The sequence below is a fragment of the Papio anubis genome, chromosome 6 (genome assembly GCF_008728515.1).
Source record: "Papio anubis isolate 15944 chromosome 6, Panubis1.0, whole genome shotgun sequence".
NCBI lineage: Eukaryota > Metazoa > Chordata > Mammalia > Primates > Cercopithecidae > Papio > Papio anubis.
In genome coordinates, this window is record NC_044981.1 from 82,653,247 (window position 1) to 82,710,176 (window position 56,930).

At 37.9% G+C, this 56,930-nt stretch overlaps 1 protein-coding gene and 2 pseudogenes across 4 annotated transcripts; 1 reads left to right on the top strand and 2 right to left on the bottom strand.

The window, feature by feature from the left end:
* Nucleotides 1-257: 257 nt before the first annotated feature.
* CFAP206 (cilia and flagella associated protein 206) lies at nt 258-55,100 on the top strand. 4 transcript variants are annotated; one of them, XM_009205628.2, is made up of 13 exons: nt 258-370; nt 2,066-2,174; nt 2,819-2,902; nt 6,040-6,130; nt 7,955-8,143; nt 8,943-9,101; nt 10,479-10,687; nt 18,511-18,630; nt 19,761-19,959; nt 22,165-22,305; nt 25,960-26,153; nt 51,657-51,800; nt 54,666-55,100. In XM_009205628.2, the coding sequence occupies exons 1-13, from the start codon at nt 264-266 to the stop codon at nt 54,894-54,896; spliced, it is 1,977 nt and encodes a 658-aa protein (XP_009203892.2). In that variant the 5' UTR covers nt 258-263; the 3' UTR covers nt 54,897-55,100. The 4 variants fall into 4 exon arrangements, with proteins under 4 accessions (XP_009203892.2, XP_003897929.2, XP_009203894.2 ...); XM_003897880.3 differs by having other exon boundaries at nt 259-370; nt 2,062-2,174; XM_009205630.3 differs by having other exon boundaries at nt 344-407; nt 2,062-2,174.
* Nucleotides 32,485-34,478, bottom strand: LOC103883843 (annotated as a pseudogene).
* Nucleotides 35,773-36,667, bottom strand: LOC103883844 (annotated as a pseudogene).
* Nucleotides 55,101-56,930: the final 1,830 nt, after the last annotated feature.

The window sequence follows — 56,930 nt, forward strand, 5'->3', positions numbered from 1 at the left end:
CCCAGCCTCTCCAACTGGCTCCTCCCTCTCCCCGACCCCGCTTTCAAAGCCGCCCCATCGTTCCCACGCTAGCAAGTTAATGTCCTTATTTACGAGAACTTGTGTTTCACAGTCTTAACCACGGAGGTTAAGATGTCTCTGCCTGGAATTGCTTTGTTTTTAAAGTTTTTCCAGCCCATCTTTCGCGGAAAAGACCCTCAAAGTGGGACCCAGCCCCGCCCCCACCTGGCCCCACCCCCTCTGGTCCGGAGTCTTCCATCTCCATGGTTACGCGGCGGTTGCTGCGAGAGCCCAACTGCCCTGACGGTCGCGGTGAGGGCCCCAGGACAGAAGCAGACAGACACGGCTCCTGCTGTCGATTCCGATCCAGGTCAGCCTACTCGGGGCTCCGCGCCCTTGACCCGGAGGTGTGTCCCGCCAGGCGGCGAGCGTGGGGCAGCTGGCGGAGCCCGAGCGGCTGGAGGACCGCGTCCTTCCTATTCGAGACTTAGCTCTCAGTCTCGATCCTAATTTAGGCTGCGCCGCCGCTGAGCTGGAACAGCGGTCCATTCCCGCCGGAGGCGCCCAGGGCTGCAGGGCGGCCCTCTAGCCACTGCGGGGGTGCCTGAGGCCTTCCGCCTCTGTTCCACTCCACTGGCTACCCCAGAAGCCGGACCTCGGGAGACTTAGTAATTGGTGGGTGGATGCGGGGAAGGTGCTGAGCCGCGTCCCTAGCGACCCGGCAGCGTTGCGCATGCGCACACAGACCCGGAGCGGGACGGACTCTCCCACAGACTGACACTCGCGCATGCGCTGCCTGCGATCCTGGAGTACTGATTCAAAGCTGTTTTAAGCGATTCCCTTATGCCGCGAACTGTTGTAACCACAAAACAGACAGGACTAATTTAGTCCTTACGCCTTTGGAAAGAAGTGAAACAAGTGCCCAAGATCTCACAGCTAGACAGTGGTCGGGTCACGATGGAATCCAAGCAATCTGGTTTCACTGGACAAAATGCCTCGTGCTTCCGTACCCATCCATCGGAAAGCTAATAATGCTGAGGAGTTGGCTTTATCTACCTGATATTGCCTTTGTTATACTCTACATGCCAAGTTCCATTGTGCTCAGTTACTAATATTCAGGAAAATCAGAAAACTCGGTCAAAAGCTGCCACTTTTTCCTTATAGTAAATGGAATTAATAACCAGGAGTTCATTTTTTTCCATGATGCATAACTCTTACGTTTTGGTTTTTGCTTTTGTGTTTTTTATCGACAGTCTGAACTCCATTTTAGATGTGCGGAAAAGATTATTTTAATGATCTGAGCAAGAATTGTTTTCCAAGATTCTAGTACAATTACGAAAGGTTATTTAGTGAATGTGGTGGAATAAGCATTTCCTCTTTCAAGCTGTACTCTTGGGTTTCTCATTAATTTTACCTTCCTCCCCTACAAATACTGCTTAGCCTTTTTTTTTTTTTTTTTTTTTTAGACGCAGTTTCGCTCTTGTTGCCCAGGCTGGAGTGCAATGGCGTGATCTCGGCTCACCGCAACCTCCGCCTCCCGGGTTCAAGCGATTCTCCTGCCTCAGCCTCCAGAGTAGCTGGGATTACAGGCGCCCGCCACCACGCCCGGCTAATTTTGTATTTTAGACGGGGTTTCTCCGTGTTGGTCAGGCTGGTCTCGAACTCCGGACCTCAGCTGATCCGCCTGCCTCGGCCTCCCAAAATGCTGGGATTACAGGCCTGAGGCATCGCGCCCAGCCTGCTTAGCCTTTTTTTTTTTTTTTTTAAATTAAGAATATCATGATAGGAATATATGTTTAGTGACCATAATTTAAATAATTGAAAATGTTAATTATCAGATGTTTCAATTATTTGAAATCCCAATCGTTGTCTGTCTTCAATAAAGTCCTTCATTTTTAAAAATAATGAAAAACAGGAGAGGCCTAGATACTAATAAAAATACTAATAAGCTAATAGATGATATTATGACTCTTTACAAATACAATATTGGAGAAATCAGAAGAGAAAAAAACAAATTTGCATAAACCCACGTTTTTAAAAAAAAATTGTTGTTTTATTTAGCCAGAATGCCTCCAACTCAGGCCGAAAGTGTTATAAGGAGTATTATACGAGAAATAGGACAAGAATGTGCAGCCCATGGAGAGATTGTTTCTGAAACTCTGATTGCTTTTATGGTAAGAAGAAATCTTTTTGTGATTACTACTTTACTAAGAGCTTTTTTAAGATGTGGTGTCCATTTTCCCCTTTAAATTCTGTGAAGCTTTCATAGATGTTTTTCAGCTTAAACATAATGAGATCATCGGACAAGTTAGTGAAAACATTTTAAAAACGTTTATAGAGCATGTGAGTTGTAGATTTACAGAGACTGATTTAGAAGACCTTGATGAGTTTGGAAAACATAAATAATGTTCTCCTGTGTGGGAATTTTTTGGTGTGTATTTTTGTTTGCCGTTGTTAAAAATTACTCATTGCTATGGTTTCTCTGTTCTTGCTTTTGGTTAAGATAACAATACACAATAAAAATACAATAAAATATACCATAGTTTCCCAACTGAAAACCTAGCCATTGCTTTCAACTTATTTCCCCATATAACTTTTCTAGCACCCCATTCAAATTTGATGTTTGTCGCTTCTTTTCTTCAGCCTCTAACAAGGGTACTGATGAGTTCAGTAGTAAGAAAAATAGTTGAAAAACCAACCCCACTGTAATCAGGAGGTAGTTGTTTAAAAAATGGAAACACATTAAACTAATAATATGAAATAAAATTGCTTAATGGATTCTTTCCTACTTAATGGACTTGTTCCTACTTTTTTCCAGGTGAAAGCTGTTGTCCTGGATCCAAGTAATGGCTTTAACATGGATAGAACCCTCATGAAAAGTGATGTGCAGAATCTTGTTAAGGTGATTACCCAACAGTCCTCAAATTTGCAATTACTTATTCTCAGTTGTAAACACAGTATTTGTGTTAGTCATTATTGCCTTCAGCTAAATGAAACAAAAGCCCACAAAATAGTAGTACACATGAGGTATTTTTCTCATAACACAAAGTGTGGAGAGACATAGACCCTTCTTCCTGGCTTCCTGGGGCATGCCATCCTTGCAATATGGTCATCTGATGGTCAAAAGATAGCTACCCTACCTCTAGGTAGAAAGAAGGGGGGAAGGCAAAGGGCAAAATACGTGTGCCAGTTGGGTCTATCACCTTCTCTCCAGAAAATAATAATTTTCCCAGAATCCCTTCCATCTACTTACATTTATTGACCAGAATGATACTGTAAGTGACCTAGGGACATTCACTTCTTTTTTATTTTTTAGATGAATAAATCCCTGCCCCAATCCAAATTGAGGCTCTGTTAGTAAGGAAGGAAGGGCAGGGAAATTGGGCAGGCAGCAGCATCTGCTACAATATTTTAGTGAAACCTTGTTATTAATCTCTTACATTGCAAATATTAACTGGTTTGTCATGCACTGTGAAGTTAAATAGAACTAAATTAATTTGCATTTCTCTAATGCTGAGTGATGTTGAGCATTTTTTTCATGCTTGTTGGCCATTTGTATGTCTTCTTTTGAAAAATGTCTATTCATGGCCTTTGCCCACTTTATAATGGGGTTATTTGTTGTTGTCGAGTTGTTTGAGTTCCTCGTAGATCCTGAATATTAGTCCTTTGTCAGATGCATAGTTTGTACATATTTTCTCCCATTCTGCAGGTTTTCTTTTCACTCTGTTGATTATTCATTTTGATGTGTGGAAGCTTTTTAGTTTATTTAAATCCAATTTGTCTATTTCTGTTGCATTTGCTTTTAAGTAATGAATTCTTTGCATAGGCCAATGTCCAGCCGTAGGTTTTTTTCTGGTATTTTTATAGTTTCAGGTCTTACATTTAAGTCTTTAATCAATCTTGAGTTGTTAATTTTTGTATATGGTGAGACATTGGGATCGGTTTCATTCTTCTACATATGGTAATCCAATTTTCCCAGCACCATTTATTGAATAGGATGTCATTTCTCCAGTGTATGTTTCTGTTGACTTTGTCAAAGATCACCTGACTGCAGGTATGTGGCTTTATGTCTGGATTTTCTATTCTGACAATGAGATACAATCTTACACCAGTTAGAATGTCTTTAAAAAGTCAAAACATAACAGATATTGGGGAGGATGCAGAGAAAAGATGGTATAAAACTTGTTCTTAGCAATAAGGGAAGTGATTATGACAGTCAGAAATGTTATTGGAAAGCTGTGGAAGAGAATCAAGGAAGGGCAGAAAATAAGTTGTTCTCCTTGTCAGGACCCAGGAAGACTTCTCCATTCCCCTCAAGCTCCAACTCAACTACGTTGGAAAGAATCAAGCCAATATACTTTTAATATGACAGGTACATAAACTAACAACGTATAATTCAAGTGACAATATTTTTCTCAACTAAAAATCATGTGGATGAGCTATTTTTTTAAAGTGTGCATTTTAAAACAGTACTTCTCTATGTGGAAGGATCCAGGTGCACAGGCTTCTGCAAAGACACAGTGTCCAGTCCTCAGTCTTGCATTCTCCCCTCCCTCCTCCCAGGAAAGCAGGGCTGGTGCTCAGGGAGACAGGTTGAGAGTGAGCTGCCAAGTGCCTGCCAGCTGCAGTATATTCAGCCTACAGGGTGAGCAGTGAAGGAAGTGGGGGAGGGAGGTGATGAGTAGAGATGAGAGAAGGAAAGAAAAACTGAGGTTGATATTCAATCTAAAGAGGCAAGGCAGAGAAGGGAAATGAGCCATCCATGTGGGGGCTCATGGGAGAAAACAGACCAGGAGAAGAAATAGCAGGGGTAGAACTAGAGAAATTTTGTGAAGAGAGGGGTGGTAGTTACAGCAGCTTTTAAATTTAAATTTTATTTAATTTAATTTTATTTTTTGAGATGGAGTCTCACTCTGTCTCCCAAGCTGGAGTGTAGTGGCACGATCTCGCTTCATTGCCATGTCCACCTCCCAGGTTCTCAAGCAATTCTCCTGTCTCAGCCTCCCGAGTAGCTGGGACTACAGGTGTGCGCCACCACGCCCAGCTAATTTTTGTATTTTTAGTAGAGACGGGGTTTCATCATGTTAACCAGGCTGGTCTCGAACTCCCGACCTCAGGTGATCTGCCCACCTCAGCCTCCCAAAGTGCTGGGATTACAGGTGTGAGCCACCGTGCTGGCTGCAGCAGCTTTTTATAAAATAAACTTAGCAGTGTTGTTCAAGGCACAAATAAATAGTAACGAGGAAATCTAGAAGAGTTTTAGACTGGAATATAAGCTTTGTGGAACATTTACCCACATTTAGACTGCCCAAACTAACCAAAACATCAGGTTTCTTGCCTTCAACTAGACTACTAGCCACCCGGGCATAATAATTATTGGTTAACTCAAGGGAAATGACTTATTGCTTAACAAAAGTTATTGGTAGTAAAGATATGGAATCAACCTAAGTGTCCATCAACAGATGATTGGATAAAGAAAATGTATATACACATACACACAATGGAATACTATGAGCCATAAAAAATGATGAAATCATGTCTTGTGGCAACATGGATGGAACTGGAGGCTACTATCTTAAGTGAAATAACTTAGAAACAGAAAGTAAAATACCACATGTTCTCACTTACAAGTGGGAGCTAAATAATATGTACACAGGGACATAGAGAGTGAAGCAGTAGACATTGGAGACTTGGGAGGGTGAGAGGGGAGTGAGGAATGAGAAATCACTTAATGGGTACAGTGTCCACTATTCAGGTGTTAGCTACCCTAAAAGCCCAGGCTTCACCACTACACACAATATATCCATGTAACAAAATGACACTTGTACCCCCTAAATCTATAAAAATAAAAAAAGTTATTGGTTAAATAAACTATAAAGTCTGAAGTCTTCAAGGAGAAAAAATAATAATAAAAGGGGTTATTGGTGAATAAATATCAGGAACCACTGCTTTTCCCTTTATTTTTGAAAATAACTTTAGGAAATACTTACTTGTCTCAGAAACTATAACTAGAAGTATTCATGGGCTATTCTTTTCTAGCTTTGTATGACTCGGCTATTGGATACTAAAAATCCATCCCTGGACACTATTAAGATGCAAGTCTACTTTGATATGAATTATACAAATCGAGGTAACATATACTACCTATTTTTATACTTAAATTTCGTATTGTATTTCAGCTAAGAAGGGCTTCATTTGGCTGACAATGAATTTAATTGTTTAATCAATTTAACAATTTAATTTTTGGCAACCTTTTGAAATGTTTTTCAACTTTGAGGACTATAACAATGTTAGAAATGCTAAATGAAAAAAAAAACCGTTGGCCTTTGTGAGGGTTAAAAGCGAATTCCAATTATTATGCTCATAATTATTGTTTCCAAGTCTGTTGTCTTTTAACCTTTATGGCACTAATACATAATAATTAGGAATTCGAACAACCAGCCCATTGAAGTTAAAAGTTTTTAATTTGTAGATTTCCCTGTTCCTGGTTTATGTTATTTTTTCATAATAATTACCTAAATTATATAACTATTCAAAAATGAAATGAATGATGGGGAGTTTAGAAAGCTTTTCAATATGTAACTTTTTTTTCTTTTCAGACAGAGTCTTGCTCTGTCACCCAGGCGGGAGTATAGTGGCACGTTCCACAGATCACTACAACCTCTGACTCTCGGGTTGAAGCAATTCTCCCACCTCAACCTCCCGAGTAGCTGGGACTATAGGCGTGTGCCACCTTGCCCAGCTAATTTTTGTATTCTTAGTAGAGACGGGATTTTGCCATGCTGCCCAGGCTGGTGTTGAACTCCAGGCCTAAGCCTGGAGTTCTGTCCGCACCTTGGACTCCCAAAGTGCTGGGATTATGAGTGTGAGCCACCACGCCCAGCTCATTATGTAAATAATTTAATGCATACATCAAACACAAGTTGGAAACAAAAGAAAAAGGAAAATGTAATTCTCTATGGACCGCCTCTGCCCCTGCTGTATAAAACAAATCTATTTCTCTATGGACTACCTCTACCTCTACTATATAGTACAATCATTATTAACAATTTGATGATTTTTCTCTTTATTAGTTTCAGTTATGCTACCTATGTAAAAGTATGTATCTTGCATTTTTGCTTAATAGGGAAATTTTAAAGCAATAAAATAGTCATAGAATTGATAAAATTTAACCTATACATTTTTACATTTGTTATTTAAACATATTTTTAATTTGCAAAGTTCTCAGTTGGTTTTGTGGCAAGAGTATAGGTATAAACTGTGTGTGGTGGATATGTTAATTATTGCCCTTGTAATGGTAATATGGGTTGTCTTACAGAGTCTTTGCAAGAACTGTACTTGCAACAACTCAGTGAACAGTGTCCTGTCAAAGTTAAGCCTATCCCTCAGCATATCACAGGAGGAATGAGGAGGGATACAGTTCTCGATGCAACATCGTATTATCAATAATGCTTTTCAGAGGAAATTTATCTAGAACTGAAATAAAAATACACGTAACCGAAAGGAACATATATACTACATATATATTTCTGCTACTATATACGCTTATGTATAGTATACGACATGTGCTTACATATAGCATAAATATATAATATGTATATATTTATATTTTCATATAGTATTGTATATATGTTGTAGAAATGGCCTTCTTTATTTTCTGCTTAATTGGGAGGTTTTAACCTTTTCTGAAATTTACTGTTTAGTTTGGCTGTTTAAAGTCTTAGGTGTTTTGACAAAGTATTCCATTTAAGTCACTGTCATAAATCTTTCCTACTGGATTTTTGTCTTGAGGCTACTTGCTGGCTACTGTTTTTTATTTCATTACTACAGCTTAAGAAATTGCTTGTTTTCCTGAAGTAGAATTGCCATATCCAATCCCAGTTTTTCTCTAGTTCTTATGTAAGAAGAATTCTAAAAATCAAATATATAGAACATTGTTATTTGGCAATTTTAGTGGAATTTCTTGAAGAACATCACCGGGTCCTAGAGTCTAGATTAGGCTCTGTTACCAGAGAAATTACAGATAACAGAGCATGTGCTAAAGAAGAATTGGAAAGCCTGTACCGGAAGATTATCAGCTATGTGTTACTCCGCTCTGGCCTTGGATCCCCTACAGACATCAAGACTGTCAGAGAGGTAACAGGTAAAAAGTATAACCAATTTCCATTTCATAAGTGAAAATATATGATCATTGTATTTTATAAAATATGTTAAATTAGAGGTGTTAAAAATTGAAGTTTCCTTTTTATCTGAAAAAAAAAAAATCAGCACGAATGAGTTAAAACGTACCCACTCTCCTTTTACACTGTGTGTCCGTTCTGAAACTCAAGTAGCACCTCTAGAAAGTGAAATATTGCTAATTTTCCTAGAGCTGCACATATCTAGGGACCTATTACACCTCATTAGAGAGACATTGATAGTAGGATTGAGGGTACCAGGCTGATTGAGTAAATGGAAAAGCTGGAAAGGGATATTTCATATTGATGAAAAGAATTGAGTCTGTCATTTAAAATGGATGATGGAAAGGGGCACTGTTTATCCTTAGGAAATCTTTGCCCTCTTTCATCCTTCAAAATGAGGAACAGGAAAAATGTCTAGCTCTCCTATGGCCTTCCTCCATAATTATTTTAAAGCATCCATTTTTCAGCTCAGATCCCTAATTAGAAAGCTCGTTTTCATGCCCGTTGCCAAACAGTTACTGCTGGATGCGCTTAATTATTAAAAATGGACATGAGGCAATGGCATAACTCTCAGTAATCCAGCTTTGATGTGTGCTACATTTTATTATGTATTCTGTAACCAGGTATCAGTAATTTAAAGAATCATGTAAGTAACTCAGACTCTTAACTTGCTGCTAAAGAAAAAAACTTATTTAACTTCTGATATCTTTATTCTATCATTTTGTTTTCCTTTTTTTTTTTTTTTTTTCTGGTTTATTTTAGCTGCTCTACAGAGCATTTTTCCTCAGGCTGAGCTTGGGACGTTTCTAACTCTGTCTAAGAAGGACAAAGAACGCCAGCTGAAAGAACTCACCATGATTGTTACTGGAATTCGTTTATTTAACAGAGACTGTGGAAAAGGCGGAGAAGGCATTGATGATTGTAGGTATATCATTAGGTTAATGCTAAAGGTCATGTATGTTTAAAATTTAAGTTGCACAGTGAGGAAAATAATAAACAACACACCAGGGGCATTCTTAAATTTAAGATTTGCATTTTTTAACTGTTTCCTGAAGAATAACTACTGTTTATAATGTATAGTGATTTTTACTTTTGCTGGGGCAAGACTTTACATTTTATGTACCATGAAGCTAGTAGGAGAAAGTGAATCAGTGAAAGCGACGAAGGGCCCTGCTCAAAGCTAACCTCCCTGTTCAGCGGGGCTTTGTGTTCATTACTGCAAGTCAGTAACCAAAAGGGAGTACAATTTAGTTATTTAAAAAATAAAAATCTTCCTGAAAACAGTTCCTGGTGCAGTTAATGGAATGAAAAGATCCACAAAGAGATATTTAAAATCTCTAAATTCGGGGGCATCTGCTTTGTGGTTATATACTTAATGCATTCTTTATAAGTTTGAAAGTACTTATGAAATATTTAATGAAGTATCTACCAGTAGAAGTAACTTCCTTATGAAATTTGGTACTCCTGTATGTCCACCGATAAGGTGTTAGTGTCTTTCACTAAATCGCTAATCTAGAATAAAAGGGTAATTTTTTTCTAGTTTAAAACCTGTTCTAAAAAGTCAAATTTCCATTTTCATAAATGACCCTCCCTTGCTAGACTATTCTGTCATTTTTCACCATCCAGATGAGTTTCTTAACAAACATTCCTTTTTTTTTTTAAATAACTAGAAGACATACAAAAGGAAGGGTCAGTGGCTCTTCTGGAAGCACATGGTTAACAACACATAATACCAAACTCTGCCTATTCTCTAAACTCTTCTATATTTAGTGGCAAAAGCTGACCTACTATAACTGGGTTATTCTGATAATATCTTTTGTTTGAACTTGTTTGTTTTAGGTTTTTTTTTTTTTTTTTTTTTTTTTTTGGGTTTTTTTTTTTTTTTTTTGATTTGTTTGTGATTTGGCGGTCTTGGCTCACTGCAACTTCCCCCTCCCGGGTTCAAGTGATTCTCCTGTGCTGAGATTACAGGCGCGCGGCACCACACCCGCTTAATTTTTGTATTTTTAGTAGACACGGGGTTTCACCATGTTGGCCAGGATGGTCTCAATCTCTTGACCTCATGATCCGCCCGCCTCAGCCTCCCAAGGTGCTGGGATTACAGGCGTGAGCCACCACCCCCAGCCTAGATTCTTTTCTTTATGTGGTCGGAACCATGAAACACATGCCTCATTATTACTAATTTGATTGGGGAAAAAACCCTAACTTAATGCTTAAAATGTAACTACTTTCTAGGCTTCTTCTCCTTAATTGTTTTTAGTCTCCTTTATGACTGCCTTTTTATACTCTTACAAACAGTGCCAGCTGTTCTCCATGTAGCAATCCCAGCCACCATGCAGCATATTGATTACCAGCTTGAGACTGCCCGGAGCCAGGTATACCGCTACACAGCCATCCTTGAGAAGGCAGCCAACGACCCACACATGAGAGCTGAACTTCAGCCATATATGTTAAAAGAAGCGCTCTATAATATACGACAATATGAGGTCTTCCTTCAGATCATTTTGGTGAGTTAAGTTCATAAGATATAGGTATCTTTTTCCGTATAACGCAATCTCTTTATATAAGGCCACATCAGGTAGAACCAGGTCACTAATTAAGGAGACAACCTCAATAACTGCTCGGTTTATATTGCTTTGGTAGGGTTAGGAATCAAAATAGAAATAGAAGAGTTGGGTTTTGATTTTAATGAAAATCTTTTGGTAGAAATTGAATTTGTATTTTTTCATTGGTACTTCATAATATGATTGTTAGCATACTGTAGTTAAACAATGGTGTGTATGTAAGTAATACTATGTTTATTTTAGTTCAGAGCAAGTAGCTAACATTGTTTGGCAGGTGGTTGCCTTTCAAATAATTTTTGTGTAATTATTTGTTCTCACTGTAACTGGTAGAAAGGATTTTTTTTAAAGGTTTTTTGTAGGCCAGGCACAGTGGCTCATGTCTGCAATCTTGGCACTTTGGGAGGCAAAGGTGGGCAGATCGCTTGAGCCCAAGAGTTCAAAACCAGCCCGGCCAACATGGCAAAACGCTGTCTCTACAAAAAGTACGAAAATTAGCCGGGCACCGTGACATGTGCCTGTATTCTCAGCTGCTGAAGAGGCTGAGGTGGGAGGATCACTTGAGCCTGGGGGGCAGAGGTTGCAGTGAGGCCAAGATCACACCACTGCACTCTGGCATGGGTGACAGAGGGAGATCCTGCCCCTGACTCAAAAAAACTTAAAAAAAAAAAAAAATAGAGAGTGGGGTCTTGCTATGTTGCCCAGGCTAGTCTCGAACATCTGGCCTCAAGCAATCCTCCTGCCTCGGCTTCCCAAAGTGCTGGGGTAACAGGCATAAGCCACCACACCTAGCCAGATAAGATTTTTATATCTGGTGTTTCTAGATCTAATGAACAAGCCACACAGTATCCCTAGAGAGTTGGAAAATATGGTAAAGTGGTGGTTATAACCTTTTTAAAAAGTAGCAGTGCCCTTTCTGTCAGATAGAAACTTACTCAGAATCTTACAAATATAAAACAGATATCTACATAAAGGGATTGGAGGACCTTTTCACTAAGGGATATCCCCATGACACTCTAGGGTTGTAAGGAAGACAGTCTGTTAATTACTGCATGATGCCAAGTTATGTTCCCACTCATCACCATTTACTTTTACACAACCTCTGTTTTCCAGTAACTATGAGATTCTCGGTTAATGGAACTGTCTTTTGTATGAGTGAATGCTAATTTCTTGAGGGGTAGAATAGGATGTATTCTGACCACCTCTTCTTTTTAACTTGTATTTTAATGACTTGGTACTACTATTGGATGCACTTGGTCTGTCCTCTCTCCTTACCTAGCTGTCCGGATGACATGACTTCATTCAGACTAGGGGTTGTCCTCACAACTAGCCTATCTAATTGTCTTCAGAAGGAGGATCCTAGCTGGGAGGCTGAGGTTAGAGAACTGCTTGAAGCCAGGAATTCAAGACCAGCCTGGGCAACATTACGAGACCCTGTCTCTACAAAAAATAAAATTAGCCAAGCGTAGTACTAATGGTACTAACTTATAATCCCAGTTACTCAGGAGGCTGAAGTAGGAAAATTGCTTGAGCCCAGGAGTTTGAGGATACAGTAAGCTTTGGCTATGCCACTGCGCTCCAGCTTGAGTAGCCAAGGAAGACCCCATCTCTAAAAAGAATAAATATATAAATAATAATAAAAACCAAGTCACTCTCTTGGGGTAGATATTTCCCTTTACATTACCTTGTGGCTATCAGCCTTATGTTAACTAGTCAGCTACTAAGGGGATTTTTTAATCAGTTTATTTTGAAGTGCATGTGAGTTCACAGGAGTAGAACTTTGCATTCACATTTGTCACCTGCATTCAAAGGCGATACTATAAGAAAGAACCTTGGGAAACTGCCACACAACTGTAAAGATGTTGCAGAAGATGTCATTCATTATATAGAATCTTCTCATAGCTTTCAATCATGAATCCACCAACTGTCTTAAATTCTTATTGGCTTTCTACTTCTCACAGCTAGAGAGGGACAGTGAGTAAAGTGTAGAAGTGATGAGTGTGGGCTTTGCAACCAGACTACATGCATTCTAATCATGACTTTGCCAATTACTAAATCTGTGTCCCTAAGGAAGCTGCTTAACTTCCCTGTGCCTTGGTTTCCATATCTGTAAAATGGGGTTATTCATAGTCTTCACCATGTAAATAAGGCAGCATAGCGCCTGGTGCAAAGGCTCAATAAAGTGATGATGATGTTGTTTATGATTATCATCATCATCGTTAGGGTGTTAGCTGAACAGCTGTGATTTCATTTGTCTAGTGGAACAGCTGAAGAGCTTTTATTTTTCCATACAGTATCTCATTTCCAAGCTCCTTGCTGCTCATGTTGGTGAAAAAGTTAATTTTCTTATCCAAGCGCTCTTTATGGCCATTTTGTGCTGACTTTAGTCAGGATCAGGATGAGTTTTCTTAACTTTCTGATTCTTTGCTCAAAGAGTCTTTTTTGTTTTGTTTTGTTTTTAAACTATTCAATCCTTCCCTATCAGTCTTAGTGACAATTAAGGTTGATTATTATGAAATGGATATTGGTTTAATCAGTATTATCTCTAGATTATAAACTGCATGAATTTAAAATTAGCCAAGATTTTTCCTATATTAAAATCTATGAATATTCTTTTTAAAGTCACATTATTTGAACAGATACTAATTAAAAATTTTAAAGTAGCAGTTTTGATTTTTAAAAATTCTCTCCTCAAAGTTTCAGTTTATGTGAACATTTAAAAAATCCAATATGGGCCGAGTGCGGTGGCTCATGCCTGTAATCCCAGCACTTTGGGAGGCTGAGGCAGGCGGATCACCTGAGGTCAGAAGTTCGAGACCAGCCTGGCCAACATGGTGAAACCCCGTCTCTACTAAAAATACAAAAGTTAGCTGGGCATGGTTGTGGGTGCCTGTAATCCCAGCTACTCAGGAGGCTGAGGCAGGAGAATCGCTTGAACCCAGGAGACAGAGGTTGCAGTGAGCCAAGATTGTGCCACTGCATTCCAGTCTGGGTGACAGAGTGAGACTCTGTCTCAAAAAAAATATATATATATATATACACACACACACACACACACACACACACACACACACACACATATATATATATAGCCTATGTAAGATAGTGAATTATTTTGTTTTGATCAGGCCTTTATCTGCTGCAGTGAACACACGGAAATATTCTAGAAAAGAAAAGGAAGTGATGATCATAGTTTTGCTGACTCTTTATTGAGAGAATAAAATTCCATCCTCCATGGGCTTTTAAAGTGCAAGGCAGACACCAAAGAGAGAAAGCTGCATGATATTGTGCAAGTAAGAGTTGCATTTGACAGCACATTTGTTAAAACCTGTAAGTCAAGATTTTTGTAGAGTTCTTTCCCCTCAAGCTATTTTTGCAGGGCCCATCCACAGACACACAACACAGGGCTTCTTGATTCTCCTTGATAAAGCAAGTAAAAAAATCAGGTGGAATTTGTGCTTGTTTTATTATATTTTATTTCTGTTGTAATAAGAACATTAAACATCAGAGATTCCATTCTAATTTCTGCTTCTATAAGTTTGACTAGACTTGTTGAAAATTGTCCGTGGAAGAAAGTATGAGGAACTTATAAAAAATGTTTAAAAGGTAGGGGGAAGCGGAAGAAGACAAAGAAACATGCTGGGATCACATGCTTTTGCCAAACATTTGAATGTTATGATAAATTTTTTTTAAGTGATAGCATTTTTAGAGGACTAATATTATAATTAAAAACTCTAGATGGGCTGGGTGTGGTGGCTTGCGGGAGGCCGAGGCGGGCGGATCACCTGAGGTCAGGAGTTCGAGACCAGCCTGGCTAACATGGTGAAACCCCATTTCTACTAAAAATACAAAAAATCAGCCAGGCATGGTGGTGGGAGCCTGTAATCCTAACTACTCAGGAGGCTGAGGCAGGAGAATCGCTTGAACCCGGGAGGCAGAGGTTGCAGTAAGCCAGATCGCACCATTGCACTCCAGGTTGGACAACAAGAGTGAAACTCCATCTCAAAAAAAAAAAAAAAAAAGGTCCGGGTGCAGTGGCTCACGCCTGTAATCCCAGCACTTTGGGAGGCTGAGACGGGTTGATCACGAGGTCAGGAGTTCAAGAGCAGCCCGGTCAAGATGGTGAAACCCCATCTCTACTAAAAATACAAAAAATTAGCCAGGTGCGGTGGCAGGCGCCTGTAATCCCAGCTACTTGGGAGCCTGAGGCAGGAGAATCGCTTGAATTCGGAGAGCGAAGGCTGCAGTGAGCCAAGATTGTGCCACTGCACTCCAGCCTGGGCGACAGAGTGAGACTCTGTCTCAAAAAAAAAAACAAAACAAAAAAAAAAAAAAAAAAAAAAAAAAACTCTGGATGATTGTGAATAAATTCTTTTTAGTAAAATGTAAATAATTTCTAGGATATTATTAGAAAAAAGCAAGAAGCTCTGTGTGCCTACTCTGAATGGATCCTGCAAATATAGCTTGGGGGAGGGGTCTACAGTATTTTTTTTTTCTTTTTGAGACAGGGTCTCGCTCTGTCACCCAGGCTGGAGTGCAATGGCGCGATCTCCGCTCACTGCAAGCTCCGCCTCCCGGGTTCATGCCATTCTCCTGCCTCAGCCTCCCAAGTAGCTGGGATTACAGGCGCCCGCCACCATGCCCGGCTAATTTTTTGTATTTTTAGTAGAGATGGGGTTTCACTGTGTTAGCCAGGAAGGTCTCTTATCTCTTGACCTTGTGATCCCCGCCTTGGCCTCCCAAAGTTCTGGGATTACAGGCGTGAGCCACTGCCCCCCGCCCAGCCTTAGAATATTTTCAATTGTAGGTTTTAATAAGTATAGCATGTCAAATGCCACTTTTACTTTGGAGAACGTGTGCAAATGTATTCCTGTTTCTTGTTGCTGTTGCACAAATCTTAAAAGACTTTAAAGACTGCATTTTCATATTGTTTCCTAAAACAAAACTTAACAAGCAAGGGGAAAAAAACTGTATGAGGGTAGACAAGAGACCTGTCCGATGTAATAGATAATAGTGTATGGAAGAATAAAGCAGGAGGAGGAGTAATGCTTAAACAGCAGTATGGGTAAAATTAAAACAGGATACATATTACATTTATGAATAAAATTTGTTAGTTGTAATAAAATGATAATAGCTGATGTTACTCATGAAGTAATTATTTTTGTCATTTAAAAGAGTCTAGAAAGCATTTAATTAGGTTACATATAGATGTCTGAGGATGCAAATGTACTTTTTTCTCTTCAAATAGATGTCATTCTTTTATGCTATACTGATAAACCCACACCACAACCATTTCTGGTGACATCTGGGGCAACACGGTATAATGGTTAAGAGCTGGGCTGTGGGCTCAGATGGTTTGGGATCCACCATGATGCTACCCCTTATTAGCTGCATCTACTTAGACAATTTACTTACCTTACTGTTCTTTGATTTTCTCACTTGTATTTATCCCTTTTCGTATTTGTAAGTATTTAATGTGGTGCTTAGCATATAGTAAGAATAAATGTAATTCTTTCTTTCTTTTTTTTTGGGGGGGGGACAGAGTTTTGCTCTGTTGCCCAAGCTGGAGTGCAGTGGCTCGATCTTGGCTCACTGCAACTTCTGCCTCCTGAGTTCAAGCTGTTCTCCTGCCTCAGCCTCCTGAGTAGCTGGGACTATAGGCACGTGCCACCACGCCAAGCTAATTTTTTGTATTTTTAGTAGAGATGGGGTTTCACCGTGTTAGCCAGGATGGTCTCGATCTCCTGACCTCATGATACACCTGCCTCAGCCTCCCAAAGTGCTGGGATTATAGGCGCGAGCCACCATGCTCGGCCAAATATAATTATTTCAAATTCAGCGTTTAGCAACTTATTTTCAGACCATGATTGTTGTATCAAATATATTGTTTTTCTCTCAATGTGGTAACTTTTAAGATTTTCTGCATTCTTCAATGTGATTTTTTTTGTTTAATTTTTCATACTTTATTCCTTGATTCCTTGTATCAATAGATTAAGAAAGTAAACGTTTCCCAAGTGTTGATTTATAATGTTTGTGTCACACAAAAAGTTCAGTTTCACAAAGAGTAACATTCAGTGATCTATTTGAATGTAATTTTAATCCTTTTCTTAAACTAAAGGCTTTACAATAAGCTAAATACACACAAACCTGTATATCCTGAACTGCAAAAGCAGTTTCCATAGCCATATATATTTTAATCAAGTACACATTTCCACAATGAACAAGTACTTACAAATATGTTAATAGAATATTATCTGAAATGCTTATCCTGTCATCAACTTTTAAAAATATTCTTGCTACTGAAAGCATTTATTCTGAGAAGATTTAATCTGATGTGGGAACATGAGTTCTCCTAAAACTTAACAGACAGTATTTTATAAGCCTCAGAAGGTTTTAAATCAAAAATGCCTTCTAACAAGCATTCACATGAAACTTAGTTTCTTGAAAAATAATCACTCTTGTTATATGAAGAAAAGAATATTAAGACAAATTATCTTTTAAGACAGATAAAAATTCTTACAAAGAACCGTATTTTTCTTTATCATCTCCTTAGAAGGATCACAAACCAGTTCACTACCTTTAATAACCTTTCAGTTTAGTTGTCTAAAAACTTAAGGATACATGAAGCATTTCTTAGTTATCATAAAGTCAAAGATGTCTTTTAGATCTTGCATAATAAATAGCTACAGTATAGCTTACAATGGCACAAATATAGCTAACATATAAATACTACTTCATCCTTTAGATAGTCAAAAGTCAGAAAGAAATAAATGGTTTACAAGGTACTTTAACTTATTATGTGTGATCATTGAAACCCAACAAGTATTTCAAGTATGCTTATTATATAAAGACAGGTGATTAAAGGCTCAAAGATCACCCTAAAATTGAAGGCATGAAAATAAAAGCTAAAAACTTTGTGTTTTTCCATCTTTCATTTACATAGCTTGATATCTATCAGGACCTTACTATAGAAAATATACAGTTAATGTATGTACTTCCCCCAGATGATAATGAAGTTTCAGAAAGTACAAAAGGTGTCAAGATCCATAGTTTGCTTCATCAAATGGTTTTCAGTTCATTTCAGGTCTGCATTCATAGTAATCAAGCCTTTAACCCTAGCAAACTTCCTTGGGTCCCTTCAAATCAAGAAAACAATATTGTAAACTTGTACTCAACCTTGTCTTCCAATTCACAGTGCCTTGTGAGTCATTTCAATGATGAACTCTATGACAGGGTCTTCAAGAATATCCCCTGACTCAGTACAAGGATTCTGGTCATCCCCTAAACCATATGTCATACATCACAGGTGAGGTATCTCTAGCTTGCCAATCTGCAGTGCCCTGCTGGCTCACTCCTAACAGGTTTTTCTCAATGTGATTTTATTAAATCTTGTTATCAACATAATTATCAGAGGAACCCCTAATTAGTTTTATCATTGAGGAATAGGAAAATAACAGCTATACAAAAATGGATACTTGAGGATCCATTTCTCAAGAATGCAATTATACTTAAATCTAAGAATACCTGTATACATTTAAGAAAAATTATATCCATTGTATTTCAAAAGATTCATCCAACTCACAAATATCTTGGAAGCCCCATACATATGCTGATACTGTTCTAGGTGTTGAGGATCTCACGGAGAATAGACTTCCTGCTGTCATTGAGCCTACTTTCGGAAGATGTGGGGAGCAGGTATGGTCTGAAACACATATGATTTTTATACTAGAATTATAAAAATATTAATGCAAATTATATTGTTTTCACAGTCAGATATAATTACTGGTGCTCAAGAAGTGGAAATGATGACAAAACAGTTAGGAGCCCATCTGGAACAACTAAAAATGACCATAAAATCAAAGACAGCAGTCCCGACATCACAAGTCTTTGTAAGTATTTGTCATAAACTTTGACCTTAAGGTGAATTTCCTTTTGAGCCCTATAATATTGGATCACAAGTCATTATAATTATGTTTAATTTCTAAAAATACAATGTTTTATATAAGTTGATCCTGTTCTTTATGGTTACTTTGCCATAATAGTAAATTATAAGTTGGATGAGAGAATTCCCCTACATAAGCAACTGCTACTAAAGGAACTGCAACTGTATAGTATGATAACCATATCAGTATTGGCTGTGACAACAGAAATAATCATAGTACTGTGGTTGAAAATGTATTCATAGTAGCTGGTCAGAAATTGCCTCCAGTACAGACATGATGTAACTCGTGACCTTTCTGAAAAGACAGATAATAATCACTTTGTTTACCAGGCCTGCACTTAAATACTGGTTTTCTGATTATCTGCACCATTTTATGGACAAACCTGGCAAACCTTATCTGGATAAGGAGGTATAAAATGTATGTGCAGTATTTTATTTATTTATTTATTTATTTATTTATTTGAGACAGAGTCTCGCTTTGTTGCCCAGGCTGGAGTGCAGTGGCACGATCTTGGCTCACTGCAAGCTCCACCTCCCGGGTTCACGCCATTCTCCTGCCTCAGCCTCCCAAGTAGCTGGGGTTACAGTTGCCCACCACCATGCCCAGCTAATTTTTGTATTTTTAGTGGAGATGGGGTTTTGCCATGTTGGCCAGGCTGGTTTGAACTCCTGACCTCAGGTGATCTGCCCACCTTGGCCTCCCAAAATGCTGGGATTACAGGCGTGAGCTACTGTGCGTGGCCCTCTTTTTTTTTCTTAAGACATTTTTCCCTTGGTTTTTTGAGATGAAGAGTCCATAAATCTTTCTTAGGTGATCACATGTGTTTGGCTTTTTAAAGTAAACTAACTTTATAATAATCATACTAAAATAAAATGCTTTGAAATAAAATGCAAATTTACTTTCTCATAATTTATGAGTTAAATTTCTATCTAAAGTCTGCTGTCTAAGTTCGTAAGACTTTTGCTTAGGGAGAATTAACTTCTTTACAAATGACAATTGTATTTATCTTAAAGAGTACAGTGATTTATAATTTTATTACACAGTTGCATTTTGAATTTTTTTTTTCTCTGCCTCAGCCTATCTTCATTGCACTTTCTACTCTGTGGACCAGCTTGCAAGACGAAACTATTGTGGTTGGTGTCCTCAGTAATTTATTCACTCATATTCAGCCGTTCCTGGGTGCTCACGAACTTTACTTTCCTGAGAGAGCAATGCAACGTCATCTTAATGGAGCGACTGTGAAAACTGATGTGTGTAGAATGAAAGAGCACATGGGTAATGAAAATCATCCATTATTTCCTCTTCTTTTTAAAATTACCTCTAGAATAAAGTCACTCTTTTGTTCTAAAAATTTCATATCTTTCTGATAAAGCATTAAACATTTTTCTTGATTATAAAGTACTAATGAGGGCCGGGTGTGGTGGCTCATGCCTGTAATCCCAGCACTTTGGGGGGCTGAGGCGGGTGGATCACCTGAGGCCAGGAGTTCGAAACCAACCTGACCAACATGGCAAAACTCTGTCTCTATTAAAAATACAAAAATTAGCCGGGCATGGTGGCGGGCGCTTGTAATCCCAGCTACCCGGGAGGCTGAGGCACAAGAATTGCTTAAACCCAGTGGGGCAGAGGTTGCAGTGAGCCAAGATTGTGCCATTGCACTCCAGCCTGGGTGACAGAGAGAGGCTCCATCTCAGGGAAGAGAAAAAAAAAAAAAGCACTCATGTTCATGAGAGAAAGTGTGGAAAACAGAAAAAATGTAAACTGAATAACTTACTATCCAGCAATAACCATTCCTAGTGTTATCGTTCATGTTTTGGTTAACAATCATTTTTTGTGCAGATGTATTTCTATTGCAGTCCTAGTAATTTTATTATTGATTTGTTGGAGAAAAGAATATTAATCCTTGCTATTTTGTTGCAAATAAAGCTCCATTTCTTTACAATGTTATTTGTTACATATCTACCTCAGATTCAAGTTGAGAATTTACAAACCAATAAATGTTATCCCTGTAAAATTAATTGAGCTTATTTAGGTCCTTTAGAAGATGCATTGATTCTTACAGAAAAACAATCTTTATCAATAAACTTTTAACCATTTTAGACCCTTCTGTCTTAGCTAAAGACAAGTTAACATTTATGAGGAATGCCAAAAAAGAGCCTGGGACTTGAGATGCTGATGTTGCATAAAAAGAGAGTTTTTTCAGAAAATTAATAATTTATGAATTTTCTTTTCAAATTCTACTTTTTAAAGATGAAAAATAAAAATATAGCAGTGATTTCTTAAACTATTAGAATGCATAAAAACTGAAAACTAAATCAGAAACTAAAAAATATCCTTTCAGTTCAAGTTTTTTATTTCTCATTTCATTTCATTAAAGCAGCATATCTAAGCAAATATTAAATGAAATTGAAAAGTTAAAGTAGCTTCAACAGTGGATATTAAGCTAACCATATTGGCAAGACTGTTTACCTGCAGCTTCTTAGATTTAGATGTGTCATTTTCTACCATACGTCAGAACTTTTTATTCACTACAACACTATTAAATTACTGCTCCAGTGAATTGGTCAAGCCAGTGTTCCAAAAGAATTTCATTTACACCTTCCACATACTGTCATTGTTAGAGGCTTTCAGGCATATCAGGAAAAAAGAGAGAGGATTTATTTTCTATAAATTATGCATTTACTTTTAGTGGTAGCCACAAGATCATTTGTGGTGCCTGCTTTTTGGGTTTAGAACCAGGCATAGAAGTGTACATGGGATTGTGAAAGCTAAGAAACTTTGGGAACCATGTTTTATAAATACGTGGTATTATTTGTGTAAAAATTCATTCAGTTTGCTTATCAAATGTAAATAGGTAAGCTAACCAACAGTAGGAAGAATTTTTAAAAATACAAAGAACAAAAATTACACACCTTGTTATCAAAATCAGTTAACATTTTCTTGACTGTCTTTGCTCAGAACCTTCTCTGTTGTTTCAAGAAGCAATAGTCCTAGTTTATAAGCGTCATATTAAACATATGTTGCCACCTAGCATGTTATTAAGAACAACGCTATATTGAATGAGGTCAATGTATCTCTGTCTGGGTCACATAGCAGCTAGTCTATTCTGCTCAACTCCTTGGGTTATTTACTCTGCAGCAGCAGGAAGCACCACACACTTTCGGAAGTGCCCCAGTCAGCTTTTCTCTCAGCAGCAGAGCATGCTTGTCAGAAATGGCTTCTCCTTTCTGTTCTTCATTCTGGAGCAAAGTCCTACCTCCAAGTTTGCCCCAGAAACTTTACATGCCACTGAGGTCATTTGTACTTCTTTGCTTCAATAGACTTCCTCATAAATCTGGTTTTGTGAATATCAAGTTTTTGCCCATCGGGAAAAGTACAAAGCAATAAAAAGGTAATGTTTAGAATGAGCTCCTGCTGATTTATTTTGGAAATTTAACCTTCTCACTGAATTAAAACTTTTCTTGTTCTCCTTTATTTCAGAAGATAGAGTAAATGTGGCAGATTTCAGAAAACTAGAATGGCTTTTCCCAGAAACAACAGCAAATTTTGATAAACTATTAATTCAATATCGGGGATTTTGTGCTTACACGTTTGCTGCAACAGATGGTCTTCTCCTTCCAGGTATATCATTGGAAATGAGACTGCTCTCCTTTCCCCAATTTTTTCTTTATATGGAGTTCTGTCATTGTCACTTGAATATTCACTTTAAAAACTTTATGAACTCTAATGGTGAACTAACGAAGGATCTACAAAGATGATCCAGACAAAGTCTTCATTTTGGAGGTGCTCTGGTAGACTGACATAAGTAAGAAATTATAAGTGATTAGTAATGGAAAGCATATATGTGTTATGAAATATGGATGCTGTAGTACCATTGAAAGGGGATGACTTATATGGCCAATGAAGAATTCTAGAAATGTTACACGACATTGACTGGATGCAGTGGCTCATGCCTGTAATCCCAGCACTTTGGGAGGCCAAGGCGGGTGGATCACTTGAGGTCAGGGGTTGGAGACCAGCCTGGCCAACATGGTGAAACCCTGTCTTTACTAAAAATGCAAAAATTAGCCAGGCGTGGTGGTACATGCCTGTAGTCCCAGCTACTCGGGAGGCTGAGGCAGGAGAGTCACTTGAACTCGGGAGGCAGAGATTGCAGTGAGCAGAGATCATTTCACTGCACTTCAGCTGGGCAACAAAGTGAGACTTCCTTTCAAAAACAAAACAAAACAAATGTTACACAACATTACTAAAAATACATCATCTTCCAAAGTAATTACTGAAAGAGCAACACTTATTTGACTGACATGTTTGTTTAAAAATATTCTTTGTTACTTTACAGTTATATTTCACTGGCATAGATCAGGATTTCTCTGTTAGACCCCATAAGGAAATGGCTAATATCAAGTAAAATTTCTCTATGATGTATATATTATTAGAGCTTCTCCAAAATAAAGAATAAATCAGAGATAGAGATGAAATAAATTACTATCCAAAAAGTGCTGTGTGAATTGTGAATAAGAAAAAGCCTGCCAGGGCTAGAATGAAAACTGTGACAAGATTGTGTCTTAATTTACTTTATACCATTAACCTTATTTTTCTTCTTTCTCCTTTTTTTTTCTTTATTTCTTTTGTTACATTTCAAAATTGGGTATTTTTTCGTTAAAAATAACTATTGGGATTGTATGTATACAGGCTAGAGAGAGCACACAATTGGCTCATTTAAAAAATGTTATTACATTTTTGATAATGGGAATAACAAAATATTTACTGTGGGAAACTGAGAGTAACATTCTGAGGCCCAATGAGGGTCACTGGTACTGGGGAGAAAACAATCAAGAGCCTTGCAGAGGTAAAATGCAATGGAATGTAGATAGTTTCCTTTTCTTTCTCCTCCCTCCCTCTCTCCCTCCCTCACCTCCCTCCTCCTCTCCATTCCTTCCTTCCTTCCCTGTTTCACACAAATAAGAAAGGAAAGGAGAAACATGGATGTGGCATGATGGCAGAGGAAGCATGATGTGGTTGGAAAAGCTATGGGCTAGGGTTCAGAAGAGCCTGGTCTGTGTCCTTAGTGAACTAGGTAACATTTATGAAATCTCACACCTTCTGTGAACTTCAGTTTCCCCTCAGGAAAATGAAAAGGATCAACCAGGAGGTCTGTATGGTCCCTTCCAGGGTCTCCCAGCTATAAGTCTAAGAAGAAAGAGGGCAAAGTAGAGAAGTAGAAGAACTTGTGGGGCCATGAGTTTCAGATTCCTCTCTGAATAAGTGAATTCTGACTATTTCTGCTTGCTACATTATTTCTACTTCATTATTTTCTGGGCAGCAGCAACCTGCATTACCTCAGATGAATTCTGTAGAACTTCCCTTCTTCCATTCAGGAGTGGAGACCACATGACTTAAATCCCAGGGTAACACTGGTGCTTAGCAGTCAGGGTCCTTTTCTGATGACTTCATTGCCTACCACACCTTCCCTCGTTTGCTCCATTCCAGTGGCTCTGGCTTTCTTGCTGCTATTGAACAGTCGAAGCCCACTTTCACCTCAGAGCCTTTGCACTCTACTTGGAAAGCTCTGCCTTCCAGGTTGCTACTTGCCTTGCTGCCTCATTTTATTCAGTCTTCCCTAATCACTCAATTTAAAATATCACTTGTACACTTCTTCCTTTTACTATGTGTTTAACCTCCTTTATTACTTTTTTCATGTAGCACTTGTCACTCTGTGGCCTATGATATATTTGTGATTTTTTGAGAGCAGGGAATCTGTTCAGGCTTGGCACGAGGAACATGGTCAATAACTATTTGTTGGATAAACGAAAGAATAAATGAATAAGACAGTTACTCTTTCTAATACAACTTCCACAAACTATGTGGATATTTAATTATCTATAGTCTATGTAGTATCTTTTTACAATGAAAAATATTTGCTAATATGCAAATTTGCATTTTGGAAAAGATGTCCCATGTTTGTAGTTCTTACTGGGTTATTTTAAACATAGACCTTGCAGTAGTTAGTTGAAGTAGCTTTGAAAAATCTGCCAGATGAGTAAGTGGCTTTTCATAAAAGATTTTTAAAATTATTATATCTGAATAGTGGAAAGTATTTTTACATAAAATACAGTTTAAAATCATACTTTAACATAATATAATTAGTATGGATTTCACATATCATTTAAAAATGTATAAATTAAAATGCTAATTATAATATCTTAGCAAAAAAAGCATAAGTAATATGTTAAAAATGGAGTGGAAGGGGCTGAGCGTGGTGGCTCATGCCTGTAATCTCAGCACTTTGGGAGGCTGAGGCAGGTGGATCACCTGAGGTCAGGAGTTCAAGACCAGCCTGACCAATTTGTTGAAACCCCATCTCTATTAAAAATACAAAAATTAGCCGGGTATGGTGGTGCACACCTGTAATCCCAGTTACTCAAGAAGCTGAGACAGGAGAATTGCTTGAACCCGGGAGGCAGAGGTTGCAGTGAGCTGAGATCATGCCACTCGACTCTGGCCTGAGTGACAGAGCAAGACTTTGTTTCAAAAAAAAAAAAAAAAAGTGGAAGGGCCAGCAGTGGTGGCTCATGTCAGTAATCCCAGCACTTTGGTAGGCCGAGGGGAGCAGATCCCTTGAGTCTAGGAGTTTGAGACCAGCCTGGGTGACGTGGTGAAACCCCATCTCTCCAAAAACGGGTTAGCTAGGTGGGGTGGCAAATGTCTGTAGTCCCAGCTACCTGGGAGGGTAAGGCAGGAGGATCCCTCGAGCCTGGGATGTTGATGCTGTAGTGAGCTAAGATTGTGCCACTGCACTCCAGCCAGGATGATAAGAGTGGGACACAGTGTAAAAAAAAAAAAAAAAAAAAGGAGTGGAGGAATGGCTCTATGGTATGTTACAAACACAGAGTAACAATATTTCTTTTCTTTTTTCTTTTTTTTTTTTCTTGAGACAGAGTCTCGCTCTGTCACTCAGGCTGGAGTGCAATGGCACGATCTCAGCTCACTGCAACCTCCGCCTCTCAGGTTCAAGCTATTCTCCTGCCTCAGCCTCCTGAGTAGCTGGGATTACAGGCGCACACCACCACGCCCATCTAATTTTTGTGTTTTTAGTAGAGACGGGGTTTCACCTTGTTGGTCAGGCTGGTCTTGAACTCCTGACCTCAGGTGGTCTGCCTGCTTTGGCCTCCCAAAGTGTTGGAATTACAGGTGTGAGCCACCGTGCCTGGCCAGAATAACAATATTTCATAAGTGATCAAGACATTTCATGTTTAATTCTTTTTTTATTTTCAGGAAATCCAGCAATTGGAATTTTAAAATATAAAGAAAAATATTACACATTCAATAGTAAAGATGCTGCATATTCATTTGCAGAAAATCCTGAACATTATATTGATATAGTTAGAGAAAAGGCCAAAAAAAATACAGAGTTAATTCAGCTATTGGAACTTCATCAACAGTTTGAAACACTGATTCCATATTCTCAGGTAAGCAGGGTCAATATTTTATGAATTTATGACATTTAAAAATATAGTTAATTAAAAAGTTGTATTTTGTTGTAAAATGCTTCCCAAGTCCAGGCAGAGAGAGAGAGTCAGCTGAGGGTCTTTACAGGTTGTCTGAAAGGGATTCACATCTGAAGATGAAAACTAATGGAATAAATAAAGAATAATGAAAACAGGATGTGGAGTCAAATTGATGAATTAGGAAATGGGGAAATCTGAATGCAAAGGACTTCATTGACTTGTAAATAATTGAAGCTGCAGTATATTTCTGTATCTAACATTGGAGGAGCTCAACACAGATAACATGGATAGTAACTTATACTCAGAGCTGCAAAACAATTTAACGGGTTTAAACTGTAGTAGTCTGAAAGGCCACAAAATGGATCTCGCGGTGGGTTTCTTGTATGTCTGTGTCTATTGATTAATTCATTCATCTTATTTAGTAAGCCACTTATTGTGTGTTGGTAATTATTCTTGGCATAAGGGATTTCATTAAACAAAACAGATAAAAATCTCTACCAGTTTGGAACTCACATTTGAATGCTATATATTCTCACATTCTTCCTCTTTGTCTCTCATTTTCATTGTTCATCTCTTTTTATGTTCTTTTTAGAGACAAGGTCTCACTCTGTCACCCAGGATGGAGAGCAGTGGCACAATCATAGCTCACTGTAGCCTTCAACTCCTGGGTTCAAGGGATCCTCTTGCCTCAGTCTCCCAAGAAGTGGGACTACAGGCAAGTGCCACCATGCCTGGTTAATTTTTTTAAAAAAACTTTTTTTGTAGAGATAGGGTCTTGCCATGTTGCCCAGGCTGGTCTCAAACTTGTGGCTTCAAGTTATCCTCCTGCCTTGGCAACCCAAAGTATTGGGATTATAGGCATGAGCCACCATGCCCAGCCTGTTGTTCATCTCTTAAGTGGTCTTTCTGTCTCTCCTCTCTCTTGTTGAGTTCCTCTCTTTTAAACTCACTAAAATGAAAACATTTTGAAATACATGGTTTAAAATGTCTATTGTTTGCTTGTTTTTTTTGACCAAGTCTTGCTCTGTTGCCCAGGCTGGAGTGCAGTGGCGTGATCTTGGCTCACTGCAACTTCCACCTCCCAGATTCAAGCAATTCTCCTGTCTTAACCTTCCGAGTATCTGGGACTACAGGCGGACGGCACCATGCCTGGCTAATTTTTTGTATTTTTAGTAGAGATGGAGTTTCACCATGTTGGCCAGGCTGGTCTCGAACTCCTGATCTCAGGTGATCCACCCACCTTGGCCTCCCAAAGTGCTGGGATTACAGGTGTGAGCCACCACGCCCGGACTCATTTGCTATTTTTTGTCAACATTTTAACTATGAAGCAGGTGGGCTTTGTGCCACTGACCTGGCCAGCAGAGATCCAAGCAGTAATTCGGGAGAGGACTGTTGGGCTGGTGACAGTGGAGCACAGAGGATGGTCTGAACACTTGGGCAGGAAGATCAGAAACAAGCTAAGGACGTTGAGGCGGGTGGGGGGGAAGTATGGCAGTCAGGACCATGGACAGCTCAGTTGGTGCTGTTATTCTGACATCGTGATGTGCTGTGTTCTGACATTGGGTTATTCTGACATTGTGATGACATCGTTGATGTAGCACTCCAGCTCCCCTTTCCAATGAAGCTATTCTGCAGAGCCTTCTAGGTTCCTCCTGTTGTGATGAGAAATTGGTCTTGTCTACAGTGTCTTTCTGTATGTGAGCCAAATAGTAGGTAGGCCTACAATTTTTATTTCCACTAAAAGGTTAGTTACTCTGAAAATGTACCAATTTAACTTCATTATAAGGCTTGTCAGTTACCCATAATCCTGCGAGGACTTGTTAATACCTCAGTTTGTAATATTTGCCAATTTGATGAATTTAAAATGGTACTTATTATTGTTTCCTTTTTTTTTTTTTTTCCTGAGATGGACTCTTGCTCTGTTGCCCAGGCTGGAGTGCAGTGGCGCGATATCAGCTCACTGCAAGCTCCGCCTCCCTGGTTCAAGCAATTCTCTGCCTCAGCCTCCTGAGTAGTTGGGATTACAGGCGTCCACCACCACGCCTGGCTAATTTTTGTATTTTTAGCAGAGACGGGGTTTCACCATCTTGGCCCGGCTAGTCTTGAACTCCTGACCTCATGATCCACCCACCTCGGCCTCCCAAGGTGCTGGGATTACAGGCATGAGCCACCGCGCTGGGCCCTTATTACTGTTTTATTGTGCATTTTTCTAATAGTGAAGTTTAGCATTTCTTCTTATTTATCTGTTCAGGTTTCCCCTTCTGTGCATTGCCTATTTATAACTTTTGCCAGTTTTTTTTTTTTTTTTCCCATTCGCTCTTTCTGTTTTTAAGTTGTTGATTGGCAGTTCCTTTCTATTCTAAATATTAATCTTTTCTACGTTATAGAAGTTGCAAATGTCTTTCCCAGCCTGACACCTCTCTGTTAACTTTGTAAGTCGAATCCTTCATTGAAGACACATCTTTAATTTTAATGTAGTCATATCTAATAATTTTTTCCTTTAAAGATTGTACTTTTTAAAAATCTTATTTTAGAAATTCTTCTCTGTCCTAAGATTATTCTTTTACATTTTATTTTTAATTTATTTTTATTTTTATTTTTTTGAGACAGAGGCTCACTCTGTAGCCCAGGCTGGAGTGCAGTGGCATGAACATAGCTCACTACAGTGTTGACCTTCTGGGTTCAAGCAATCCTCTTGCCTTGGGCTTTTGTGTAGCTGAGACCACAGGCATGCACCACCATGCCTGGATAATTTTTTTTTTTTAGTTTTTCTAGAGACGGTGCCTCACTTTGTTGCTCAGGCTGGTCTTGAACTCCTAGGCTCAAGCAATCCTCTTGCCTCAGCCTCCCAAAGTGCTGGGATTACACACGTGAGCCACCACATCCAGCCCATTTTCTTCTTTTTAAATTGTCAATCTAAATAACAGATACTCTCTAAAAGAAAATGATATTTGTTCAGGACAAGGCACTGCAATGGGAATACACTTACCATAGTAAACTATGTGTGTATTCAGAGAGGTAAAGAAAGACAAAGTCTGTTAAGGGAAAAGTTAGGAGGATTACATAATTGTTGAAGATAATTATCCTGGCCAGGCGTGGTGGCTTACGCCTGTAATCCCAGCACTTTGGGAGGCTGAGGTGGGTGGATTATAAGGTCAGAAGTTCGAGACCATCCTGGTCAACATGGTGAAACCCTGTCTCTACTAAAAATATGAAAATTAGCTGGGCGTCGTGGCGCGTGCCTGTATTCCCAGCTACTTGGGAGACTGAGGCAGGAGAATTGCTTGAACCAGAGAGTCGGAGGTTGCAGCGAGCCGAGATCGCACCACTCCACTCCAGCCTGGCAACAGAGCGAGACTCTGTCTCACAAAAAAATAATAATAATAATTATCCTTGGCTTGGTTGGACAGGCAGTTGCTGGGCAGATGTCATCACAGAAATATTTTTTCTGTGTAAGGTTGTGGTGACCTTTGTGCAGGATTGTGTTTTTTGGAGAGTCTTTTTGATAATTTTAAAAAGGGATTTGCCATGGGAGCCCTTCCTTCCTGGCCGTCCCTGGCTCTGTTTGTCAGAGTTTTTAACACAAGTGACACCATTTTGATTCTAACAACTTTCACACAATTTATTTTTTACATTGAGATCTTTAGTCTATTTGGAGATAATAAAGGATTCTAATGTTATTTTTCTTCATGTAGTAAGCCAGTTTTCCTAATACGATTTACTAAATAATGTAAGTGTATTTCCCACAAAATATGATGCACCTCTATTGCATTAACAACTTTCATATGAAATAGGTTTATTTCTAGGCTTTCTATTCCATTGCATTTGTCTATTTATCTCTATCCTAATGCCACACTGCTTTAATTACTATTGCTTTGTAACATATTTTATTATCTGATAAGGAAGCTCTCTTCTTTGCCTTTTAGTTTTCAAAATTTTCCATCTAAGTTTCTTAATGAATTTGCTAAGTTTCCCCAAAAAATCTTACTGGAATTTTAACTGGAATTGCATTAAACTAATGAAATAATTTGTGGGGGAATTTATATATTTATTGTACTGAATTGTCCCCTCAATAAAAATACCATTTTCATAGTGTTTTTTTCCTATAGTAGTTTCATTAATTATGCCTTCATAAAACTTGATGGATTTAGTTATATTTTATTCTCTACTTATTTCTAAAATAGTAGTTGAATTTTTGCCATTCATGTATGTATTCCTAAATAATATATATCTGTGAAACGACTTCATTTTGCCCAATTTTCTGTTAGTTGATTTCTCTTTATCTTAGTGATTTGCAGGAAGTGTTTTTTCAAAATTATATTTTGGATATGAATTCTTTGTTAAATATATGTTTTGAAGATATGTTTTCTCAGTTTGTGGCTTATGTTTTCATTCTTTTTGTGGTATCTCTTGATGAACAAGTCTTCCATTTTAATGTGTAATGTGTCATTTTTTCTTCATGTCTTGTTTAAGAAGTTCTTATGTATTCTGAGATCACAAAAATATTCTTACCTTTTTTTTAAAAAAAGAAATGTATTTTGTCTATTATGTAGAGCCTTTAGTTCACTTGGATTTTATTTTTGTTTGTGGTGGGAGGTAAAGAACCAATTTTATTTTTTTCCCATTTGTAGTGAAATTGTCGTAGACCATTTGTTTAATAGTCTCTCCTTTCCTCACTGATCTACAGTGTCTTATCAATAACCACAGGCTTATTTTTGCACTCTCTATTATGTTCAGTTACTCAATTTTTAAAAAATTCCTGTATTGATGTCTTCAATAGCTTTATAAGTCTTGATATCTGGTAGAGTAAATTTTCACATTCTTTCTTCTCTGAAAAGTCTTGTCTGTACTAGACTTTTTACTTTTATAAATTTGAGAAGTACATAATGAAATTCCATTAAAAACCCTTGAAGGAATTCTGATTGAAATTGCCTTGTATATGCAGGTTAGTAAGAGAAGAATGGACATTTTTACAACATTGAGTCTCCTTGTCCAAAGCATCAATGTAGTTTCGTAATATTTCCTATCAAAGAATTGCACATTTTTTGGTTAGATTTATTTGTAGGGACTTCATATTTTTTGTTGCTATTTTAAATGCTGTTGATGCTTAGGATTGAATTTTAGTTCATTATTGCTTATATTATGGAAATACAGTTTATTTCTGCATATTGATTTTATATTCAGCAACCTTAATAAACTCCCTTACTAATTCTAATAATTGATATTTGACAGTCTATTGATATTTAGAGTCTGTTAGTTGTTTTTTTTTTTAATGTGGGCCATCACAATATATGCAAATAATAATTCTTTCCCCTAGACTTTGTATTTTTTTAACGCTATATTGCTTTATTACAGGAGGTGAGTGTTGTTGTGGGGAGTGGGGGGCATCCTGGTGAGGAAATAAATCAGAGGACTGCAAATGCAGGGAGCGATAATGTTAAAATCGTAATATGCAAAATGAATAATTGCAATCATTTTCTTAAGACTCAACTCATAGATGGAAAATTTTAATTGCTATTGCAGAAAGCATCTGTATGAAGTAGAAAGTGGTTTTGATAACATAAGTAGAGAATATCTAGAAAATAGAGGTAAATTGGATGTAAAATTCTGGCAGCAATGTAATGTCCCCAGTGGTAAGGCTGAGGCCAGCGCCTAATGAGGATGACAGTTCTGTGGGGAATTTTGGGTGGTACTTGGAGAAATATTACACTATGCATAAACCAAGCTGAACTGCTTTCACAAGTGTTACAAAGTTTCATATAGTAAAAGGTTTGTTTGTTTTTTCCACAAGCACTCCATTTTCACAGCAAGAGTGTACTGAATACTTAAACAAGGAAGAGCGTATACATGGAAGATATAGTATGTAGCTCTTTGATATACTAATGCATAAAATTCAAAATGATTAAACTATAGCACATGTGGGGCTTTTTTTTTCTTTTTTTTTTGAGACAGAGTCTTGCTCTGTCGCCCAGGCTGGAGTGCAGTGGCACGATCTCGGCTCACTGCAAGCTCCGCCTCCCGGGTTCGCACCATTCTCCTGCCTCAGCCTCCAGAGAAGCTGGGACTACAGGCGCCCGCCACCACGCCCAGCTAATTTATTTGTATTTTTAGTAGAGACAGGGTTTCACCGTGTTAGCTAGGATGGTCTCGATCTCCTGACCTCGTGATCAACCCGCCTGGGCCTCCCAAAGTGCTGGGATTACAGGCGTGAGCCACCGTGCCCGGCCCATGTGGGGCTTTTTACAATGACAAGGTGGTGGTTACAGAAAGCATGGCCCTAGGGTATCAGTCTCTAGAAAGCAACCACCACCCTTCTATGGGTGTTTTCATTTTGCATTTTTTCTTCATTTTTCTTAATCAGCTCTGCTGTTGACTGCTTCTTAGCAAAACCGCTAAGAACAAAATTGTAATCATTGAACATAGTACTCTGGCAATCAGGACATTTAAAACCTTCCATATTCTAGGGGCAAAGAAAGTAGTGTGTGACATTTAAAACTATGATTTACAAGCAAGGTAGCACAAATTTTCCTGCATGAAAGACTTCCACAACTTTCCCAGCCAGGTCATCATAAAAGGTCTGACTTAAGGTTGTTTTGAAGCTAACATAAAAAAATTATGTTTCTGGAGTGATGTGAATAGTCTGGTAAATTCCATCCGATTTCATTCCATTGATTGAATACCCACAAGGATTTAACAGTGTGGCAGAACCTAGTATTAGGTCACTATTTCCACTTTCATGAGTGACATCCTTTGTAGTGATGCCATCTTTCATGTAGGACTGATTCATAACTGCTTGGTCAAGCTCACTATCAAAATTTCCAGGGTTTAATCTGTTTGCTTGCCAGATTCTCTGGGAAATCCAGAGTATGTACAAGTACCAACAGTCAGAATTCACACATTCCATACAATATGCTATTCCACTTGGGAAAATTATATTAAGAAACTGTTTCTTCCTGGAAATTCTGGTGTGGGCACACTTGGTGAGAAGGCTTCATGAAATTTCAGGCAAATAAGAGAAGCTTTTCATTGAGCCAAATCCGCTGTAATCCCTAGCAGGCTTCAACAGGGGAACCAGTGCTTTCAGCAAAAGTTGGTCCCATATGTCTTCCAAATAAAACGTCTCTTGGAGATAAACGTGCTACTGTCACTGAGTACATAAGCTTCCTGATTGTCAGTTTTTGTCACACTTATGATGGAACATTGCAGATCCTTCCAAAATATGTCACCCTCAGATCTTGGAGTGGTGAAAAGATTTCCAGATTTTTGGTTTGCATGGGGTTGCTGCCAGGAGAACCTCCAGCAGCTTCTAGGTCCCATTGAAAAACCGTGCAACTTCCGTCATCGTGAGACTAGAGAACAATCAACAACCACAGTAAATCAACTAAATGAAATACTTTTTTATTCTGCTGCTGCTGCTGCGAATTGTTCAGGATGTGTTACATTCTGCTTCCTTTTTTGCTATAATTTTATATTGATATTTTTTAAGGATTAAAAACTCTTCCTGGCTTTTTCTTTCTTTCTTTTTTCGGTAAGTAAAAGTTGGACTTCAGACTGAAAATAGAGGCAGATACAATTCAGTCTCCTGTAGTCTGTTGTTTCACCATTAGAGAGTACAGTGAGCACTAGCTAATGTTGCAGTCTGTACTGTGGAGGACTGTAGATGTCATTATACTCTACTTTTGTCTTATCTTACTACATTGACAAGCAACTCTAGTATAGTATTAAATAGAGGTAGCGAAATTGGGTAGCTTTGTCTTCTTATCCCCCCAAATAATTTTCTGATATTTCATAATTGCAGTGCTCATTGTAGCTTTTTGTGGATTTCGTTTTCTTAAGGATTTCCTCTCTAATCTCATTTGCTGAGAGTTTTTTATATGAATAATTATTGAATTGTATCAAATACTGTTTCTGCATCTTTTGAGATGAGCGATTGGCCTTTATCCTTTAATCTGCTAATGTGGTGAATTATATTATTTCTAAAATTAAGCCAACTTTGCATTCCTGGGATCAATCCAACTTGGTATGGTTTATTTATTTAAAAAATACATTCTTGAATTCAGCTTTTTAATTTTTCTTTGGCAGTTTTACATTTATATTCCTCAGTGCAATTAACCTATGCATTTCCTTTCTTTTACTGTCCATTGTTTTGATGTGAAAGTTATACATGTCTTATAAATGAGTATGAATGTTTTACATTTTCTTTTCTCTGAAATAATTTATGTATAATTGGAATTATCTGGTAATGTATGCTGATAAAGTTCTCTGGGCTTCTTTGGTTGGAAACATTATAACTATGCTAAATTAAACTATAAGTTTAACTACTTCTGTGATTACAGGAATTTTTTCCAGGTAGTTTATTTCTTTTGTATCAGATTGAATAAGTTGTATTTTTCTAGGAATTTATTCAAATCATCTAAGTTTTTAAACTTTTTCTCATGAAGATTTCACAATATCCTTTTATTATTTGCTTAATCTCTAAATTATCTTATGGTCTCTTTTAAACTCCAGATATTGTTTATTTCAGCCTTCTCTTTTTATTTTGATCAATCTTGCCAGAGCACTAGTTTCTCAGTCTTTTTAAAGAATCAGCATTTGACTTTATTGACCCTATTTCATGACTGCTTTCATTTTATATTTTCTTCTCTGATCTTTATTATTTTCCTTTATCTAGTTCATTTATTTTATTCTATTTGTTTTTTAGCTTTTAAAGATAGATGCTTAGCTCATTAGTTTTTAGCCTTTCTTTTTAACTTAATGCAATACATTTCCTTTTTACTATACTATGAGAGTTGTATGTCACTTAAGTTTTTTAAAAAATAATTACAACCTTTATTTTAGATTCAGGGGGCACATGTGCATGTTTGTTACATGGGTTTATTATAAGCATGAAGCCGAGGTTTGGGGTATGATTGATCTTGTCACCCAGCTAGTGAGCATAGCTCCCAACAGTTTTTCCGCCCTTGCCCCCCTCTCTCCCTCCCAACTCTAGTAGCCCCCAGTATCTATTGTTGCCATCTTGATGTCCATGAGTGTCCAGTGTTTAGCTCCCACTTTTGAGTGAGAACATATGGTATTTGGTTTTCTGTTCCTGCGTTAATTTGCTCAGGATAATGGCCTCCAGCTACATCCATGTTTCTGCAGCATACTTTTAAACATAGTTATTTTCATCATAGTTCAGTTCTGAATATTTTCTAATTCTCTTTAGCATTTCTTCTTTAGACTACAGGCTGTTTATGTTTGTTAGTTTACTCACAAAGAGTTTCCATTTTACATTGCAAAGCTATTATTAATACCTAATTTTTAAAAAGAATCCAAGAGACTTTTAAAATTTGTTTTAAATATTTTTAAGGTTTAAAAAGTGTTTAACGTTTGTAATTCCTAGTAGGAAAACATTATCTGAATGCATACCCTAATGGCAAACCACTGTAAAGTGCTTCAGCTGCATTTGGGGTAGAGGGGTAGGGATTATCCTCAAAGCACCCCAGCTCTCTTGATGAGAAAGTCAGAGGTAGAGTGGTTTGTATTATTGCAACATCCATTAGATGGTCCAGGTTGCGCTTCCTTCACCAAGGGCTTTTTTTTTTTTTTTTTTTTTTTTTTTTTTATCAGACGGGTATTATGCCTGACTTCCAAATTTGGCTGACAATTTACTAATGAGATTTGTAACCTTTCCATTGTACCGGTATTTTGACATACTTGCTGGGTTCTAGGCCACATCCTAGAAGGCCACCATAACTTCTGGACCCGCATGGCTGCAAGAACCTCTGGATCACTAAGAATGTCATTGAGTCCAGGCATTCCTGCCATTCCAGGCATTCCTCCGTGAATATTACCAGGGCTTTCCACAGGAAAGCCAGCTGGGAAAGAGAGCCTACTGAGTTCCTGATCCCTCTGGGCTCTCTCATGCTCTTTTTGAGCCTTTTAAACTATTTTTTCTTTGATCTCTCACTCTTTATGATTTTGCTCATACTTTCTCTGATGTTCTGCAATTTTCTAGGCCCTAGGTTGATCTTTCAGCATTGTGCCAGCATCTTCATAAGCCAATTTACAGACAAGGGGCAACATCACGGGCCGCTTCTCCCCAGTGGCCCAGAAGTCTGTGTGCGAAAACCACTAGTAAGGCTTGCCACTTGTAAGGCTGGGCTGAATCAGAATTTATTTCTATGGCTCTGTTACAGTATCAGATGGCAGCATTTGGCCTCTGTAATTTGTTGAAGACACTGGCTCTCATTAGCATACAGAATGGTCAAGAGATTCAGCTTGAAGGCATCTGTGAATAAGTCAATGACTTTTTGTGGTTTACCATCATTTAGGGCTTCAATGGCAGCCACTTTCTTATCATTTGCCTGATCCATCATCTGTTATCTCTGCATTTTCATCTCCCTTTTCTTTTTTATTTTTAAAATTTATTATTACTTTTAAAATTTTAAGTTCCAGGATACATGTGCAGGACATGCAGGTTTATTACAGAGGTAAATGAGTGCTGTGGTGGTTTGCTGCCCCTGTCAACCCATCACCTAGGTATTAAGCCCAGCATGCATTAGCTATTTTTCCTGATGCTCTCCCTCTCCCTGCCCCTCCAACAAGCCCCGCTGTGTGTTGTTCCCCCTCTGTGTCCATGTTTTCTCATTGTTCAGCTCCCACTTATAAGTGAGAACACGCAGTGTTTGGTTTTCTGTTCCTGCGTTAGTTTGTTGAGGATAATGTCTTCCAGCTCCATCCATGTCCCTGCAAAAGTCATGATCTCATTCCTTTTTATAGCTGCATATTATTCCATGGTGTATATGTACCACATTTTCTTTATGCAGTCAACCATTGATGGGCACTTAGGTTGATTCCATGTCTTTGCTATTGTGAATAGTGCTGCAGTGAACATACACATGCATGTGTCTTTATAATAGAATAATTTATATTCCTTTCGGTATATACCGAGTAATGGGAGTGCTGGGTCAAAAGGTATTTCTGGTTCTTAAGTCTTTGAGGAATCACCACACTGTCTTCCACAATGGTTGAACTAATTTACACTCCCACTAACAGTGTAAAAGCATTGCTATTTCTCCACAGCCTCACCAGCATCTGTTGTTTCTTCACTTTTTAATAATCGCCATTCTGACAGGCATGAGATGGTATCTCATTGTGGTTTTGATTTGCGTTTCTCTAATGATCAATGATGTTGAACTTTTTTCATATGTTTGTTGGTTGCATGAATGTTTTCTTTTGATAAGTGTCTGTTCATGTCCTTTGCCCACTTTTTAATGGGGTTGTTTGTTTTTTTCTTGCAAATTTAAGTTCCTTATAGATTCTGGACATCAGACCTTTATCAGATGGATAGATTGTAAAACTTTTCTCCCATTCTGTGGCCTGTCTGTTCACTCTGATGATAGTTTCTTTTGCTGTGCAGAAGCTCTTTAGTTTAGTTAGATCCCATTCATCAGTTTTTGCTTCTGTTGCTATTGCTTTTGACATTTTTGTCATTTAATCTTTGCCCGTGTCTATGTCCTGAATGGTATTGCCTAGATTTTCCTTTAGGGTTTTTATAGTTTTATAGTTTTGGGTTTTACATTTAAGTTTTTAATTCATCTTGAGTTAATTTTTGTATAAGGTGTAAGGAAGGGGTCTAGTTTCAATTTTCTGCATATGGCTAGCCAGTTCTTCCAGCACCATTTATTAAATAGGGCATCCTTTCCCCATTGGTTGTCAAAGATCACGTGGTTGTAGATGTGCAGTTTTATTACTGAGTTCTCTATTCTGTTCCATCAGTCTATGTGTCTGTTTTTGTACCAGTACCATGCTGTTTTGGTTGCTGCAGGTTGCAGTATAGTTTGAAGTTGGGTAGCATGATGCCTCCAGCTCTGTTCTTTTTGCTTAGGATTGTCTTGACTATATGGGCTCTTTTTTTGGCTCCATATGAATTCTAAAGTAGTTTTTTCTAATATGTGAAGTATGTCAATGGTAGTTTAATGGGAATACCATTGAATGTATAAGTTACTTTGAGCAATATGGCCATTTTCACAATATTGATTCTTCCTATTCATGAGAATGGAATGTTTTTCCATTCGTTTGTGTCTTCTCTGATTTCCTTGAGCAGTGGTTTATAGTTCTCCTTGAAGAGGTCCTTCACTTCCCTTGCTAGCTGTATTTCTAGGTATTTTATTCTCTTTGTGGCAATTGTGAATGGAAGTTCATATCATGATTTGGCTTTCTGCTTGTCTATTGTTGGTGTATAGGAATGCTTGTGATTTTTGCAAATTGATTTTGTATCCTGAGACTTTGCTGAAGTTGCTTATCACCTTAAGACGCTTTTGGGCTAAGACAGTTGGGTTTTCTAGATAGAGGATCATGTCGTCTGGAAACAGACAGTTTTACTTCCTCTCTTCCTATCTGAATATCCTTTATTTTTTTCTCTTGCCTGACAGAACTTCCAATACTATGTTGAATAGGAGTGGTGAGAGAGGGCATCCTTGTCTTGTGCCGGTTTTCAAGGGGAATGCTCCCAGCTTTTGCCCATTCAGTATATTGGCTGTGGGTTTGTCATAAATGACACTTATTATTTTGAGGGATGTTCTATCAATACCTAGTTTATTGAGAGTTTTTAACATGAAGAGATGTTGAATTCTACGGAATGCCTTTTCTGTGTCTGTTGAGATAATCATGTGGTTTTTGTCTTTTGTTCTGTTTATGTGATGAATTACATTTATTGATTTACGTATATTGAACCAGCCTTGAATCCCGGGGATGAAGCCAACCTGATCATGGTGGATAAGCTTTTTGATGAGCTGCTGGATTCAGTTTGCATCAGGATTGCATTGAGGATTTTTACATCAATGTTCATCAGGGATATTGGCCTGTAGTTTTTGTTGTTGTTGTTGTTGTATCTCTGCCAGGTTTTGGTATCAGGATGATACTAGCCTCAAAAAATGAGTTAGGGAGGAGTCCTTCCTTTTCCGTTGTTCGGAAGAATATCAAAAGAAATGGTACCAGTTTCTCCTTGTACCTCTGGTAGAATTCAGCTGGAAATCTGTCTGGTCCTGGGCTTTTTTTGGTTGGTATGCTATTTATTACTGCCTCTATTTCAGAACTCGTTATTAGTCTATTCAGGGATCCAACTTCTTCCTGGTTCAGTCTTGGGAGGATGTATGTGTCTAGGAATTTATCCATTTCTTCTAGATTTTCTTTTTTATTATTATTATACTTTAAGTTCTGGGATACATGTGCAGAACGTGCAGGTTTGTTAAATAGGTATACACATGCCATGGTGGTTTGTTGCACCTATCAACCTGTTATCTAAATTAGGTGTTTCTCCTAATGCTATCCCTCCCCTAGTCCCCCAACCCCCGACAGGCCCCAGCATGTGATGTTCCCCTCCCTGTGTCCATATGTTCTCATTGTTCAATGCCCACTTATGAGTGAGAACATGCGATGTTTGGTTTTGTGTGATCATAGCCCACTGCAGCCTCAAACTTCTGTTTCAAGCAATCCTCCTGCCTTGGCCTCCCAATTAGCTGGGACTATAGCCACATGCCACTGGACCTGGTTTTAGAATCTCTTTTTAACTTGAGTTTTCATGTGCCCTTAATTTTTAAAATTTTCTATTGATACATAATAAATGTATATATTTGTGGGGTACATGTAATATTTTGATACATGTATATAATGTATAATGATCAAATCAGGGTAACTGGCATATCCATCACCTCAAATGTTTACTACTTCTTTGTGTTGGGAACATTCAGAATCCTCTCCTCTAGCTATTTTGAAATATAAAATACATTTTTGTTAACTATAGTTGCCCTACTGTGCCCTAGAATACTAGAACTTATTCCTCCTTTCTAACTGTAATTTTGTCCCTATCCACTGCCCTTCCCAGCCTCTAGTAACCACTATTCTCCTCCCTACTTATATGGGCATGATCTATGGGATCAACCCTTTTAGCTCCTACATGAGTGAAACATGGTATTTGTCTTTCTGTGTCTTGCTTATTTCATTTAACATAATGTCCTCCAGTTCAATCCATGTTGCTGTAAATGACAGGATTTCATTCTTTTTTATGGTTGAATGATATTCTATTGTGTAAATATACCACATTTTCTTTATCTGTTCTCCTGTTGGTGGACACTTAGGTTGTTTCCATATCTTGACTATTGTGAGTAGTGCTGTGATAAACATAGGAGTGCAGATATCTCTTTGAGATACTAATTTCCTTTCCTTTGGATATATGCCCAGCAGCGGGATTACTGGATCATATGGTATTTCTATTTTTAGTTTTTTTGAGGAGCCTTCATACTGTTTCCCATAATGACTTGCATTCCCATCAAACTTGCATTCCCATCAAAAGTGTATGAGTTCCCTTTCTCGGGCCGGGCGCGGTGACTCACGCCTGTAATCCCAGCACTTTGGGAGGCCGAGGTGGGTGGATTACGAGGTCAGGAGATTGAGACCATCCTGGCTAACATGGTGAAACCCCGTCTCTGCTAAAAAATACAAAAAATTAGCCAGGCATGGTGGCAGGCGCCTGTAGTCCCAGCTACTTGGGAAGCTGAGGTAGGAGAATGGCATGAACCCAGGAGGCGGAGCTTGCAGTGAGCGGAGATTGTGCCACTGCACTCCAGCCTGGGAGACAGTGAGACTCTGTCTCACAAAAAAAAAAAAAAAGTTCCCTTTCTCTACATCCTCACCAGCATTTGTTGTTTTTTGTCTTTTTTATAATAGGCATTTTAACTGGGATGAGATGATAGCTGATTATGCATTTCCCTGATTATTAGTGACATTGAGCATTTCTTATATACCTTTGGCCATTTATATGTTTTATTCTAAGAAATGTCTCTTCAGATCATTTGCCCTTTTTAAAATTGGATTATTTGTTGTTTTTGTTTTGTTTTTGCTGAGCTGAGTTCCTTGTAAGTTCTGGATATTAATCCCTGAATGGATAGTTTGCAAATGTTTTCTCCCATTCTGTAGGTTGTCTCTTTCCTCTATTGATTGTTTCTTTTGCTGTGCAGAAGCTTTTTAGTTTGATATAATCCCATTTCTCTATTTTTGCTTTGGTTGCCTGGGCTTTTGAGGTCTTATCCAAAAGATCTTTGCCCAGACCAATGCCCTGAAGCATTCTCCTCTTTTCTTCCAGTAATTTCATAATTTTGGTTCTTACATTTAAGTCTTCATTTTGAGTTGATTTTTACATAAGGTGAGAGATAGAGGTCTAGTTTCATTCTTCTGCATATGGATATCCAGTTTTCCAAGCACCATTTATTGAGGAGACTGTCCTTTCTCCAGTGTGTGCTTTTGGCACCTTTGTTGAAAAATCAGTTGGCTGTAAATGTGTGGATTTATTTCTGAGTTCTGTATTCTAGTCTATTGGTCTCTGTGTTTTTATGCCAATACCATGCTCTTTTGGTTACTCTAGCTTTGTAGCATATTTTGAAGTCAGGTAGTGTGATATCTCCAGATTTGTTCTCTTTGCTCAGGATTGTTTGGCTAATCTGGGTCTTTTGTGGTTCCACATGAATTTTAGGATTATTTTCTATTTCTTGAAGAATGTCATTGGTATTATGATAGGGATTGTGTTTAATTTGTGGATTGCTTTGGGTAGTATCATGTGATTTTTTAATGTACCATTTCTTTATAAATGTGTGTATATATTTCCTTTGAATAAAAAATGAAAATGTGTGTGTGTGTGTGTGTAATTTTGGAGCTATGATATAGCCACTTACCATAAAAAGTCTCAAAGCTACTTATGGCAAAAAAAAAAAAAAAAGTATGTTTCACCCTTCAAATTACCACCAGATTGAGAGGCAGAGCAAGATGGCAGAATAGAACCCTCCAGTGATCATCCCCCGACAGGAACATCAAATTGAACAAGTATCTACATAAGAAAGGACCTTCATAAAAGAACTAAAAATCAGGAGAGCAATCACAGTACCTTTTGTAAACATCATATCAAGGAAAGAGGTACTGAAGAGGGTAGGAAAGACAGTCTTTAATTGCCTATACTACCCTTCCCTCATGCCCCAGTAGCGGCCATGTGACACAGAGAGAGAATCTGTGTTCTTGGTGGAGGGAGAGTAAAGTGATCATTGGGACTTTGCATTGGAATTCAGTGCTGCCCTGTCACAGCATAAAGCAGTACAGGGTAGAATTCAGCCAGTGCCCATGGCGGGAGCATTCAGACTAGCCCTAGCCAGAAGGGAATTGTCCATCTCAGCAGTTGGAACCTGAGTTCTGGCTAGCCCCAGTATCATGGGCTATAGTGTACTAGGGTCCTGATAAACTTGAAAGGCAGTCTAGGCCACACTGACTACAGTTCCTGGGCAAGTCCTGGTGCCATGCTGGGCTCAGAGCCAGTGGACTTGGGTGCATGTGACCCAGTGAGACACCAGCTGCAGTAGACAAGGGAGTGCTTGCATTACCCCTTTCCCAACTCTAGACAGTGCTGCTTGGAGTTCTGGGAGGAAAGGGAAGAGTACAGAGGACTTTGTCTTGCAATTTGGATACCAGCTTAGCCACAGTAAAATAAAGCTCCAAGCAGAGTCCTGAAGCCCCCATTCCAGGCCATAGTTTGTGGATGACATTTCTAGACCCACCCTGGGCCAGAAGGTAACCCATTGCCCTGAAGGCAAGGACCCAGTTTTGGCAGAATTCACCACCTGCTGACCAAAGAGCCCTTGGGTTTTGAATAAATATCAATAGTAGCCAGGCAGCACTCACCATGGGCCTTAGGCAAGACCCAGTACATGCTGGCTTCAGTGTGATCCACCACATTCATCGCTGTGGTGGCCACAAGGAGAGACTCTTTCTGCTTGAGGAAAGGAGAGGGATAGTAAAAACAACTTTATCTTGCAACTTGGATACCAGCTCAGTCACAGTATAATAAAGTGCAAAGCAAACTCCTAAAGTTCCTGTTTCTGGGCCTTAGCTCCTGAAGGGCATTTCTAGATCTGTCCTGGGCCAGTAAGAAATCCACTTCCCTGACAGGGGAGGCCCAGTCCTGGCAGGATCTATCACTTGCTGACTAAAGAGCCCTTGAGCCTTGAATAAACATCAGCAGTCGCCAGAAAATAGTTGCCACAGTACGGAAACCCAGTACTGTGCTGGCTTCAGGTGTGACCCAGCATAGCCCCAGTGGTGGTGTCCAAGGGGGTGCTTGCCTCACCTCTCCTCCCACTCCATTTGGCACAACATGGAGAGAGAGATTTTGTTTGCTTGGGAGAAAGTAAGGGAGGAGAACAAGAGCCTCTGCCTAGTAATCCAGGGAATTCTCCCAATCTTACCCAAGACCACCAAGGCAGTACCTCTATGGGTCTGCAACAGTCATAGTGTTACTGGGCTTGGGGTGCCCCCTAATATACATATGGCTGCAATGACCAAAGACATAGATCACAACACTCAATTCCCTTTGAATACTTGGAAAGCCTTCTCAAGAAGGACAGGTACAAACAAGCCCAGATTGCTAAGATTAGAATAAATACCTAACTTGTCAATACCCAGACATTGACAAACATCCAGAAGCATCAAGACCATCCAGGAAAACGTGACCTCACCAAGCAAACTAAATAAGGCACCAGGGACCATTTCTGGAGTGACAGAGATATGTGGCCTTTCAGACAGAATTCAAAATAGCTGTTTTGAGGAAGCTCAGTGAAATCCAGGATAATGCAGAGAAGGAATTGAGAATCCCATCAGATAAATTTAACAAAGAGATTGAAATAATTAAAAACAGGAAGTTCTGGATCTGAAAAATCTGACAAATCAAAGAATGTATCAAAGTCTCTCAATAAATACTTGACCAAGCAGAAGAAACAATTGGTGAGCTCGAAGACAGGCTATTTGAAAATACATAGTCAGAGGAGTCAAAAGAAGAAAGAATAAAAAATAATACAGCACATTTACAGGATCTAAAAAATAGCCTCAAAAGGACAAATCTAAGAGTTATTGACCATGAGGAGGTAGAGAAGAGATAAGGGTAGAAAGTTTATTCAAAGAGATATTAACAAATAATTTCCCAAACATAGAGAAAAATATCAAAATTCAAGTATAAGAAGGTTATAAAATGCCAAGCAGATTTAACCCAAACACTACCTCAAGAAATTTAATAGTCAAACTCCTAAAGGTCAGGGATAAAGGATCCTAAAAAGAGCAAGAGAAAAGAAAGAAATAACATATACAGGAGCTCCAATACATCTGGCAGCAGATTTCTCTGTGGAAACTTTACAGGCCAGGAGAGAATGGCATGACATACTTAAAGTGCTGAAGGAAAAAAACAAAACAAAACAAAACAACTTTTATCCTAGAATAGTATATATCTGGTGAAAATATCCTTCAAACATGAAAGAGACTTTCCCAGACAAATAAAAGCTGAGGGATTTCATCACCACCAGACCTGTTCTACAAGAAAAGTTAAAGGGAGTTCTTTAATCTGAAAGAAAAGGATGTTAACAAGCAATAACAAATCATCTGAAGGCATAAAACTCATTAATAGTAAGTACACAGACAAATACAAAATGTTATAACACTGTCATTGTGGGGTGTAAACTATTTATATCTCGAGTAGGAAGACTAAAAGAATAACCTATCAAAAATAATAACTACAACAACTTTTAAAGACATAGATAGTATAATAAGATTTAAATAGAAACAACAAAAAGTTAAGTGGCGGTGGGGGGGGGGGTTTATCAGTTTTTTCTTTGCTTGTTTTTGCAATCAGAGTTAAGTTGTCATCAGTTTAAAATAATGGGTTATAAGATGTTACTTGCAAGCCTCTTGGTAACTTTGAATTTTAAAACGTACAATAGATACGCAAAAATGTAAAGTAGGAAATTGAAACATACCACCAAAGAAACCCACTTTCACAAAACAGAAGACAGGAAGGAAGGAAGAGAAGGCCACAAAACAACCAGAAAACAAATCACAAAATGGCAATAATAAACCCTTATTTATCAATAATAACACTGAATTAAATAGACTAAACGACCCTCCAGTCAAAAGACAGAGTAGCTGAATAGATTTAAAAAAACAAAACCCAATGATCTGTTGCCTACAAGAAGCACACTTCACCTATAAAGACAAACATAGACTGAAAATAAAGGGATGAAAAAAGTTATTCCATGCAAATGAAAACCAAAAAACAGCAGGAGTGGCCATACTTGTATCAGACAAAATAGATTTTAAGACAAAAACTATAAAAAGACACAGGGAAGGTCATTATATGATAAATGTATCAATTCAGCAAGAGGATGTAATAGTTATTAATATATATGCACCCAACACTGGAGTATCCAGACATATGAAACAAATATTAGAGCTAAAGAGAGAAATAGACGCCAATACAATAATAGCTGGAGACTTCAACATCCCACTTCAGCATTGGATATATCTTCCAGACAGAAAATCAGCAAAGAAACATAAGACTTAATCTGCACTGTAGACCAAATTGACCAAATACTTACAGAACATTTTGTCCAAAGGCGACAGAATACATATTCTTCTCCTTAGCACAAGGATCAGTCTCAAGGATAAGACAAAATACAAAATAATTTTTGTATTTTTGTAGAGACTGGGTTTTGCAATGTTGGCCAGGCTGGACTCGAACTCCTGACCTCAAGTCATCCACCCACTTTGGCCTCCCAAAGTGCTGGGATTACAGGTGCGAGCCATCACACCCAGACTGGAACTTTGGAAACCATATAAACACATAGAAATTAAGCAAGACGCTCCTTAATGACCAATGGGTCAGTGAAGGAATTAAGGAAATTAAATTTCTTGAAACAATGAAAGTGGAAACACAAAAGCAGTACTAAGAGAGAAGCTTATAGTAATAACCATCTACATGAAAACAGTAGAAAGATATCAAATAAAAAACCCAAGCATGCATCTTAAAAATCTGGAAAAGCAAGAGCAAACCACACCCAAAATTAGTAGATGAAAAGAAATAATAAAGATCAGAGCAGAAATAAATGAAATTGAAATGAAAAAAATATAAAAGATCAATAAAATGAAAAGGTACTTTTTAAAAAAAGATAAAATAGACAAATTGTTAGCCAATAGTTACACTTTAGCCAGGCTAGGAAAACATGAGAGAAGACCCAAAGAAAATCAAAGATAAAAAAGGAAACATTACAACTGATATCACAAAAATTCAAAGGACCATTAGAGGCTACTATGAGCAACTACATGCCAATAAATTGGAAAACTCAGAAGAAATAAATTCATAGACACATCAAACCTACCAAGATTGAACCATGAAGAAATACAAAACCTGAATAGATGAATAACAAGTAAGGAGATGAAACCCTTAATAAAAGGTCTCCCAGCAAAGAGAAGCCAGGGACCCAGTGGCTTCACTGCTGAATTCTACCAAACATTTAAAGAAGAATGAATATCAGTCCTTCTCAAACTCTTTCAAAAGGTAGAGGAAGAGGGAATACTTCCAAACTCATTCTACAAGGCAAGTATTATGCTGATACCAAAACCAGGCAAAGACACATCAAAAAAAGAAAACTGCAGGTCAGTATTGCTGATGAACATTGATGTGAAATCCTTAACAAAATACTAACAAACTGAATTCAACAACACATTAAAAAGATCTTTCATTATGACCAAGTGGGATTCATCCCATAGATGCAAGGATAGTTCAACATATGCAAATCAATGTGATACATCATGTCAGTAGAATGAAGACAAAAACCATATGACCATTTTAATTGATGCTGAAAAAGCATTTGATAAAATTCAACATCATTCTATGATTTAAAAACCTAAAAAAAAAACTGGGCATAGAAGGAATATACCTCAACACAATAAAAGCCATATACAGCAGACCCACAGGTAGTATACTGAACGGAGAAAAATGAAAGCCTTTCCTCTGAGATCTGGAACAAGACAAATATGTCCACTTTAAACACTGTTGTTCAACATAGTACTAGAATTCCTAGCTAGAGCAATCAGACAATGGAAAGAAATGAAGACATCCACCTTGGAAAGGAAGAAGTCAAATTATGCTTGTTTGCAGATGATATGATCTTACATTTGGAAAAACCTTAAGACTCCACCAAAAAACTAATACAACTGATAAACAAATACAGTAAAGTTGCAGAATACAAAATCAACATACAAAAATCAGTAGCATCTCTGTATGCCAACAGCAAAGAATCTGAAAAAAGTCAAGAAAGTAATCCCATTTTCAATAGCCACAAATAAAATTAAATACCTAGGAATAAACTTAACCAAAGAAGTGAAAGATCTCTATGAAGATAACTATGAAACATTGAAGAAAGAAACTGAAGTTGGCTGAACGCGGTGGCTCACGCTTGTAATCCCAGCACTTTGGGAGGCTGAGATGGGCGGATCATGAGGTCAGGGGATCGAAACCATCCTGGTTAACACAGTGAAATCCCATTTCTACTAAAAATACAAAAAAATTAGCCAGGCATGGTGGCGGGCACCTGTAGTCCCAGCTACTCGGGAGGCTGAGGCAGAAGAATGGTGTGAACCTGGGAGGCGGGGCTTGCAGTGAGCCGAGATGGCGCCACTGCACTCCAGCTTGGGCGACAGAGTGAGACTCCGTCTCAAAAACAAACAAACAAACAAAAAAAACAGAAAAGAAAGAAAAAAGAAATTGAAGAGGACACAAAGCAACATATTAATGGATTGGACAAATTAATATTGTTAAAATGTTCATATTACTCAAGCATCTACAGATTCAATGCAATCCCTATCAAAATACCAATGACATAAATAGAAAAAATAACCTTACAACTTATATGGAATCACAAAAGACCCAACTTATATGGAACCACAAAAGACCCTGAATAGCCAAGCCATCCTAAGTAAAAAGAACAAAACTGGAGAAATCACATTACCTAATCTCAAATTATACTACAGAGCTATAGTAAGCAAAATAGCATGGTACTGGCATAAAAACAAGACACAGACCAATGGAACAGAATAGATAACCTAGAAATAAATCCATACATGTACTGTGAACTCATTTTAAATAAAGGTGCCAAGAATATACATTGGAGAAAGGACAGTCTCTTCAACAAATGTTGCTGGGAAAACTGGATATCCATGTGCAGAAGAATGAAACTAGACCCTGTCTCTTGCCATATACAAGAATCAAATCAAAGTGGATTAAAGACTTAAATCTGAGACTTCAAACTATGAAACTATTAATACTACAAGAAAACATTGGGGAAACTCTCCAGGACATTGGACTGGGCAAAGATTTTTTGGGTAATTCCCCACCAGCACAGACAACCAAAGCAAAAATGGACAAATGTGATCACATCAAGTTAAAAAACTTCTGCACAGCAAAGGAAACAACAAAGTGAAGAGACAACTCACAGAATGGGAGAAAATATTTGCAAACTATCCATCTGATAAGGGACTAATAACCAGAATATATAAGGAGCTCAAACAACTCAATTAGGAAAGAATCTAGTAATCCAACTGAAAAATAGGCAAAAGATCTGGATAGACATTTCTCAAAAGAAGATATACAAATGGCAAATAGATATATGAAAAGGTGCTCAACATCACTGATCATCAGGGAAATGCAAATCAAAACCATAATGAGATATCATCCCATCCCAGTTAAAATGGCTTATATCAAAAAGACAGGCAATAACGAATGCTGGTGAGGATATGGAGAAAGGGAACCCTAGTACACTGTTGGTGGGAATGTAAATTAGTAAGCCACCATGGAGAACAGTATAGAAGTTCCTAAAAAAACCTAAATATAGAAATACCATATGATCCTGCAATCCCACTGCTAGATGTATATCCAAAAGAAAGGAAATCAGTATATCAAAGAGGTATCTGCACTCCCATATTTATTACAGCAGTATCCACAGTAGCCAAGATTTGGAAGCAACCCATGTATCCATCAAAGACAACTGGATAAAGAAAATGTGGTACATATACATAACAGACTACTATTCAGCTATAAAAAAGAAGGAGATCTGTCATTTGCAAAAACATGGATGGAACTGGGGAACATTATTTTCAGTGAAATAAGCTAGGCACAGAAAGACAAACTTCATATGTTCTCACTCCTTTGTGGGAGCTAAAAACTAAACTGAAATGGAGATAGCAGAATGATGATTACCAGAGGGCTGGGAAAGGTAGTTGTGGGGAGTGAGAAATGGGGATGGTTAATGGGTACAAAAATATAGTTAAATAAATGGATTAAGATATAGTATTTGATAGCACAACATGGTGAGTATAGTCAACAGTAATTTGTTGTACATTTCAGAATAACTGAAAGAGTACAACTGGAATATTCATAACATGAAGACATGATGACTGTTTGAGGTGATGGACACCCCATTTACCTGATGTGATTATTACACATTGTGTGCCTGTATCAAAATATCTCATGTACCTGATAATTATGTACACCTACTATATACCCATAAAAATTAAAAAATACCACCAAATTAAGTTTGCCAAGTCAGTAGTTCTCAAATTTGTTCAAATTGTAGAGTTCCTGGAGCTGGTAATTCATTTTGATGAGTATTATAAATGTTGCTATCTTAAGTTTAACACATGTAATTTTTTGCTTAATTAGATGTTATACAAAATTCTAATTTAGAACAAATGATTACAGGAGCCAACTACTTTGAAAAATTATGAGGGGAAAATTTACAATAGAAAATTTTAACAATTTTTCTGCAAATTAGAAAATGCCTTTCATTTTACTCTGAATTCAAAATTCTTCTGTTTTTTGTCTGTAAGATGAAATCCAAATTTGGGGGACTGGTGTTTGGGGCATACATGTCTTTTTATCCTTCTATTTCTACTAATTCCCTCCATGACCTCTCTGTCAGAAAAACTGTGAGATACATACTGGTCTTAAACTTGTTCTATATGGCCTAGTCTTCTATTTGTTAAAAGATAGTTTTCAAAAATGGGTAAAATTGTTGTCATGCAGATATGCAGATATGAAACTGAACATGTGTTAAGAGTAATCTATTCATTAATCAATGAGGGGACCAGGTAGATGTTATAACCAGTTCAAAAGAGAACCCTAAGAACACACACATTTATAGATCAGGAATATTTAAATGAATGTGTAAATGGAGGCAACACTGATTTTTCCACGTGGGGAAAGGGAGTTAGCTGAACTTCTACAGACAGGATAGACTGCATGTCTACAGAAATTATTTAGTCTTGCTATCACTCATTTATAACTTACAGAGTTGTAAGATAGCCCAAGGACAGTGAAAGCGTAGAATCAGATGACTGAAAAGGTATGTTGTATGTGGATAATGCATAGTTTTCCACTAAAGCATAATTTTTTCCTATACACTTGGTCTTGTTTTTTCCTGTCTTTCTGGATATTTAATTCCCAGCTGACCTTCAATATCTGCAGAAATGAGTTTTCTCCCTGTCTTTTTCATGTAGTCCTTACTGTCTAATTATTTACTTGCCATTTACTTGTATGGTACAGTTTTGTTAACTATCTTTTTAGCATTTTTAAAATCTACTTAACTATATCATAAGATAATTTTATAGTCAGAAATTATATCAAATGTTAGACACTCAGTGATTATCTGTTGTTTGGAAAGAATATCTTCTCCCTCCTTTTTACTGTGACCTAAGTTCCTTAAACCTCTACCACTCCCTCCAACAACGTCAACAATGTCATGTTCAGCACTAATATATCTTGTGTAGCCTGGAATTAGTGAATTCTTAATATTGGATTCCCCAGAAGAAAATCAGTATATTCAACTAAAAACAAAGCAAAAACCTTGGTTGACAACCTGCTATGTAGGCATAGCTTGAGTTCAACATATGTCTTAAAGAGGTTTCGATAGTTTAAATAGGTGTGATTTTTACCTAATGTTTAATAGCTATTTTCCATTTCTATCCATTTTCAACAGGTATTTACTTATGTTATCAGTTGTGCAAAGTGGGGAGGGATATTTGACTTGGGAATGAGGGATGTTTTCTGCTTCCAAAATACACGTCCTACAGAAAACCAAACACCGCATGTTCTCATTTATAAGTGGGAGCTAAAAACTGGGTATGCATGGACATAAAGGTGGGACCAGTAGACACTGGAGACTGCAACAGTAGAAAAAGTGGGAGGGGGGCATAGGCTGAAAAATGAACTACTGGGTACTGAGCTCACTGCCTGGGTGATGGGTTCAATCCTACCACAAATCTCAGCATCGTGTGATATACCGTTGTAACAAACCTGCACATGTGCCCCCCTGAATCTAAAATGAAAGTTAAAAATAAATACCCCCTACATAAACAAAATCATGAAGCCGTAATTCCCAGAAAAACAATTATATTCAGCTCATTAATTATGTGCTTATTTTCTTTATTGGTATTTACAAGTATATTCCATGTCCAAAAATTCTTGTTTTTTAAGTGTTTTGTCAGTTTTAGCTAAATATTTTAGTTATCGGTAAATAATGTTTATTTTTTCCAAGCACTAATTACAAAACTCCACTTCTTTAGATGAGAGATGCTGACAAACATTATATAAAACCAATTACAAAATGTGAAAGTAGCACACAGACGGATACACATATACTGCCACCAACAATTGTGAGATCATATGAGTGGAATGAATGGGAATTAAGAAGAAAAGCTATAAAATTGGTTTGTAACAATATTTTCTAAAATTATATGTTGGGGAATTTTAATCTGTTGTTAAAGAGTTGGTAAATTATTTATATAAAATAACGAGTTTTATACAGTGTTCTTTGCTAACAAAAATATAATTTATAATTTGCTAGGTTTACATTATAAGATTGTCTTCTAATTTTAAGCATATGTAGAACAATGGTAATTATCTATCTATTTATCTATCTATCTATCTATCTATCTATCTATCTATCTATCTATCTGTCATCAGTTTTAAAACTTGTTGCTAGTATTTAAAGCACTCCCAACTTCCTTTAATCACTTAAGGTATACCATTCTTTTTTTTTTGTTTTTTGGACCTTTTCTATTAAAGCATAGATATTTTCCTCTGAACAACGTATTATCTCCAGACCCTGAGCACTCTCATCCTTCTGATTCTCAGTCACCTTAATTACAATATACCTACCCTTAAAGCCTGTCTTCGAAACTCTCATCCCTGTCCAATTCAGTGAAATTCCCCCCACCAACCTCTCTTTATAGTATCTTGTCATTTTAAACAACGAATATTTATAGTATGGAAAAAATAAAATCTTTTATGTCTGTAGCCCCTTTTTAGTATATTTTATTCATCTCTTTAACTGAAATCAGGTGTGGAAATAAAATGCCTTCCCAAATGTGAACAAAGGGAGGCTATTTATTTAGAGCTTGCTATAGCAAGGGAGTCAGACACTGTCACTTCTTGTTTGGTAGACTGAAAGCATGCAGAGGAGTAGGAAAGCTTTATAGTCTGAAAAGGGGGAAGCCTTTAGGTGTTCTCTGATTGTAGGTTGTTAACATGAGAAAACTGGAGGCAGGCTAACTAGAAGCAGGGCATTTTATGTGATTGGTTTGGTGAGCATATCTAGGTTTCTCTGGTTGGTCCTGAGTTGGGGGAGAAGGAGCCAAAACATGGAGAAGCTGGCTAAGTCCTCAACATTCTGGGTCAATTGCTACAGCTACAGAGGTTGAGACTGGCTTCCCTGACTGGTCGATACAGAGGCTGCAAGTTAAGGAGTTCTATTGTCACATATGGTCTAGCCTTTGTCCATTTGTATATTCAGTCTCTCACAGGCTTCCCATTGACCACATTATTTCCTTTGCTACTCACTCTGGTGGCAGCTTTTCAGTTCCCTGGCATGAGGAAGGATCAATTTCCCTATATATCTTCCAGATCAATGTTCCATTAGTATTCCTTCCTATCAGTTACTCTTCTGTAGTTCAAGAAATGCCCAATCCCTATATTATTTTCTATTATCTACTAAACTCACTTGAGTTCATCAGACTTATTAGGTAACATATATATCCCACTACTTTGTTCTTCATGGGCTAATTGTCTAGCGAGTGATATTGTTACATTAAAAATATTTCAGTACCTCCTTGTAAGTGGTGTAACAGAAATGAAATGAAAATTCTACTAAATTAACATAGGTGATATTTTAGGTTGCTTTTGAGATACAAATAGGCAAAGAGGAGGAGGGAAATGATGGCTGGATAGGATATGAGAGATAGAGGTGGCAACATAGGTATGGACTGGAAATGTTAAGAGAATGGGGTATTCAGGGGTCTGAACTTCACACTGACTGAGCCCTCTCTTCCCATTCCTCAATCTCCACTTAATTCTGACTCTCACCTTGGGCCTTATTATTCCCTAGAACTGTATTATATTGAATGCCAGCTCCCCAAGTGTCACCTACCCAACCTGTGGATAAGACAAAGCTGAGTTTACTGCTTACAGCCATAAGGGAAAACACCACCTCAACAGTGCTTTGGCAGTGTCTCAGAGGAGGAACTGCAAAGTCAGAATTTATTGAGAATTTGAAGTTTGTTAAGGCAGGTCTTCCAATGACTGAGATGGACTGGGGGTAGGATGGAGGTTTGAATCGGATTGGGTAAGGATCATGAAAAAGCAGTCCAGCATTGGTGGGAATAGCAAGAAGATTTTTTGAGGCAAGGGATGCAGACTCTTAGGACTGAAACTGTGTGCTGATGCTTACTACTGAAGAGTTGACACATCTTTGAGGTAGTACTGAAATGAGCAATCAAGTTACTTGCTTAGGCAAGAGTCTCTTGGAATGTAAAATTATGCTAATGAAGACAGTGGAATAGTAAAGTCTTATTAATGTGGACAATAACCTGGGTGTTGGGGAGTAGTTTCGGTTCTCAGTCATCTGCAGTATCTCAAACTCTGAAAATGTTTCCTCTAATTCCAGGTGTCTCCTTCTTCACTCACATGCTATAATGCCTTCTAAGGTTTTTCATGGCCTTTACTATAACCGCAGCAACCTTATTCTTCTTTTTATAAGCTCCTCCTTGCTTCCCAGCCTGAGTAATCTGTTTAACCTCACATTTACTAGTAATCTATAAGGGGAGTAAGCAAAATGTAGAATACTGTAAAATACAAATGGAAAGCATCAGATCCTTTTATGTTAAAAATCTAGGGTGAAGCCCATTTTTAAAAGATAATACTGTATATAAATCTTACATTTTTGTCAAAAAAAATATAGTGGAAAAATCCAAGTTATAAGAATCTCAAAGTATAATAATGAAGGAATTAGATTATATTAACAAATAACTGGTTGAGTTCACTGTAATTTTGAATCTGTATGTTTTTTGAGGTCAATTTTCAACATTTTACATATTTTTCTACTTCTTGGTAAGGGATATTTAATTTTCTATTATGTTCTAGATTTTCCAGTGTTTTATAGAAAAAATGCTATGTTATGGAATTAATTTCTTGTGGATTGAAGACAAAAATAGGCAGATATTAACTGGTATCTGATAATATTTCAGGTTATTTGTTCTTTAGAGAAATGTTAATTCCTGTATTCTCTTTCTCTTTAGGCTAATTTGCACCAGAAAGTTACTCATTCAGTACAAACTGATCTCAGTCACTTGAGAAGAGAAAATTGTTCCCAGGTGTACCCTCCAAAGGACACTAGCACCCAGTCCATGAGGGAAGACAGCACTGGGGTGCCCAGGCCTCAGATTTACCTGGCTGGTCTTCGTGGAGGAAAGAGTGAAATCACCGATGAGGTCAAGGTGAATTTAACTAGAGCTGTGGATGAAACCTAATTAGAGACAACGTTTTAAAGTAGATGCTACTCAATTATGAACACTAGCAAGTACTTAAAGGTATATTAACATCTATAAAAATTAATTTTGTGGGGTGGCACATTCATTGGTTGTATGTTTATTGGGTTCCCACATTTTATCAAACTGTTTTCTGTAATACAGTTTTCATTCTGTTGAAAAATAAAACTGTCCATTTATCTTTTATTTGTTAGAAAAAGTTTGTCAGCATTAAGATTGAAATTATAACATTTAGATAGAAATATATTATAAGATTATTACTGGAATAGAAGTCTATTTCTAAACCATATTTAGTGTTAAACATTACAAACTTAAAACCTAATCAATATTTTCAGCTTTATTAGCTATTAAATGTTACCATAGATTAAACTGATATGTAACAAAACCTTACAATTGGAGCAAAGGTCCACGTGATGTTTTTTTCTCTTTCTTTCTTTCTTTTTTTTTTTTTTTTTTTTGAGACAGGACCTTGCTCTGTCACCTAGGCTGGAATGCAGTGATATAATCACAGCTCACCACAGCCTCAACTTCCTGGGCTAAAGCAGTCCTACCTCAGCCTCCTGAGTAGCTGGGACCACAGGCGTGTGTTACCACACCTGACTAATTTTTAAAACAATTTTCTGTTGAGACAGAGTTTCACCATATTGCTCTGGCGGGTCTCGAACTGCTGGGCTCAAGTGATCCTTTCACCTCGGCCTCCCAACATGCTGGGATTATAGGCATGAGCCACCATGCCCACCTCGTAGGATGTTTTTCAAAATCTAGAAATTTGACATAAAATCTGTATTTCTGACCCTTCAAAAAAAGAAGAAATCAGAATATCTGCTAATGCTTGGCCAGCATTCCTGCAAGTAGTAGCTTTGCCCATTCACAAGGCAGGTACTTTCAATCCTCCACTGTCTAATCTAGTTCCTGCTGCCTTATGGGCCTCCCACATCACTGCTTTGCCTTATTTGCCTGACTGCATAGGCAGTTGTGTTTAAAGCTCCCATGAATTACTGATAGCTGTATTTTACAACTGTGGTTTTATCACTCTCTTACATACTTCTAATACCAATTCATGGATAATAAAGCTTCTAGGAGGGGCTGTTTGACTTGCTTTAGTAGCTAGGAGGTCATTTTTATTTGGCATATTTTTTCTGCTCAGGTGACTTTTTACTAAAGCATTTGTATAATTTGCTTTCTGTGTAGCTTAAATGTTTTTGTTTGTTTGTTTTTGAGATGGAGTCTTGCTCTGTTGCCCAGGCTGGAGTGCAGTGGTGTGATCTCAGCTCATGGCACTCTCTGCCTCCTGGGTTCAAGTGATTCTCCTGCCTCAGCCTCCCGAGTAGCTGGCATTACAGGTGTGCACCACCACGCCTGACCAATTTTTGTATTTTTAGTAGAGATGGGGTTTTGCCATGTTGGCCAGGCTTGTCTGGAACTCCTGACCTCAAGTGATCTGCCCACCTTGGCCTCTCAAAGTGCTGGGATGATGGGTGTGAGCCACCGCGCCTGGCTGTTTGAATGTGATTTATACTATGAATATGCTTTGAAATGCATTTTCTGCATGTAAACTTCAAACCAACCTACTTCTAAGTTTTTGTGATTTTCATACCTGTAGTTTACAAATGATGTTTAAGACAGACTGGCTGGCTGTTAAGGCAGGGCCTGGAGGAGTGGGGTGATACTAAAATTTACAAATTCAGGAATGTCATTTTATCTGTTCAATTAACCGTTATTTGATTCTGCAAGATTCCTAAACACAGAAAAGAATGGCTGTAACCCGCAATTTGGGCTTATCAAGTTAAGGCTTGGAAGTAGAATGGCCAAGTGAATAAAAATACCAAATCCAATTTGAAAAGCCAGTCTTAATATCAGACAGTCACCTGGTAAGTACAACAGAATAAAGGGAGCTACATCCAATGGAAAACTCATCCTCTCCCTGGACCTCCACCATGTATTCAAGCCCCATCCTTCTGAAGATTTCCAACCATATGCTGAATTTAATGTCTGATGGTCACCCCCATTTCAGCA

Coding starts and splice junctions, on each gene's coding strand:
- CFAP206 (XM_009205628.2), top strand. CDS start 264: ATGGTTACGCGGCGGTTGCTGCGAGAGCCCAACTGCCCTGACGGTCGC. Junction 2,175..2,818: donor AAACTCTGATTGCTTTTATG/GTAAGAAGAAAT, acceptor ACTTTTTTCCAG/GTGAAAGCTGTTGTCCTGGA. Junction 9,102..10,478: donor CGGAGAAGGCATTGATGATT/GTAGGTATATCA, acceptor TCTTACAAACAG/TGCCAGCTGTTCTCCATGTA.